Consider the following 72,089-nt stretch of genomic DNA (forward strand, 5'->3'; position numbering starts at 1 on the left):
AAATGACTTCTGACATGTCTGCCTCTAGCAATGATTATGTTCCAGGCTGGCCTTTATTTTGTATTTTGGCTAGTATTCTCAGACAGCATCAAAAGCACTAACGGTTCAATAATTAATGACTGTATGGTCAGAAGATTCTGACGAATAGGAATGTTGTGAGAGCACTGGAATCTTGCTGAGGGTCAGGATACATAATAGCACAAGTGCATTGTAACATGGGTACAAATTAAATGATTACATTTCCACATCCTAATCCCTGTAGGGATAAGTAAGGTTTTTGGACATCAGTCATTACAATATATGCAAAGGTGTGTTTATTTTGCCAAATAGGCCTAGGGAAATGCAATTTTTCCCAAATAATTAAAATGTTCCATCCATATTATGAACACAGTCCATAACTAACTGGGCAAATTGTGCCAGGTAAGTACATACCTCCCTTGTCAATAGAGAAATGTTGCTGAGACCATAACAAGGCTACTTATAGAGTAAACCCATTGTTGCTGTTGCAAAAGCTCTTTGTGCAACTGCAGCAGGATAGGGGTGGAAGGAAATTTGCCAAATCAGGGTAGGAAGATAAGGTCCCCCAACAACTACTGTCCAAATACTCAAGATGCCAGTGTGCTAAAAAAGAATCAGTTGTATCATCAGTATGCTGTGAAAAATTCTCACAATTGCAGAATGTTGTAGGTGTAGGAACCTGGAGGTAGTTTGAGGGTATTAGGGAGAAGTATATAACCTGCTTTAACATGACTGTTTTGTCAGGTTGCTGTCATGGGCCAGAATCTTGCTCCTCTGAAAAATCCTGTCAAGACTAGAACTGCATCGGACACAAACCTCTGTTGACTAAGCTAGGATAAACAATACCATGATATATATCCTGGGAAACTCTCACACACTCACGGCAGCCAAAAGTCGTATCTTAAAGATTTGCGCTAATCCTGCCTTCATAGCTTCTTAACAACATCCATCGCTTGATTCAGGCTTGAGGATTGGTTACGTCTCAGTAGCACAAAGTAGCACTCGAGCGTTGTGATAGCATGTTCTGGATATGACAGTGTTTGTCATGTGATGTTGTCTTTCTTCTCTGTTTCTATAGTCCCCTCCCTCAGAAGAGGTCAGGTTTATCAGCAGCCCTCAATTTTCTTCAAAGCCTCGATACTGTTGAAACTTCAGATGGTAAATCCTCATGGAGGGTTTAATTCTTTGACTCTAATGGCATGACCCACCACTTTATCTTCCATCAAAACCTTGTCACGGGGAGCAGGGAACGGGGGGGAGGCTGGGCTGAGTGGCCCCCCCTTCTTCCATAAATTGGAATAATTCCCTCAATAGGACCCAAATCACTTTGAAGTAGTTCAAGCTTGCTCACTGGCTGCTTTACAGATAATCATCTCTTGATGATAATCACTCTATCAGCATTGAACTATAATAAATCATTCTCATCCTGTTATTGATCATAAGATGGAGGCACTAGTCCAGCTTTTCAAGACATCAGCCCCGCTGTTGAGGTTGGTTGGCCTGTTGGGGTGAAGCATGTTATTGAATAAACAAGTAGATTTACCAATGACAGTTGGCATTCGGATGTTAATATGCTGCTACACTCCTTCCTCACTGGATAGCCTTATATGTGCAAAACTGTAACATATTACTACACTGGCTTGTGGAGCCGTGGCCAATGGGTTGTGCTATCTAGCCTGAAAATGCTCTGAACTGCTTCGAGACAAGACTACTCATCAATTCAACACAGGAGTAGTTTTAAGTGAAAACAATCAAACAGTCTTCAAATCGACAGTGTGTCCGGCTCCTCATTGCTAAATCGAAAAAGCTGTAGAAAGGAGGGAGGTTGTAGGCTTTTGGAATTGGGAATGTTGAACATAGGCTAGTAAAGGGTGGAGGTGGGGTGGGGTGGCATAAGGGGAGATGATGGGATGTAATGATGATCACTGACCCAGAAGTGCTGGGGGGGATATGTATGAGTGTGTGTGGGTGTGTATATAATGTATATAGTTGAAGTATGAGGTGGCTTTGTACTCTCTTTGTCAAGAAAGAAGGCAGCCATACCAATAGAAAGCTACACTGTTCCTGTAGCTTCTTTCAAGCCCATGTATGTGTGTAGTTGTCTATGTGTGCACATACGTAGGTGTGTGTGTTTTGGTTGGAAAGTGGAGGGGATGAGAGCAGTCGGGTGTCACCCCACTGTTTCCGAGGCATGGCCAACCCAGAGTGACAGTGCTGGCACTGCGGAGAGCCTCAGCTGTCACCTCAATAGGAGCACCCCCCGTCTCTCTCTTTAAGGCCACGTCAAAGAAAACGTTTCACAGCGTCTGCGATTCCAAATGGAAGGGGAGCGCTATTGTGTCAGAGCACACTGATCTTAAGTGGACTCGGTAATCCGACTATCCCTTTGTCAATGTTCGTAGACCTTCCCTATGCCCAATGACAACTGGGAATTGTAGTTCCATTAAGTTTATTCAATTCCTGTTAGACCAAAACTATTTTGCTCCAAACCATTCATTTGTTAACTGGTACTGGACTATTATGAAGCTGGAGTAAAATTGTAACTAATGCATCAGCTGGCTTCAAGCCCGCATCCATCCTCTGTGTGTTTTACAGCCCTGCATCTGGCTCATTGAGGCTTCAAAGAGGCCACTGGAAATTGGGGTACAAGTCTGTTTGCAGGACAGTTGAACAGAAAGCCAGCTGTGCTTTTTCAACACGTTTCTCCACTTATTTCACTCCTCCTTAGTCAAGAGTTTTTCTCAGTCTAAACCCCTAGATTTATTGTGTGCTAATCTGTGCTCATTTACAAGCTTTCACCCCTTTAGCCCCTCAGCCCTCTTATCTGCCATCCAGCCGCTTGATTCGCTGACTACCAATTAACTGCATCCCTGGGCTTCACTTGTACGACTTCAGGATTCAAATCTGTGTGGAATTACGAGCAGCTAGCTGAACCAGTTTCCCATTATCGACTGCACTTTCCATTGGAATCCTAGTTCCACAACCATATTATTGTCGAAAACTTCTGTTTAGTCTGCTAAATTCTTACAAAAGCTTTGAGCACTTAATCGGATCGTGTGTCATGACTGGAGTTAACCATACGGGGTGTGTCTAGATGGAGGTAGAAGAGAAGAAGTAGGACAGGATCACTTTATCAGACTCAGACATGCAACGTGTGTTACATCCATACGAACTGAAACACTGGTACTTTCCGGTCATTCTTAGTAAACTAAACATACTCCTTAATGATATTTTCATGAGGATACACCGAGATGTGTACTACTTATTCGCCTGTCTTCTACCATTCCTTTACTCTTAACCCCTCTGCTTCATTTGATTTGCATCATCCATTATTAGCTCAAACCCAGATACAAAAAAGAGAGACTGGCTCATTAGATTTTCTGCTTTTCGTACCCTAGAGAATCAAAATCACATCTCTTTGTCACCCCCTCATCTCTCCGTCTTTCTCTCTTTCTCTTTTGCCTCCACCCCCTCATCTCTCTCACCCTCTATTTATTCCCAGTCTCCTCTCTTATCTGTGGCTCTGCACTGACTGGGGAGTGCCTTTGATCATTTGCGGCGGCAAAGGTGCATGAGAAATAAGCACAGCTTTAGTTAGAGAAATGAAAGCGGCGAATCCTGAAAGAGGCGTTTCTCAGTGCTTGCATGCTGCAAAGCAGATTGTGCCATAGTATTAAAGATGTCTGTGTCAGTTAACCAATGTTATTATTATAGTGCCACTGTTTTTGATCTGGTCAAAACTTTTTTCTGTACGTCATTTAATAAATGGTCTTGTCAATTATGTAGTAGATGTATATATTTTTGAAATCATAATTTTTATGATTTAACCCTTGTGCTGCCTTCGGGTCACATGACCCAAAGGTTCATAACGAACCATTGTTGTGTTTACCCAATTTTAATCAATACAAAAAAAATAAAAAAAATAATTATTTTAACCTTCGCAATGTGGGGGGTCTGAGACAGCCCAACGGTTAAAAGAAAATGCTTCACTTTGTTTTTGTATGCGGTAAAGTTGTCGCAATACGACGGTGGGTCACAATGACTGATGGGTCAGAATGACCCGAAGATAACACAAGGGTTAAAATACATTTTTCAAATAGACACTTTTGTAGAATATCTGTCTTGGGAAAGCCACAGCATTTTGTGCTTCCGTGGGAGTGTGCCTGGATAATGACTGATACTGAGAAACACATGATGGTAGAAGTATGGGTCACTGATGCAGATGACCCTTAATGGGTCCCTCCCTACTGAACAACTCTATCTAATCTGCACTAATGTGCAAATAATGGCAGTCAGACGGGACTTCTAATTGACCCTGATATTCACTGAACACAAATCTCTTTAATTATTATTTTTTAATAAACATGTGATATATTTTGTATGTATATATGATGTTCATTGATTTTAGATCATAATGTATGACTTCAGCAAGATGAATAATTTATTGTATAATTTATTGTATTTACTATTTAAGAATTTTAACTTATTTCATTATTCTTTTTGTAGGGGTCCAGTTAGCTCGCTGTGCCTAGATTTTGATAATTCGATACAAGTTTGTTCTCCTCCTGAGCATGAAAACATATGTTTCTGTGCATGACTGCTGGCTAGTTTCTTGCCTGACATTTTTAGACAGGCCTGTCAAAAAATGTGTCATTAAAGTAGGTGTCTCAGCAATTTGCCGCAGTACATCAAAATGGTGGCACGTATTTACACGGACAAGACAACAGTGACAACAGACCAGATGTCCATCTGCTCAGGAAGGGAACATTTTAGAAAAACATGCAAATTTGTCATATGATATCATCATGCCCCCCGTAAAATTTCCCAATGTGTATCAAAACCTAAACATAATCTGTAACCAAGTAGTATGACAAATGTGTGCCTCTTTTGCTGAGGCTATGCCAGTTAGATAAGAACGGTCTACAATGTCAGAATAATTTCCACGCTTACATAAAACAAGGCTCCTGGCCTTTGTTTAATTGGATTCTTATATTTTCATGCTGGTGTTTCATTTTGCCACATATTTTTTCTAAATATTTAGGCAAAACAAGAACAGCCATTTTGATTTCCTTTTTTTGTGTCTGAACGTTTGGTCCACAAATTGTATTTGAATCTAAACGTAATCTGCCGAGAGCCCATTGTCTTCATCATGCTTATTTGCATCTATATAACAGACAAACCTAATAATCTCCCTCCAGACATGAACATATGGTTTGTAAAAGCTATAACGGCTGTGACTATATCACAAATATTAAAATAAGCAGACAGATTGTCCTGCTGCAATGCATGCTTACAAGAGCACTCAATGACACACACATTGCTCTGTCTTCTCATGGATTGTATTGCCATTGCAACACACACACTCAGCGCTGTCATTTAGTCAATCTAACCGTCCCCGGATGTGAGAAACGGTTTGGGATCAAAACATGAAAAAACAGCTCCTGGCCTGTGAAGCAGGCTTCAACACATTCACACACACACTTCCGCTAATTAAACATCCAAGTTGGTATCTATCAATTTTCTATGTCTAAACTCTAATTACACAAGGCACTGAGGCAGGTCATAGGGATCGAAAAGCACTGGTCCGAAACGGTGCAGGTGGCCAGGACAATGGCCCCACTTACTCTTACACACACACAAACACACACACACACACCTGTCTTTGTCCATAAGCAATGGTGATAAAACAAACTGACAATAAATCATCTTTAAAGCTTAGCCATGGGTAGAAGGCAGTAGTGTATTTCTACGTTGCAGAAGACTCCCGCACACGTAATCATCCGTCTTTACTTGTCATGTAGACTGCAGCTTTGTTCAGGTATCTCAGCGTTTGTGTAAGAATGAAAGCCGTTGTCAGCTTTGTATTGTCAAAAGTCAGACGGGAATACAAATGGAAGGTTATATGTTTGACATTTCCTTTTGTCTTGTCATTTTCACCTTGCACCTTTCGTCGTCAACGTGGATCATTTTTTTTTTTATGTGTGTGCGTTCTAAAAATTGGCCTAAAGGCTGAGACAAGCATGTCCTCCATTCCTGCCCAAAAGGACCGTAGGTGGGAGGGACCAGACAAGAAGGGGACAAGAAAAAAGGGAGAAAGCGAGTAGGAGGAAGGAGAGGTGGGCGTTGGAGGAAAATGGAAGAATTGAGAGGAGTCAGTGAATGGAGAACGGGAAGGGAGTGAAGGTTTCGAAGCCCCCCCCCCCCCCTCCCAAAGCCCAAATGCTTTGGATTGTTTGACTTTTGAGCACCTGAGATCATAATGACCTAGAGGAAGTGCCAGACAGGTTCTTAAAGCTTTGTGTTTCTCCTCTCTCTCTCTCTCTCTCTCTCTTTCTCTCTCTTTCACTCCTTGCTTGTTTACCCCAAATGGGCTTAGAAGAGGCCCCCAGGAGGAAGGTTCAGACAGCATGTTGCCACCGCCCCTTCTCTATTTCTCTCTCTCTCCTTTTTTATGTCTTCCTCTCTCTTCTGTCCTTTATTCTGGCGGGGTGGGGGCCCCATTCTGCAAGTGGGTGATCAAAGGCAGTCATTTCCTGTCCACTGCTTACTCCCTCCAACCACTAACCACCCACCTCCCCCCGGCCTCTGTACCCCTAGTACTCTAATCCTAACTCCTCCTGTCGTTTCCCTCCTCCCACCCACTCCACACGGCTCTGCAGTTTGTATGATAGCGTGGATTTAGGGACTGGGTGCTAACAGTTCCCTAGTATAGCCCATCTGAGGATCTTGAAAGGCGATTGGGCCCAGTGAATTGCCCTCTGTCTGGTTTCTATTGAAATACAGGTAGAAGCAAGGAATGCGAGGCTGGGGGAGAGACCCAGTGATGGTGCTATTTATGAGAATGGCCACAAACCTGAACAAAGTGCAGGCCCCTCTAAGGTCCCCGTCAGGCCATAATGGCATCACACACAAACCCTCGGCATCTCTTGCCCTATTTCTCCCTCCCTGGCCCTCTCTCTGTGCAGTGACCTCTTCATTTTCCTCTTCCAGTGCCCTCGAGGCTGATGGTTCAGTTTTAGCTACTGTTGTCAAGAAATGTTATCACAGTCTGAACAGCCCTCGGGCCCAGATTTGCTTCATCCTGAGACATCTCAAGCGCCATCTCCTCCAGCTTCTGACCTGAAGTTAACACAGACTGACCATCTTACAAAATAATGGCATAAATATTTCTGAGATTTCCTCTTTTTTTGTTTTGTATTGAGGGGTAATGAGCGGGTTACGGGAGAGCATTTAAGCCACCGTTGCACTTTAGAATTCATTTCTTCCTCAATCTCTGCCACACTGGTGTCCAATCCTTCATCAACTGTTTCCCCCTCAGCAGCTGGCTGCTCGCTGTAGCAGTCTTTCTGGCTGGCTGGTGAGCCTGGGCTGGGTCAAGTGGGCCCCCTGCTTCTCTGTCTCTCTCGCCTTCTTTTCCATCGAGGACTATGAGTGCCCCTGAGGGTTAAAGCCGAGACAGGCTCTCCCACCCCATTACCTCTCTGTCTCTACTACCGACAACCACAGATTGCAGCTCCTCTCATCTTGAGAAAGGAAAATTACTTATTTGAAGTCCTGTGCTTGCCTGTGCCTGTTCCTGTGCTTGTGCCTGTGCTTGCAAATGAACTAGTGACAGTGTGTGCCCAGTGCCGCCGATTGTAGCACAAGAAACAACCTTACCCTGCTGCCGGTGGCATTGACAACATCTGTGACATTTCCCTCTTCCTGCCACTAAACTAAAACCAAAAGAGCTGACTTATCTTCCAACCACTGTGACGAAAGCTCGAAAATGACATGGATGCACATTGAAACTGCAATTAGTGCAGAAGTGAAACAGAGAAAAATAGCTAAATTTAAATATTTGGAAGTTGGAATTGCTAAGACACGGCACATCACCACTACATACCCTGTAAAGACAATAGAGTAAAAAAGGGGATTGGAAAGAAAGACACGCTTACCCAACAAAGAAAGAATTAAGTCCCACAAAACTTCTTCCCTGTGTCATGCGCCAGGGGGGAGGTGGCTTTCTTGAAAAAGGGCTAATCTGTTAAGAAATCAAATAAGCCGGAGGGAGATATAAAAAAAGGAAAAGAGAAGAAAAAAAAAAAAAGTGTCAACCACCGAGGTGGGGAGGATGACTGCCACTAAGTTGCTCTTGTGAAAAAAGTTGGACTGGAATTGAGGAGAATTCGTGTTTTCTTTTCTCCCTCCCTCTTTTGTGTCTCTTAGTCTTTTTCTCTCTCTCTGGCTCTGATCTCCTGTTCACACGTTCTCCAGCTTCCCCAACAGGAACTCTGCCATTAGGTCGGTCCATGGCTAATCGGCAGTTCAGGAGAAAAAAATACAAGGAGAAAAACATTCACACACACTGTGAGACGGACACACACAAACACACACACACACACACAGGCTAGACGAGGTATTGAACATCTCCACGCTTCCACCCAGCCTTGTCTACTCTATTTGAATTGAACTATATATGACCCACTTGATGGACAGGAGCAAATACGGTCATGTGGAGAGAAGTGAAACTCTCTATTGGCTAAGCCCCTGGAAGCCTGGGGGTCTGCGGCTCTCTGATTGGTGAGGTAGGAATCTCTGAAAAACGAGTCTCTTTACAGCCTACAGAGCTAGAGAAGGGTGACTGTTTGGGTGTCTGGCTGCCTGCAATCAGGAGGTGGGACATAACAAAGTCCTGTTCCCTGTCAATGTTGCATACTCCAAGTTTGACTTATAGAGGAATTGTGTTAGATCTGTGTCTGTAAGTATGCATTGCCTGCATGTGTGTGCAGAATAAGACTGTGTTTTTGTGTAAAAGATGGTTTGTTTGTGTATGGTAAAATATCAGAATCACGTAAATATGCTTGTGCGCTTGAGTGAGGCTGATGCTAATCAGCTCAACTCCAGATTTGATCTCACACATCATCTTTCTGTCAATCTTACTGGCAGTTCTTCCTCCACTGTATCCCCACTGAGAGCACCATGGAGCATTTACATATAGGGACCTATACTGAAAATGTTTTATCTCGAACAAACACAAACTGACACACACACAGGACAGTAAATACCTCAGTTGCAGGCTTAGCACTCAGAGAATTTATGTAAAAGTGCAGAATTGGGAACTGCTATTTTCTGTGCGGCTGGTGTATCCAACACTGCACAAGACTGATGCTCTGTGCTACAGTATCATGCTTGCAATGCTTGGATGACGCCAGAATTTTACAAAATGTTCATATATTGTCCTGAAAAACATACATATTCTCTCCTGACATCTATGTAATTGTAATTTCATATTTTAAATGCTCAAATTAATTATATAAACATATACATATATATGGAATTGTTTGCAAATTGTCCTTTATTTTCTTCTGCACTTACAATATGCCATAATTGTCTACTCTATAATTATCTACATTACTTGGGAGTAGAGTAACGTAGAGTATTTGAAAGCAATCCCATACGAAACCAGACACTGGGATTCCCTTCTGAAACCGAGTAACACTTAAAAACAGACCACACACAAGCAGAAATAAACGCACTGTCCTCTGATCATTTGTAGCGAGAACCTTGTGAAGTATAAAACAGTGTATGGCATCAACATGATATGGAATGTGCCGAGTATATACAGTGTTTGCAGATGAACGCAGCAGCAGAGATCCTGGGGGTGGGGGTGTGCAGAGAGTTGTTGGAGGGGCGTCAAATTAATTTGACAGCGATGGTCAAGTTGCTCGTTAGTCACGCTGAGGCTGAAGGTATGTGACAGCTGAGTTGTGCTCTCAGAGCATTCGGCCCGTTCTGCTTTACTCTTCCAAGTTGCGCTGATTAGTCGGTTCAGAAGAAAAAGAACGCACATGTTCTTGGCGATGTGCTTGCGATCTCTTCAGACTGCACTCTGCCCTTTCTGTGCTTGACTCGTTAGCTCTGTTCTAGGCTGCTTAACAGCCATGTGTGTCTCTGTCTGGGTAGAGCGATGGCTGGAGGGATGGAAGGCTGCCAAATCTCTTTTTCACACATGATTCCACCATGGAGACTTGATGGAATCATAGATTATATATATAGGCTGTATATTGAAACTCGCATGTGCTGATCATTCCTGCATTCCCGGGATTTGGAATATAGGTAAATCATAAATAATTATGCTGCATCGAGTTGTTATTTCCTGGAATTTGCTGTGGTTGTTGTATTATGTTATACTAAATAGATTAGATCCCATGAACAGTGATGGAAGGAAATGAGGGAGGGAGTATTTCAGTGGTCTGTTTGAGTGAATTGTCTTTTACAGATTGTGTGGACTTGAAAGCTTCTCCTCTAAGGTCTACCACACCCATGGGGTTAAACCAATTAATAGTTTGAAACCTTGAAGGGTTAGTCTACTTGCACCCTTTTTTCCTTGCGTAACGTAGAGAATGAACTTGCAGCCTTTTCCATTTTAGACCAATCTTGAGAGATTTATGGAGTTTATCCGAGTAACCCACTGGGTGTGGAAGAGAGACATTGAAGTAAAACAATTATGTAGTATTCAATTGCATGGATATCATTATGCAGGGTAACAGTTTTTGGTCAAGATTTTGATATATATGGGAATCTGTTTTCACACGTGATCATATTTGTGTATGTGTGGGTGTGTGATTACAAAGACAGGCTTTTGTGAAAGCTGGGCTTGTCTCTGTATACAGTATGTCTCTCCGCAAAAAACAAACATGTTTTCCTTACACATATCCCTACCTAGCTGAATTTCAAGTTTACACTTGCTCGCCATATATCTGTGAGTTGGGGGGAATTTGTCCATTCTTTTTCTTCATCATATACATGTAGATGCAGTTACACGGTACGTAGGTATGTTACATGAGCTAAAGCATCATGGAAATATTGAAATGGGGGTCAGGAGAGACTACGTAGGGGTGCGAGAGGCTGTGGTTACACAGTCACAGGAATCTGTCAGAGCGTCTTTAATCACACATGACAGTGGGGGTCTGCCCATCACTGTCCTCTTAGATAACACACGCACCTCCTGGAGCAAGCCTTGGGAAGTACGTCCCCCTGCCCCCCACTTCCCGCTCACGCCACTCACCCCTAATCGCGGTGATGGGGAAAATAAGTAGGTCATCCCACAACCGCCTCGTGCCAGTATGTGTTTAAAAAACATTTGAAATGGGACTTTATGGAACGAGGTCGATGACTTTCCGCAGATATGCACTTACGTGTGTGTGTGTGTGTGTGTGTGAGACAGAAAGAGAGAGAGAGGGGGGGTGCTTCTTGCTACTGTATACTAATCCTATCCCTCTACCTTCCTACTCCTTCTGCTTACATGCTTGGTTTGATACTTTAGTGGATTGGTGTACCAACCCCCCCCCCCCTCCCCCCCATCTCTGCTTGGAAAGAGCATACCCACAGGGCGGCCATGAAAGGATCTTAGCTTTATTGTGTAGCCTAGGGAGCGTGCCGCCGCAAAGGAGTGAGGGGAGTGATTAGCTTCTCCTTTACTCCTCTTTGAACTCTCTGCCTTTTCTTTTGCGGGGAAGGACAGGCAGATTCCACTATGACATGGAGAAGAATATGTCCCCACAGCTTTCTTAACTGGAGAGTAACCAAGATTAGGCTTTTGTTGTTGTTTGCTTCATTTCGCTTCAAGAATCATACTTTGTAGACTTTTCATAGACAAAACAGTTCAAATGCTTTACACTATACAGGATCCAAACGCCACAGATTATGCTCTTGACCTATGAGAGTGACAGCCCTGTCATCCCTTATCAGAGCTATGCCATGCTCTGAGTAGGTCAGGAGACTTTAGGCTGAGTAAGCTTTGCTTTCATCCCTGCGTCACACCACCCTTCCAGGAGAAAGCAAGTTAGCGAGGGGGGGGGGAGAATAATGTGACTACAGAGGACACTGTAGGAAATCACTTCTGAACTGCATTACATTTGGCATGATGAAGACATCATAACAATGAGAAAGAAAACTAATTACGTGAGGAAATTGCAGTGCACAGTATGTCAACATGCACTTTCTTACACACCTCTGTGTTTCTTCATACCTGCCAGTGCAAGCTACAATTCTCTGAAACACGATTAATAATTCTCATTCCCATCTGCAGTATCAAGCTCAGTGAGAAATCAAATGTTCAAATGAATAATTGACCAGTTTAAATATGTTTAAAAATGTAAACAGCCTAACAAATTTGTCAAATCTAGATTTTTTTTTACCCCAAATAATGTGCTAAAGCAAGACAATAGATGTTTGTCAAACTACATAATACGTTTAAAAATGCTTTGTAACTTTGAATGGTATTGACTATGGCCATGCTGTCTTGAGCCATTAGCATTGAGTCATTAGCATCATGTACCCCAGCTAAGGACGTACTGGCCGTCCCTTGATGACTGTGCAAGAGAGGGACATGGGATTGCACTCAGTCCCTCTCAGATGGACCTGAATTATTGAAGCTGTTTGGGGGTTCTGGCTTCGCTGAGTAGGAAATGTGTATTTTTAGCTCGCTGACACTGAACTAGATTGTTTTTATCATTCTGAAAAATAGAATTTCTGTTGAAAAATTGAAATTCTGGTGATTCCTACCTTTTCTTCCCTCCCCTATCTCTCTTTTGTCATGTTGCCTCCACACCTCCTCCCTCTTGTATTTTCACTGCATATTTCCTCTTCAACTTCTGTTGTGTTACAGTTGTTTTAGTTCTTAAAGCATGCCCTCCATCTACTACTCTCATAGCTGCCTGTGCTCTGCTAGACATTGTTCCCAGTGTGAAATGTTTGTTATTCGAATTCATTTGTTCAGCTTTTTCTCACATGTACTTGTCATTACCGCGAGACGAATAAGGAACGATGACACCTGCTATTTCAGTGCTGCTTAACTGTCCGTGGAAATGTACTGCTTAGTCATGATTTGGGACTGGAGTAACACAAGTTTGCAGACACTCTCTCCCCTTCTCCTTTACTCATTCGTTCACTCACTCCCCTCCCCAGACACACACACACACACACTCCTGGAATTTGTTAGAACTTTCTTCCTGAATTGTAGATAGGGTGAGACAAGATGAGAAAGAATGGGGGGGAATAGGGGGAGAAATGACATGGAAAGGAGGGAGTGAGACAAGTCAAGGGAGAAGCTGCACTAATATCTCTTCCATTGAATAGAGAGGCCATGGAGGCTAATGTCAATAAAGGTCTTCCAAGTGACATAGTTGACAGTTTACCATTTTACATAGTTTACATAGTTGAACAATTAAGTCAGTGCAGTAAGGTCATTTCAAATCTTCTCATGCATTGTTGTGTGGAGGAAAGTTCTGTCCGTCTCCACTGGAACCGTGTGACCATCAGTTTAGACGCTACTGCATGTCAGTTTGAAATGATTAGCCTTGAGAAAATACATTTGGAAATGTTAAACAAAAATGCATTACTTAAGTGAAACCTATGCAAATGATTACTGTCCAGATTCTTACCTTGTGAGTATAGACAGAATGCAAGCCCGCTATAAACTTCACATCAGCATTAGACCAATGAGTGCACAGTACAGGGCACACTAATGCTTAACCTACCCCCTTTTATTTCCACTCCTCTAATTCTCCTTCCCTCCCTCTTTTAATTTTACTGTTAATGTTATTCCCATTGTTGCACATCATTTCACAGCTCAATAGTTTCGACAGTGTTTCTGAAATGCTCAGCAGGAAACAAAAATACACAAATTTGCCTGTACCAAATACATTCACGAATGGATAAACAAGCTCACAAGCGTTCCCAAATAAACACACACGCACACAAACCTGCATACATCACCATCCTTACGCCCCACCAGAACTGTTTGACCTCCCCAGAAAATCGCCCCGTGCATTTCCACTGCAGAGCAGCCAGAGAGTGTGGCATTCCTGATTTAATTTTCCATGACATATTGAGTCTATGTTTTAGCCCACAGACCTACACAGCTGTGGCCTAATTCAATTTGTGCCTATCTTTTTCTCTGGTTTGTTCCAAATGTTCTCCTCATCACTGCCCCTTTTAAGGCTGGATTATTCTTAGCTCAGTGCTGGCTGCACGCGTGTGTGGGCATGCTGACCACGCTCCACAGCTCAGCTCATGACCTTCTTCGGTTTAATTTTTGCCTTTTAACTTATAGATTGCAGGCTGAGTCTGTGTGTATGTTTGTGTGTGCGTGTGTGTGTGTGCTTGGTGAACTGTGTCCTCTGACGAGGACAGTCCCTATGGGGCTGGGATATGATTAAAGTGAATTAAATCAACAGGGCCCATGCTTGTCTCAGTTTAACCCTCCTGCTCTCTCCACTCAACAGCACTGAAAAGGACGATTCCACATGCATGACTGGGTTGGACCCACATTCCTCATTCTTTGCTCAAACACATACTGTACATTAACAAAGAAACACTCAGAATGCTCAAGCATTAATTTATCTCACATATTCACAGCATACTCACGTCCATCCATCCCACATTTTGTCATACACATGCCTTCTGTCTCTCAATGTCTCACACATAGCCACTGTTACTCCAACTGTATTGTCTGTATTGAGCATGGATCGTCTTAAATTTATTTAGCATAGTAAATGATAATACGATATATTGAATTCCAAAATCGTTTATAAGACTGATTAATTTGATGGTAATTCGTTTTACACAAATGACAGCCCTAACATTAGGATATCTGCGTTTGACTACGCATCTTGTTCTTTATACAATGAACCACTGACTTTCACATTTTTTCCAAGACTTTCAAGTCTTCTGCTCTCCTGACCAATGAGGAAGGGGGCTGGAGAGTCAATGGGCCAAGTAGTGTTTGATGAAGAGGTTTCAGGCCCTGATAACAGGGCAGTGTTGCATTTCTTGTTATCCAAAGGCCCTTTATAATGAAGCACAGCATTTAAACATAATGATGCTTCCTCTCTCATTGTACACACACACACACACACACACAGATTTCCAGTTAAATAAATCTGCTTTGTGAGGTAACTTGGGAGATCTTGGTTAGTCTTGTTTTAAATCTTTTAAGTCTTGTTTTAAACACTGTAGCCGGGTTGGAGTCAGCAATTCTTTGCCAAGCCATCTCCCTCAACCTGTTCATTGTGTCAGTATTGCCCTTTCTGGGGATAACTCCCAAAACTCCAAACAGCTAGTTACGCTGCTTTACGCTTCTTTTCAACAATTGTCGGGGCTGGGCTGCTTCTACAGGTACTCTTTTACTTTTTAAAATGTTTATTTAGGTTTGGTTTGAATTAAGGAGTCAGACAAATTAGTGATAAAGGGAGGCCACTGTTGAGCGGCAAACAGGTGTTTGAAGCTGTTGGTGTCTCTGGAGTACCTCTCGTTGCAGAATCCTCCGGAGGCTGGCAGTTGGGCGTAAAGCTGCATTTCGGCCACCCCTGATCAAAGCTCCCAAAGAGAAACGTTTTCCGTGGGCTCTGAAATACATGTTCAAGTAGTTTTATTCACAGATGAATGCTGTGGTCCAGATGGATGGAGTTCCGGGTGGTTGGTGAATGGCCACCCTGTTCCAACAAGTCCGTGACGCCGGCAAGGAGGTGGTGGAGTGGAGATTTGGGCTGGAATATTGGGAAGTGAGATGGTAGGTCGCCTTACAGTCCCTGAGGGTGTCTAAATGACCTCGGCAAGATATGTGGAGTTGCTAACCAACCATTTTCTCCCATAGGATAGGAAGAATCGTGCAATTTGTGTATTTACATGCAGGACAACACACCATCACATGCTGCGAAAAAAACACCATTGACTCCTTGGTAACTATAGGCGTAAAATGAGAAAAAGTTACGGTTTGGCCACCATCATCCCCTGACCTCTGACCTCAACCCTACTGAGCACCTGTGGATCATCTTTAAAAGAAGGATCTGTGAGGGTGGGCGGCAGTTCCAAACAGCAGCTTAGGGAGGCAAACTGGCATCCTCAAATGAAAGGCAGAAACTATACATGGGCTTACAAGTTCAATGGATGAGAGAGTTGTACTTGAACTGTAAATTGTTTATGAAAAAGGTTTTATTGTGTTTTTTAATGATCAGTCCATGTAGCACGTGATAGATTGCTGTTTTGAGTTCAGTGAATGTTTTCAAACCGCATTCTGCATGATTATTTGTAACAACGTATTGTAACATCCACATTGTCATGTAATTGTCGAGGATTAAAAACATGCAGTAATTATACTGACTGTCTAGGAAAAACAAACAAAAATATATTTTGCATAATAATTTGGAACAAGATGTGTGTATAAAGATCCTGCATAGAGTTTTATCTTGGCTAATTCATCTCCCCATCACGTAGGCTAATGCACAAGCTAGCATCTACAGTGTAACAGCCCTGCCAAAGGACACTTGAGTTTAGTAGGGCACTCTTGTGTAACCAGGGAGCCCGGCATGAATACAATAATGTGGGCATCCTTCCCAAGCTGAGCGAACCAGGGACTTTTTTGTCCAAAGCTAACTGGAGCAGGAGAATGGGGCTGTGCAGCAGCAGCCAGTACTGCGTCTGTTATTTCTGCAGGGGCTGAGCGCTCTTGCACACTAATGCTATGTGACAGTTCTGGAACATGAAGGAGGAGAGATGAGAAAGGGGGGGGGGGGGGGGGGGTAGAGGAGAAATGTAAAGAAGGCAAGTTGGGGGAGGTGAGAAGAGCAAAAGGATGTAAAGGAGAAGAGAGGAGGTATAGAGAGCAATCAAGATGGAAGTTGAACAAGACGATTGGAATAAAGACAAAACTCCATGGTAGAAAATCACCAAGAAAAATTATATCAGATGAGTCACAAGTGAAAGGAGTTAGCGATGAATACAATAGGAAACAAGCAAGGAGTTAAATGGGAACGCATGAACGGTTTGGGATGGCTTAAAGAAGGATGTATGACAGAGGATTGGAATAAGATGATTAATTAAAGAGTCCACTGACTCTAAACCATAAGACTAGGGGGCTGGTGATGTTTTTGGAATGGCTTTTTGCTCTGTATAACTCAAGACAACTGTCATCTCAGTATGCCTGCGCCTCGTCCATTAATTGTACATAGCGGGACAAATGATCCCTTATTATCCCTCAGCGTGAGAAATGGTTGTAAATAATGCGTGAGAAATACAAGATGTTGCGTGAGAGCGTGAGAAATGGCTGAAATGCGTGAGTCTCACGGCGAATGCATGAGACTTGAGAGCCCTGCATAAATTCATACTTATACTTAAACTTAAAATTCATACATGTACTTAAACTGTGTGCACTAGCTAAATACCATGACACACCTACTGTACACACACACACACACACACACACAACCTCGCTGAGGGAAGGAGAGATTAAAAAAAATGAGAAAAAACAGTACTGTATGTTGCCCCTTGTCTAAGAAGTTTGTCATTATGATTGTGGCAGGTTGAAGAGAGAGAGAGACAAAAAAGGGAACTAGGCATGAGTCTCTTAAAATATAAGGTATAAAGACAAGATGGCTGCCCCACCAAACACAAGGCCAATATGAGGCATGGTGAAAAGGGGGAGAGAATGCAGCCAGGATTAGGGTAAGAACCCTTTCCAGGATGGAATGTCTCAGAAGGGAAGAGAGAAAGAAGAGAGAGGGAAGATAGGAGCGAGAGACATGGGTGTTTTTTGAATTTAAGTGATGGAATATGAGAGGTTGAGGCAGCATATCAACATCTCACTGTGGCAAGGAGGGAGATGTGAGATTAGAGGGGTCAATTGAGAGTGTGTAGAGAAGTGTTACATGTGTCCCTGAATAAGTATTGTACATGAGGATGTAGTATGCATAAGGATGTAGTAGGCGTGTCTGCATGTGTTTCATTGTTAAATCAAGATTCTCAAAATAGACACAGCATTCTAGGTGGGCTTGTACCAAAGGTACTCTGTTTGTCTAAGAGAGACAAACAGAGAGGGGGAGGAAACGCTACAGCAATATAAAGAAAGTAGGAGAGAAAGTTTCTGCCATCGATGATGATGTGAAAACCTTTGAAATCAGCCCAGTCCGTGTCTCTAGAGAACCACTTATGTCTCTTCTCCCTATAGCCTTAGAAATTGACCTCGTAATGGCCTGGATAACCATTGGCAACCAAATATATCCATAGTTCATCAAGCCTAACAAATACCCTTGGCCTTTTTTTCATCAGATCTTTACCTCCTATGATGTTCATGTCTCCGCCCATTCTATCACTAACGAAAGAAAAGTCCTTGTTTGTTATGTAAATTAGCTTCACAGTCGGACTGAGATTAATTCCCCTTAGGAGATAATGTTAATTATGTTAAAAAAAAACGGCATTGTATGATTAGAAATGCCTTGATGTGACCTTGTTTGTCGGAACGTAAGTAATCTGCCCTATTTATTTGGCTGGATTTTTTTTCTTTTTTATCCAACCTTACGTGTTTTGTTTGAGCATAACATTTTTTATATTGGTACACTGAATAGGTTTACTGTTTACCTCAGAGACACACAAGACAGCTGTGTGTCTCTGAGGTCTACCTTGAGTGGTGGAAGCAGTGTGTCGCCCTCTTAAGGCAGAATTAGCACAGTGCATGTTCAGAGTCAATTCAGAATCATATACAGGCAAATAGTCCTCGTTCAGCCCTTTTCCACCAATCTAGCTCTGGTTCTTTAACCTGTTCCAATCAGGATTCCTGGAAACTTGGTGCAATCATAGTGAACCAATCTGCTTGTCCACCAGTTTTGAGCGGAACCATTGTAATCAAGGATGATTAATGGAGGGAATTGTTAAACTATTATCATTATTATTACAAAACTATGAAACAAATAAATAGTTTGGGTGAACCCAGCCTAGGCCACTTTGAGTAGTTTGGCACACAGCTTACTCTGTTTCGTGTTACTTTCTAGCTCTTCTTGAAACTGAGATGAAAAAAACATCACCAAGCCCTTGGTTTTTTCAGCAGACCAGTGTGCAGAACATCATTGTGCAGTTTCTTAAACTGGAGAAAATACATCTTCACTGCTTGTTTTTTTTTATACTCCTCTTTCCCTTCATATCATTGTAGACATTTAAAGAAGGAAAGGGAGCAGGACAAAACAAATGGTAGATATCAAGGTGAAAAAATGTGGAAGAGTAGGAAGTGAAGCTCAAAGTGTCTCATTTTGGCAGCCATTTTGCTGTTTTGTTTTTTTGCCACTTTCTTTTATTGAACATCCATGGTATCCACTTTAAAGGTCAAACCTTTCAGTTGTTTGTGTCATTGTCGAGAGACGCCAAAGATCTTAGGGTCACAGCATGTCAAAGGTCAAGTGTGGCCTGTGGGTATGGATGCTGTGTCATTTGTGGCACTAAACAAGCGAGCAAACATTCCACAGTGGGACATGTGATGCATCGACACCCCTGCATGAACCTAGTTGAGCCATAGACAAAATGGCTGCTGTGAAAAATAAAGAACTAAATTGGCAGTATGTGATGCAGACGGACACCCTGATAATTCCTTAGGAAAAGCTATTATGGTGAGACATTTTGAGAATTTGGTTTCCTTGCAAACCTAAATTGATCTGAATTCTGATAATAAAATAAAATAAATATTGAGAGTTGGATCAAATTAAATATTCACAATGACCCACTCGTTGTGTAAAAGCAATGTGCTGTCTAAGAAAGAAACACAAAACAGTTATTTCAAATGTTAACTGGATTTAGTTTCAGTTATAAAAGTTGCACAGAGAAAGCAAGGTTTTTTTGTTAACCAGATGCTGTCTATATCTCTGCTAATCTGCTGTCGTAGTAACATCTGGTGGTAGTAACATCTGGTGGTAGTAACATCCTCATTGTAGTATTGTGTGTGTCTTGACAATTGAGAACTTGTCATCATCTCACCTACTTCGATCATCTAAAATTCACAAATTGTATTATATAAACTCAGCAGTATCTTGGGCCTCATTTTAAAGATGTGTTTCTTTTTGTATGTAAGTGTGTTATAAAACAGACACACACACTCGTGTGTGCAAAAGAAGTAGGGAAGTTAGGCATGGGGGAGGGGAACAGAAGAATTTGGTTGGAGGTGGGGCATTGTTTTAACAGCCGGGGAAAAAAGGCTATCAGTCCCACTCAGATAACCACCATCCATACACCCACTTTCACAACACACACTCCTCCCCATGGTGCTATGGCCTGAGCCATGACCCCAATGGCTTGTGTCCGGAGGTCACATGACAAACTGGCCTGTAAACCGCCTCCTCACTTTTGCGGGCTATCCATGGACAGCGACCAGGAGGTGAAAGAGCCGCAGAGATCCCAGTGGAACTGGACAGAGGACACAGGAAATAAGAGTTAGAGAGGGGATAGATAGAAAGACAGATAGGGAGAAATGCAAAGGTCATGAGGTCTAATCTCTTACAGTGGACTTTGCGTGTACAGTGAAGAGTGAGTGAGTGGACATACACTACCTGTGTGGATGGTTTCCAGATGACCATTGGGAGATAAGGACCAGTATGCAATGGATACATGGGAAGGTAAGGGTTGGGGTCCCAAGTAATAACCCTATCATTCAATTGTGCTGCTGGGACATGCGGTAATCATGTCTGCTGCTTGTGTCCAATGTAATATTATTATTACAATAATAATCCTTAACATTAGGAAGGTTCTGTCAAGAAATTCAGCTTGAAATGTCTGTCCAATTACACATTTCTGTCCAATTACATGAGTGAGTTTGGGTGTGCATGGACATATGTGAATGTGCATACATGTATTAGGGAATGCAAGTTTTGCAAGGACCAGTCTTGTTTCACAGAGATTGTCAATGTCAATTTCCTATTGATGAATTACAGCAGATTTGACAGCATTAGGTGTTTTATGTACACTTAACAGCATCCAGTCAAACAGTTGAGACATTATGTTCTGTGTTTCAGAGAGAGAGAGAGAGAGAGAGAGAGAGAGAGAGAGAGAGAGAGAGAGAGAGAGAGAGAGAGAGAGAGTGGATGGAAGGGGAACATTTTGGGATTTGGTTGTTTTGGTCTGTTGAGCCCATCTGGAAAAGGTTTTTGTAATGGCAATGTAAGCAGTATGTGGTGGCATGAGTGTGTGTGTGCACGTATGGGTGTGTGTGCACGTGTGGATGTGTGTGCACGTGTGGGTGTGTGTGCACGTGTGGGTGTGTGTGCACGTGTGGATGTGTGTGCACGTGTGGGTGTGTGTGCACGTGTGGGTGTGTGTGCACGTGTGGGGTGTGTGCACGTGTGGGGTGTGTGTGCACGTGTGGGTGTGTGTGATGAGGGGTTGCCCTGGCTCCACAGAGCACATTAAAATCGTCTTAAGAATCATTGGAACGTACAGCTGTGCCAACCTCCCTTTACCCTTTCTTCACACTCTCCCCCTTCTCAACTTGTTACACTGTTAAAAGAGGCCTCAGTCTTGCATATATATGTTCGGAATATAAAGGTTAATGAAATGAGATGATCAAATCAATTGTTACTGACTGTGTCTTTTTATTTGCTGACTCACTCACTTATATTCCTCTTTAACTTGATTCACTTCATTTCACTGCCAAAGTGAAACGTGTTGCCTCCCTTTCTACATCAATCCTTGTTTGCATAAGTGTGGTATTTTAAAGTATGGTAGATGTACTGCATGAGTGTGGTATTTTAAAGTATGGTAGATGTACTGCATGAGTGTGGTGTTTTAAAGTATGGTAGATGTACTGCATGAGTGTGGTGTTTTAAAGAATGGTAGATGTACTGCATGAGTGTGGTATTTTAAAGTATGGTAGATGTACTGCATGAGTGTGGTATTTTAAAGTATGGTAGATGTACTGCATGAGTGTGGTGTTTTAAAGTATGGTAGATGTACTGCATGAGTGTGGTATTTTAAAGTATGGTAGATGTACTGCATGAGTGTGGTATTTTAAAGTATGGTAGATGTACTGCATGAGTGTGGTATTTTAAAGTATGGTAGATGTACTGCATGAGTGTGGTATTTTAAAGTATGGTAGATGTACTGCATGAGTGTGGTATTTTAAAGTATGGTAGATGTACTGCATGAGTGTGCGCAATGCTTATGTCTGTCTGCCAAAGCTGAGTGCAGCTCTTAGCTTTCCTAATTTCTTGATATATGGTATATATTTGTCTTCCTCTTTCGCTTCACATAAGCAGAACTAGGCTACTCTTCTAAACAGGCAAAGGCAGGTGCTTGGTGTGCATGTCATATATATTTTGTAAGTCTCTTTGAATGATTGCTGTCCATCAGATTCCCCAGAGAACCATAGATAAGATCCTTCTGGAATGTATTGTGTCAGTTGTAAACAGGGACCACAGGTAAAGCTTTCAGGGAGAGATTGTACACAGATAAATCAATTGAAAGCCTTGGTTAAAAGCTATTTTTGAAACACTCGTTATATCCTGTACACCCTGATTCTTTAGCTGGACTGTGCAGAAATAATATGCCTGAAGGTAAGCATACATTTGCTATTTATTATAATTTACCAATGTCGGGAATGTAGGCAGTATGGGAAAGGAAAGCGCTGTTTATATTATGTTGTATCCCATCAACCCAAATTACATTTGACAACATTTTTAAATGTTGATAGTTCCTTAATAGTATGTTGACAGGCCTGCCCTTAAAATACTTTTCAACTAAATGCAGCTGACCTGTTAATGAGCTGAAACTAACAAGACATTCAAGCTGTCTTAATAAGATGTAAAGGCACTTCTTTCTCGTCCCAGGGGGGATGGAGATCTAACACACTGCGAAAAAGCTTGACATCCTTTGTTTCACAATGAGCCTTGTGGTACAATATAAGTGGATGGATATTTTGTACCCATTGTTTTCATTCTGCTTTTGGTTTACAGTCATTCTGTATGATTCAAATCCTCAAGTACAAATTTCATCTGAGGCGGTAAACCTCAGTTTCATTACCTCTAAAGACAGCACAGTTTCTTTCGCCCACAGGCAGTGAGTAGACAGCTCACGTTACACAGACCTTTCCCTAAATCAGAATCCCCCCCAAAAGATATGTAGTTACTGATGGTTAGAAGGACAGAACTTGAGAGAATTGTGGACTAACAGCTGTTTTTTGTAAAAAGAAAAACCAGCAATCCATTGAGCTCTACATCTCCTCCCCCCTAACCCCGCCACCCCCACCCCTTAAAATGCCCGAGTTGCATTTCCTGATTGCTTTAAAGTTTGGAATGGCACCGGGACTGACCCCATGGAAAACAATGTGGCCTTTAACAGGACTCATGGGGGAGGGGAGGGCCGTAAAACTGACGTGGAGTTCAAGATGAGGTTGAGTGCAAGCATTGTGACTTCTCACACCCTAGTGAAGTGATTTAACACAGCTGTCATGAGGCCTTACGTTGACCCCACCAAGACCAACACTAGTAGCCCTCTCTCTTACTCTCTCTCTCTCTCTCTCTCTCTCTCTCTCTCTCTCTCTCTCTCTCTCTCTCTCTCTCTCTCTCTCTCTCTCTCTCTCTCTCTCTCACACACACACACACACAAACACACACATGCACTCTGGCTGTAGTCTCTCACTTGGTGTATAATGACGTCACAAGGTTGAGCTTCAAACTAAAATGCGCATTTTTCCCCTTTTAGTTTGCAAGAAGCAGGGTCGGACATTATCATGTGATTATAAAGTTGCTTGAATCTATACTATACTATAATTTATCTATACTTTCAGGAATCTGTGTGTGTGTGTGTCTCACCAACATCTTAATCGCTGTGTGCATCACGGGCACTGTGCACTAGTTGAAGTGAACTAGTGAAGTGCCCATTGTTGGTTATTGCAGTGCCCATTTTCGTGAGATCCACGGCTCCAGTGCTTAGTGTTTCTTACAAACTACTTAACTAAACATCTTAGGTCTTAGGTCATGAGAAATACACCTGGCTAACTTTAAACAGTGTCCGGTGTTCTGCCATTTTTTGCTACCTAATCAGATTTTTCTACAGAGAGGGCTCACCTTAACCATGCTGTGCGCAAGTGCAGTACCTGCTGGTAGCAAGTTGACCTCCTAATGGGTAGAAAAAATGACCTGTTCTCAAGATAATCGAGCCAGAGGCACACACACACACACATACCTCATTGGTATTGACACCATTTGTCCCTTCAAAGCAGCACCAGCTCTATTGTGATACCACCAAGTTACACCCTTTTACACTATACAGTCAGTATTTGTTATTTTTTGTCATTGTAGTTGCACTTACTTTACTAGGATGCAAAAAATTCTTTTGTACATATTGATATAGATTAGCAGCTCAGTTTGGATCCTGACCTTTGCAAGTCAGTTCAACACAGCTAGATATGCTCCAAATGTCAATTTCAGCGTGAAAATGTTGCTGGTAAAAAAATGATATTGTCAGATGAACAACTATTGAGAATACATTTAGTACAGTTCTATATTTTATCACTTACTTTACTAGGATGCAAAAAATTCTTTTGTACATATTGATATAGATTAGCAGCTCAGTTTGGATCCTGACCTTTGCAAGTCAGTTCAACACAGCTAGATATGCTCCAAATGTCAATTTCAGCGTGAAAATGTTGCTGGTAAAAAAATGATATTGTCAGATGAACAACTATTGAGAATACATTTAGTACAGTTCTATATTTTGTACAAACTCACTTTAACAGATTTAGCAATGCAATTAGATGCATATTTGTCTAAATGACAAGGAAATACATACATAACTGCCTATAACTGCATCAACATTAATATGGGATTGAAACCGAGGATACAGAAGCAGCACAAGCAGCTATGGTAGTAAAGACTTGGCCAAATGCGGGTGGGGTCACGGTTAACTGACAGAGCTGGCATTCCTTTGTTGGGGGCTTACTCCTATCCAGTCACTTACTTGTTTCTGCAAGTAGAGAAGTCTTGAAACATTTTAGTGGACAGACATGAATCACATATCTGGTAAGAGGAATGTATGCATTGTGTCTACTGTTTTTAGGATCATGCCCTTTGACACACACACACGTGCACACACACACACACCGGCTGTAGGTGTCCCCTGTGTGTTAGGCCCATAGCATTGCAGCTGAGACCATCCGTACAGTATGTGAGCTTGCCCCGTTATGCCTCAACACACACACTCTCTTGCCCTCCAGAGACCTAGGCAGAAACTCTGTCCTATTTAACAGCTCACTGACCTGCAAGTAAGAGGATTGGCAGCCATGTTTCGCCGATATCATAATCATTGCAGGGTTGTGCCATTTTGCTTTGTCTCTGCTCTGAACTCACACACACTGCTCTTATGCCATATGTCACACACACTCACAAAATACACACACACTTTTTTTTCTACTTCCATCTGCTTTGACTCTCGCTTTTTGCCAATGCAGGCTTTTTTATTTTATTTCAGCTGTCTTTTTTAACCCTTTGCGCCACATAGAAATGACAGAACAGTTCTGTACAGCTTCTATAGAGGGATATAAGTGTTTATGTGTTTACTCGTGCAAAGTATGTGCTTTTTTTGTATCTATAACGCCCACGACCCTCGCAGTGAGATGGAGGATGGGAAACATTGATGAATGGATGGTGGAGGTTCTCAGATTGAGCTCATTCTTCTGCTACAGAGATGTGCAGGTTGAGTAAAAAGAGGCAAAAGGCCTGGGCTTTAATTCCTGACTTGATGCTTGGAGGATTTTAATGTTGGAGGTTCGGGGATTATTCTGTTAAAGATTTCACAAGCACTTATAGTTCTTCTTTTCTGAGCTCCTCATCCTCGAAGAACGTGAAGTACTATGATGTGTGTGATACAGGCGCACAAGCCAGCTATACATATATTTCCATACCTAAAACAGAACTGTTCATCCTCCCAAAATAAATGAAATAAAAATTAGAAAGAATCCATTGGCTTGTCAAATGGACAAATAAATACAGACATGGGGTAAAACTAGGCCAAAGTGTGCGGGCTAGCTACAGTAAGCTGTTGTCCTGAAAAGAAAGTTGTTCATTCATTTCATCCAGTTAGTCTTGCTGCAGGATTATAAGTGAACCTATTTTTGGATTGGTGTCATTCTTAAAATCCTTCTCAGCAGATTGTCAAATAAGCTGTAGTGTCACATCCTTCCCCAGTTTTTTTTATTTAAGATAGAAGGTCATAAGAATAGTTTTCAAGAGATTTAAATCCCCTCTTTACATCCTGGGCAGATGACGGTGGAGTCATCTTGACCTGGTTTGAAGACGTATTATATGTATTAGGAAAATGACATGTCCGTGCCAGATCCTCGACCCTTGGGAGGCCAGTACATGGTGAGTGTAGGGATTTGAAGGGAGCTTGACTCACGTAGTGCTCCTACATGTCCCACAGTCATCAGTTGATGAATCTTGATGCTGTCTGCGTGTGTGCGCGCCGGGTATGAGTATGCTTACAGAACAACACACACTCTATCACTTCCACACGGTACACAGAATGATTGAAATACATATGAAAAACCAACTGAGCACCATGCTCATCCTGCTTTCAGGTTTTACAACTTCAGTAAAACTTAGATTTGCTCAAGTACAACTTTCACCTCCTAAATCCTCATTCCACCACACAGGAACCACACCTCGCAAGTGGTTCCCATTAACTCCTCTCACCCACACCCCCACCACACTCCAAAATAGCGACTGTTTTGCATGATAAGTGTAGGTGCCAGTTATTTTTGTGAAAATTAGGAATCGTGACCACTGAAAGTGTTTGCAGAGAAAACCTTGAAATCCAGCCCACCTCACGCTCCAAAAATGGACATCCAATGGGTTGGTGGTCCTAAGCAAAACAAACATACAATTGTTTGCGAAGGCTGAAGACAGGCAAAAGCTCATAGTTAGAATGTTAATGCATTTGTTGACACCTTGCAGTTCCTACAGTAGACAGAGAAATGACCCCTCTGTGCATGCTTTCACAGTTAGAACAGCACTTACTTATCCTAGCCTTACGAAGGAGTAGAGAATGAATAAATACTTGTCAGCAGCCTAACAAATTCAGATAATAATATGTGGAAGCAGCCAAGATCATCTTTAGGATTGTAAAAATAAAATAACAAATAGAAGACAGCATGGCTTTTTAAAATGTTGATCTTCTTCCCTCTTATGTCCTGCTCTTGATGCCGAAAGCAGGGTGAGATTCCACAGGCATCGTGGTATTCAACTGGTTCCTCAGCCCGATTCTGTCAGCACACAGTAGGGACACACGCATCCTATCGGAGGTGACAGCCCCCCACCGCTCCCAGCCATGCAACTCCACTTGGCACAAAATGGTGAATGTAAGATAGAGACACCTGGGAGAGTGGAGGCACAGCAGACCCGTGCAGCTGAAACAGTGATGCAATGTCATGGTCGTGAAACACACCAAAACACTCATTTGCAGTGCACAAGTTACATAGTTATGAACACAATATATCACTGTCTATTTATACAAATGATTTGGTAACCACATTTAATGAAATATGCACCCAGGTTCAGATTTGTATTTGGTCTCAGAGGGCACAACTGCTTATAAGCGGATTAAAGAAAGATCTCCAGAACAGAACAGCAGCTTTTCTACAGTAGATTGGCCGTTTGAGACTACAGTTTGAATCCTGTTATTGAGTGCATGTTGTTGGAAGTGCTGTTCTAACTGTGAAAGCTGTGTGTGTTTGATAAACACAACCGTGTGGTCCACCACTTGAATGCAAACACACAGTTAGCTCATACAGTTCATCTTGGTGTAATGGTCTGACAGTTGTGTGTCTCCCTTTAGGAAAGACTAGCACAGTTCATAAATGACTTCAATTTATGGAGAGAAAATACAAATTATGTGGAAGAAAATAGTGTATAACTAATATGGGTTATCATAGTAACCTTATATAATGAAAGTAAAACATGTAGAGACTTCAGACCTTGCTCATCCACTGACAACATGTGTTAATACTGTTACAATTTGTAACATGAAATATTGAAATGGCATCAATGTGTTTTCCATAGTTTTTGTTCTCTGTATGTTTCTCGAACACAATTATATCAGATTCATTAGTAAACAGTTGATTGATCAAAATGCATTTAATTTAATTTGACTTTGACCCTGAAATGTAACATATTTCTCTTCCTTCCTTCCTTCCTCCCTTCCTTCCTTCCTTCCTTCCTTCCTTCAGGTGGCCAGGCTGACTCGCGCTCCTGCCTCATCTGTGGTGACCGCGCCACAGGCCTGCACTACGGCATCATCTCCTGCGAGGGCTGCAAGGGCTTCTTCAAGCGCAGCATCTGCAACAAGCGCGTCTACCGCTGCAGCCGAGACAAGAACTGCGAGATGTCACGCAAGCAGCGCAACCGCTGCCAGTACTGCCGCCTTCTCAAGTGTCTTCAGATGGGCATGAACCGCAAAGGTACATATACGTGCAAACGGTATCAAATGTGCACCCAAATTGTTTTAATATAGTAGGCTAAGCAAGAATGGGCCAAACAAGGGTGCCATCAGTTTTTGTGAAGCTGTGTGATCATTAACTTCGAACAATCCTGCACAACCTGCTTTGTATTTAGTATTTACATTTATCTGTTTACAGAACGGCAATTGTAGGCGATCAAAAAGCAATCGTTTGAAGGGCAATTAGCTACTTACTCTAATCTGAGGAAAGAATTGTCTATTTCAAGGGCACACGTAAGGGAGATTGAGGCTAGTTGTAACTTAAAATTGTCAGTTAAATGTGTAGATTTCTCTGCATTAGAATACCTCATCTTAAACATTCGTATATGTTGAAGAATAGACTAAGTTTATTCTATTCAGTCCTTTCAGGTCTTCCCCACTGTGCATCTCCTTCAGCTCTTAATGCACCACAACATCGACGTTTGACATTCATTTGCAACTAGTTCCCAGATAGTTATCAGTACTAGTTATCAAACTGGCTTCAAAATTTAGTAGCTCTCTTTGAAAAAATCACATTTCCAACTGCAGCATTGACTGCCCATGTGAACATTCTCCTAATCATTGCCTACAGGAGAAAGAGAGAGGCTTTGTGTATGTAGGATGGGATCTGCCGAAAAACACAGTGAGATTCAAATGAAGAGATTGACAAGAGGGTACAGATTTAGAGGGAGATGGAGACAGACAGGTGAAGAGATGTGAGGATGGAGTGAAAGACAGAGGACTGAATTTGAGGGGACCTCATCTGGAGATGCACATGGAAACACTAGTGGGAAAAAGTACCATTAGGCCAGCAGGGATGACGGTGATAATAATGATAATGACAATAACAAAGGCTGGCAGGCTGTTACCTGGAAGACTATAGTCCTATGTACCTGGGAGAGCCTGTTAACATCAATTTCAGTTCCATTCTATCAAGGTGATTGATCTGTACAAACAATCGCTTGTTTGTACAGATCTAACTCAAGTTGACATTCATGTCGTGGTGACCTATTGAAAGTGACACCGCATGTCAAGCCCACTGGTCCTCCATGTTCTCATCATTGGTATGTCCTCCATCTGCCCTATTTCTTTTTATTGCTCAAATGATAACAGTTGTGATTTCAACTAAAGAGCGCAGTGGCAACGTTTTTCACGTCTTTTCAGTTGCATGGTCGCGTAAGACTTCCTTTCCGACTTCATGCAATAGACACTGTAACATTAGCATCAGTTACTGTGATTATTGTGCTAAACTGCAAGAAGATTGTGACTGTCGCAGAGATGACATTTTTACACACGGGGGTTATTAACAATTTTAACTTCAAGACGCCATGAACGAACTTATCCTTATCGAGATCCTTGAAGACAATGTAGAACTGGTTCTTCATCTCCTTTGTTATTCTTTATTTACCAGTCTGTCTTTGATCCCAGCTTAAGATAAGAAGATAACAAGAGTCATTTGCAGAGCCCAAGAAAAAGGAAGCTAAATGTTTTCTTTGATTTCTGATATGCAAATATATTGCTATGCATCCTGCATGCTTGAGAGGGGAGGAGGCCCAAACACGCTGGTTCATCCAGCCCTTGAGGCAGAAACTGGAATTAGACCAAAACTTCAGGGCTTTATCAGATCTTAATGGCATTACAAGCATGACGAACACCAGAAAGTATTCAGTTTCAACACCTTTAACAGTTTGTGCAGATAATCCACTTTAGTTGTGTACTCTGTGAGGTTTTTAATGGCTATGATGCACACAGTATTTCTGTTTTCTTGAAAATAAGATGGGTCTGTTTATGAAATGGGGGTGACTCCAAGGGAATTTAATAAAGAACGCACTCTAATCCAAGACTAGCAGTCCTCATTAGAAGTATAGCTTGTGACTGCATTTGAACCAACATGGTTAACCTTTTCAAAAACGTCAAACAATTGTTCCATTCCACAAGTATGTGTAAATTCCTACCATATCTCTAAGACCCTAGTATGTCATGGTCTGAGCTGATGAAAGTTCCTGCAGTGACCCCTAAAGGCAGACATGACAAGTAACAGCTCCAAACTCCTTGTCTGATGGGCTGCCCTGTCCTAAAGACATCTAAAATATATTGAACATTTTCGTTTTCAAACAAGGCCTGTCATAAAAGAACAAACCCATCTGTTACAATCCCATTTATTTCAGTTGGTATGAGTTTATGTAAATATGATGTTAGGATCTGAATCCTGCTTCTACACTAGTTAGATGAAGGCCAGTTTCAAATTGCAGAGATTATCAATGTGAAGCTTTGTAGTGCTACCTTACTAATATGTTTTACATTTTATTTTGGATAAGAAAAAACATAAGGCAATCATTTTATATTTAAAAAAGAAAGAATACAGTACGTGCTTTATAAATTAGTTTCTTTTTCTTGTGAATCTCCTGCCAAGAGAGGGCGCCATGTCCCTTTGACAGGTTGTGCAATCCAAAACTATACAGTCATTTAAAGGTACCTTGTAAAAACAAATGTCCTCTCTTGCTTCTGTTTAAGAACTGACACAAATTCCTACCTCACAAGTAAAATTCTAAGTCTTTAATGAAACTCTGATAGGAATACTGTTATAAGGAAATAAAAAAACTAAAATTATGGGGGGGGGCACAGTGGTTCAAACTTTCAGCATATTTGCTGGTGAAGAATATTTACATGGTTTATTAATCTAAAAATAAATACTTTTACTGTAAAAATAAGTAAGTAACTGTCATTGGTTCCACCAAGGAGAGCTCCACATACCACTAGCGTTACAGTCGGAGAACCACTGGCCTGTGCAAATACTTTTAAGTTTGCTAGTCAAAGGCTTTTACCTTGATAGTTCATCATTTTTATAAGTATTTGGGGTGCGGGGGTGTATCAATGGATACATCTATTGCATGGCCTAGAGAGAGGGAAAATCTTGTGTGTTTACAACTTATTGCTATGGGGAGGTTGCCAACCAGCCTATAGTCCACTTTATAATGGAATGGAAATGAATACTAATCTACATGAAATGTGTCCTTGCATTCTACTTTATTTGTATAGCTTTTGTAACATTAATTACCTCCATACAGCAATCAGGGAGGATGGGATGCCAGGAGGGAGAAATAAAACCATTGGGCCTGTTCAGGTATGTTTAGCATCCACGTACTTTGAATGAATACAAATATATATTCCAGGTACAATACTTTTATCTTAATGCTTTACCATGCTTTGTCCTACTGGACACACCGTCTATGCAAGTATGTCCAGCTGACAACACTAGATCAATAGTTTAAGGGCAGGAAGGAGTGCTGTCAACCTTGCTGTCTTTGAAGGCTGCATACAGGTTGAGCTCTATTGGCTCAAAGGTCACTGCTACATATACTTATGTATTTATTTATTTATTGCAACCAACCCTTAAGAGCTCTCAACATTCCGTTTTTTAAATTCAGGTACACAATGAAAAATGTTTTTTTTGTACAGATTTTTGTCAGTGCTTAAAAAACCTTCCCTGAGAGGAGACCTTCCCTGTCAGTGCCGAAAAATAGTTTTTGCTTTAGAAAGTCGATATTTATGTTACATGCTTGTCAGGTGTTCTGTTGGAGTGTTTGCCTCAAAATATAGCCTCAAATACCTTGTATCTATTGAGATTACTTTCAACAGACACTTGAAACAAGTTCCCAAATTATACTACCTACTTATTGACATTGATTGTACATTTATATCGACTGATAATCCATTTAGTCAAATCTTCTCCCGTTTTTCATACCTTTTTTTCATAAAGAAATTGCTGTGACATTCAATAATACTTGAAATACCTCACAGTTTCTATTGACGTGTATCTGGCAAAAGGTTTTAGATAACATTCTTTGCATATTAAATGATGACACAAGAGCATTCTGATTTTGGGAGCTCCTGCCTCTATGTCCTTGCACTAGAGATTGAAATGGGCCCTTTCAAAACACAGCTCACTGACCCATGCTTGTATCTCATAATAGATGTGAGGTTAACTCATTAAGCAAAATTACCATTTTGCTCAGGTAGAAATGAAAACACCTCCACAAAGTTGTCGGCTGTCTTTCAAGCGACTAAGGTTAGGACGCCTTCACAGAGAGTCATTCATTACAATTAATTTGAAAGGGGTATATTCTGTATGTGTCATCAATAAATCATAACATGTTAATGCATGTTATTTCTATGGAACAATATATGTATTAATATATTGTCTACACATACTAAATAGGAAATCATAAACAGAGGTCTACCGATTTAAATATTTTATAATGGTGAACATAAAATATTTGCAGTTAGTAGTGGATGTGAGAATATTAGTAAATGCTACTTTTAAAAAGATTCTAAATTCTCAGACTAAAGGACATGTTTTGAGATGGAGACGGAGACAGTTTTTCAAAGTGCTGTGTAGTTGGGCCAAAATATGTCATTATCTCAAAACTTGACCATCTCCATAAATATTTAAATGAGTAGGTCATAGATTGTGATTTTCAGCATTGACTCTCCCTAAACAATCCATCAAAACAAAGTATTTATGCAATATGAAATATTGAAACAATGTCAATTAATCATATACATTTATTTGAAAACCACATTCATTGTTATGTTATCTTACAATTGGATACTAAGCTTTGTTGAGCTGTTAGTCAGTGTTCCGGAGTGAATACAATTGTTCAACACTATATCTAATCAAATCAATGTGAACTGTTGAGCTGCTGGTGACTCATCCTCCATAGTCACAGATTTTTAGTTGAATAGGATTTGTTAATGAATACATGGTAAAGTCAAGGACGCTGTGAATATAAGTAATTTGTTCCAAATCAGTGTAGTTAACATTGGTAAGGTGTGTCAATTGCCAAAGGAATATGGATAGTGACCTCACTTTCCAGCTTGTTTGTTTCCTACAGATTTCACACCAAGAAATTGAACGCATTATGACAGGCCAAGAATTTAAGGAACACAACCATATTCCAGAACACTCTTGGGGAGACAACATGGACAGCGAGCAGAGTTCCCCAGACAACGGTGTCTCTGAGGTCAACCATCCTTCCCCAGTGTCCACTCTGTCATCCAGGTGAGCTCCAGACACTTTGCCATGACTGCACAGCACATGGAATGTACTAGAGATAAGATATTGTCTTCAGTATATTACAACAGAAAATAGTATAGTTGGATTTAACCTTTCCTGTTTAGAGATAATGTATTGTAACTCTCCTCAACATTCTAAATGATCTTGTTCTGGATAGAAATGCACTTACATGCAAGAATTTGAAGAATTGTGTTTCTTTTCACTTCTGCTTTTTCGCTGGGTTTGTTGCCGTAAAAACGACAGCCATTTGAAAAGCTGCTGTGCCACAAATTCTGTCCTTAACACTTAGGGTCAACTCTCCCTCTATGACTTTCCCTCTGGGTCACCAGCTCACTCACCCAACAGATGAATGATTGCTCAATTCTCGCTAGTATGTATGAGGACCTGATGTTGTGTCTTTTCTGAAGACACCTTAAGGTAATTTCAATGTATTCATTTATTTCTTTGCAGTCGATCAATGGACATCAGCAGCTACAATGCTACCTACCAGGAACAGTATGTTGGCACCCTTGTGCCCTTGCACTACCAGTCTCTGCCGCACCTTTTTGGGTACATGGAACAGTATGGCCCTTTTCCCAGTCCTGCTCGCAGCCTGTATCCCAAATCCCAGACCCTGGTGTCACAGCTGATGGCTGCTGAAGACCTAGCGCCCCTGGGCACCCCCATGCTGATAAACGCTGGGTGAGTCTCCATGACACACAGCTCCTGTTGCTGGAAGGTTGTTTTAAAGTTGTGTTCAGCACCATTGCTGTATTTTGGTGGTGTTTGATTGTTTGATTGAGCATTTTCCTTGGAAAGCCCTAAAGACCGGTAACCATTAACCTTTTTAGTTTGCTAGCTGGAAAACACTCTCACTTCTGAGAACCAGCTCACCTTTGTCTTCTCCACTTCCTCTCACGACATCTCACCCAGGTACGGGGTGACCCAGGTGGAGCTTTTTGCCCTGCTGTGCCGTCTGGCAGATGAGCTGCTGTTCCGTCAGATCTCTTGGATCAAGCAGCTCCCCTTCTTCTGTGAGCTGTCCATCGAGGACTGCACCCGCCTGCTCAGTGCCACCTGGCAGGAGCTCATCTTGCTCTCCAGCTTCACCATATACAGCGCACAGATCTTTGGAGACCTGGCAGCCGTCACCGCTAAATACTCACCCTTGGATGACCAATTGAAAGAGTACGAGTTTAACCAGAGTTTGGGGGTTTGAGGCAATCGTGGTTTTAGACACTGGGGCTAGTATAATTCTAGTGCCGATCAAATAGCTCATGGCTCAAGGAAGTCACTAACATAATGAATTCATAATTACTCTGTTTCTGTCTATCCTGCCAGGTTTAGCGAAGATGGAATGGATGTAATGGAGAGATTGATTTACCTGTTCCACAAGTTCCATCAGCTGAATGTTAGCAACGAGGAATATGCCTGCATGAAAGCCATCAACTTCCTCAACCAAGGTATGTTTGACTCTCAATATCACTCATACACTGCATCCATCCTAGATTGAGAAAACACTTTAACAGCATACTGTATTGTTATTTTGCAGTGTTTAACTTGACAGCCATCTCTCTTCAATGGAATAGAAGTTTAGCATTTTTTTAATAATGTCTCTGTTGAATATTATTTTATCAGATATCCGGGGGCTCATTAACGTTTCCCAGCTTGAACAGCTTAACAAGCGCTACTGGTATGTGTGCCAAGACTTAATGGAGTGCAAGTACCCACAACAACCTAAACGCTTCACTGAGATCATGATGTGCCTCCCAGAGATACGTTGCATCGCAGGTCAGTATGCCTCAAGAGATACTGTTGGGTTGTGTGGAAAATATTGGGATGAATATCTGTTCGTTCATAAAATAGGAGTTGCAAAGAGTGGCGCTGGATTCTTAATTCAGTGCTCTTGTTGTTTCCTCCATGCTCCGTCCATCCAGGGAAACTGGTGTATTTCCCACTGGAACAACTCCCCCTACTGTTTAAGGCAGTGCTGCACTCCTGCAGATCAAGCCTCAAGCTCTGAGAAGGGACCCTACCTTGCACAACAGGCCTGTCACTGTCTGCTGAAAACCCAACTGGTCACCTGAAGGCAAGCCGCAAAGGACAGGAACTTCCTCTCCCCAATCCTATTTGCCCCTTTATGAATGTAATGTGCAACGTGAATGTTTTTCCTAAATGTATTTATGACATGACAGATCTGAATGTATTTTCATCTATGCAAGGAACATGCCACACGCCTGCAAATAGGCTACACAAAATTAACCAATAATTGTTTCGAAGCGTAAGTGTAATTTACAAGTGTGTTGATCCTTAGCAATGTAGCTATCTTCCCATTTCATTTGTAGAAAAAATATATTTGGGGTTCCCACTTAAATAATTAATTTGAGAAAGTTGATCAAGTGTATGTTCTGTATTGGTGAAGACAACATCACTATTCATTTGTATTATTAACACAGCATCTGCCACATTTTGTATTATAAAATACATGTAACATGGTTTGCTATACTGTTCAAGGCCAGATGATGTCCAGAATGGACATGTCTTCTTAAACACATCTTCCAACATCACATGAGTTTATTTCTTCGATTTCTACTTTTGCCCTCTATTAGAGGCATTAATATCAACATGCGCGTGAATCTGCATGTCTGTATTTTCTGTCTTATTATGCAAGTGAAGGGAAGAGATTATGTTATATTTTAGGTGTATTATCTACAGAGTTTGGCATTTACTTGCATTTCTTGCATTTCAATCAATCAACTGACTGGGTAATTGGTCCAGGCTGTTGTACTGTAGTTGATCTCTATTGCAGACGTATCTGTAGATGCCGAGGAGATCAGAAGGGAATGATGCATACTGTCTCAGCCTAGGTGTGGGTAGGAGTGGATATATAATAAAGAATAAATGCAAAAATGACATGTAGTATGCTGTGTACACTGCTCTTTGATAAAACACAGCTATTGTTAATTCTTTATGTGCCAACAAAAAGGTTAGAGCCAACATTACTTTGGGTCGCACAAATTGGTGTTCTTAACAGGGTAAATGAGAGTTTGTTGTACTCAGGAGTTACTCGGGAATCATGTTTAGGAGTCCCTTTCAGTAGCCGTCTTGCTTTTGGGAATCTCTTTTTCTATCTATTAAAGGAAAGTGTGGTATTCTGTGTGTGTGTTTAAACAGTATTACAAGTCAATTCTTTAAATGTTCTGTCAAAAATGATGACACTTGAGGTCTCAATGTCTTTGCAACTGGTTGGACTCCTTGTATTATTTGGTGTCCTATACACATGGCAAATAAGGCCTGTCACTTGACCATTACAATTGCCCTCCCCCATAAAACATTCCAAATAGTTTTCAAAATATATGTTATATCTCTTGAATGTTTACATATTTTGCACCAGACAATGATATAAGAAAAGTTACTGTGCCAAAGTTACAGTGTGTTACTGTGATTGTTGATGTTTGATATGCTTTGGTTTTTAGGTTCTTAGTCAGAGCTCATTGTTCGGCATTTTGCTCAGGTCTAGAAATGTCTCCATCTTAACCAACTCTGTCAGCCTTGTTTGTTCATATAGTTCTTGAGGAAAGCTTATTCAGCAAATGTGTTTGTATACGTCACATTTCACCATGTCTCACACTGTTAGTTTTATTTGAATTTAAATGTTCTGTATGGATTTTTTGTCTTGTTTGATAAGATATGCTTCATTGTGTAAGAATTCTGTATTACTCGAACAGAAAGAGTTTTTGTTGTTATTGTAGGTTTTAAGTCTATGGTTTGGCCCAGTCATGTAGTTGAAAAATGGTGTAGTCGCCTCGGAGCTGTAGATATTGCATGGATTCTTTGTGAGTAATGCCAGTTAGCAGTTACTGTAGGGAGGCTCTCTCTGTTTGTCAGTTATGTTATAGTTTTCAAGTCCCATGGCCACTCAGGGAAGTGAAATGGTTGAGTTCAGACCATTGTTGTACCATGCACAATGTACTCCTAGAATAAAATATGTTTGATGCAGTTTCACAGTGTTTTTAGTCTATTTCTACATTCCTACATTTTGTTTCAAATTTTCAATGTGGTCAAATGGAAAATACAATAATTTCACAATCTGACACAAAGAGGTGAGGGTCAGCAATGATTTTATGCGCGGCTTCCATGGCGGTGACAAGGTTGGTATGCATGGTCAACGTGTCCTATTAAAGTCTGTTTGAGATAAGTTGTCACATTCTAGTCAGGTCTTAAAACCACAATCCTTGTACAAAATGTTACTATAGTTATTCTCTACCACTAGATAATCTGATATATAGATTTTACACCAGACAACAGTACAGGACAAACATGAATCATGTCAAATTAATATAATTGATTATATAACCTGAGATTTCAAATGCGTGCATAATTAACAACACAGTGCTTACACTAGATAACAATATTATATCCAATGCTTGTGAACCAACCTTGTAATCATCAACTGTTGCTTTTATTAGAAAATATTCTTACCTTACAAAGTATTTTTTTAAATCATTTTCAAAGTAATGAGGAATGATTTACCTATTGTGATCTAAATAGCATGAATAAAAATATGACTTTCCCCAATGTGTGATCGTTGTTATCACAATCACTATTTTTACTCAGAATAACTAGATTTAGTAGTCAGTGAATTTTTTTGTTTATCTTAACAGATAACAGATGTAATGCATACAAATCGACAAATAACACAAAAGTGTGGTTTCCCCTGTTTGTACACATAACTTCCCATTTTCCTGTGTACTCCGGTCACTTGGCGTTACTGAAACCTACATTTCCCCTGCATCAATGGTTGTCATGTAATATATTGTGAATTTGGGTTTGGAACTGGGATTGGAGTTGCCATCTCAGCAAAGACTTAAGTGTCCCACTTGATGTGTCCATGACCCTCTGCATCCCTGCTAGTTCACCAGTACTTCAAGATGGCATTTGGCCTGGTCAAACAAAGGCTGATCACCCATCACACATGGAGCTTATTTTAAACCCTGTAAGAATAGTCCTTGCGAATATTGACGAAAGTTGAGGTCACAGGAGACCTATTAGTGTAAACACTGTGTAATATCTACCCAGCGATAGCGTCGTTGACTCAACCACTTGAGAAGCGGCAAAAAAAGAGCAAAGTCATCGCAATAAATTAAGGGAGCCTGTTTTCCGTGCGACAGCAGCATCCTGCCTCTGGCTCCTCCCTTCCTGTGAGCAAGAAAGAGAAAGGGTGCTGTTTTTAGCTTCCATCTCTCATATACAGTCACCTATTTAGGTTATGGACAAATGAGGACTTCCCATGCAGTGTCAAATCAAAATACAGAACCATGGTCAAAGACAACGTCACTATGATCTACAGCTGCATAGAGCTAGAAAAAGAGATATAAAATGCCAAGGTCTATTGTAACACCTGATTGACTGCAACTATTTTTATCCAAAACAAGGGTCTCTTAGAATTTAGATCTGGGTCACACTGGAGTCTATTCTGGGACAGTATGTAATATTTAATTGACTAAAAAATAACTATACATGTAGCAAACCAAACTCAAATAATGATAATAGTGCTTCATGGACAGAATAACTATAGCAGTTTCTCCTGGCTGATGTCAAAAGAAAAACAGGATCTACTCCTACAGTAAACCTTGGTAGTGAGGGCATGATGATTTTATGTTGGTTTGCTATGTCAGACCTGTTTGTACATTAGTATCAGCTTAAGAATGTCAGCTAAGGAGACAGATGTGTGATGCAGAAGGGGAAAATGTGTAGGATTTGTTCAATACAAACACATTAGAGTCAGCATTTTCAGAAGTTAGACTTGGGCCAAAATGCTTTCAAATACTATAGCATTTGTGCTAGCTTGCATAGCACAATAGTATTTGTGCTAGCTTGCATAGCACAATCATCAACAATTTCAAAATGCAACTCCCATATAATCAAAATATAATTCCCACTCAACACTCAAGGTCAGATTTTTGTTCTATGACTATTTGCTTGGGACACCAACACCCAACACTAACAGGTTTTGGTCAATCCTACAGAACAATAAATAGGTATAGTTCATTATTTTGTAGGGTTTGAGGGCCTTAAGGTCTGGAGGCCATCTGCTATCTAGTATTGCTCATTACAGGTTCCAAGATGAAGATGGATCTTAATGACTACAACTGGATTTTAAAGTCACACATCAAATGTGTATTTATGTGTGTTTCTGCATTTGTGCTTGGTTGTAGAGTAAAAAGTAAAGTTGGGGCTCAATTGAAATAAATACAGCGACACACAGAGTTGATTGGAGCTATAAACATCCATCTAATTACTTACAAGGGTGATATGTTATCAAAATAGCTTACATTTACACTGGGAGAAAAAAGATCTGTACACTATTTAAACATATTTGAGACTCCTCATAATGTACCTTTGTGACTAGTCAAGGCAAGGCAAGTTTATTTGTAAAGCACATTTCCACACACAATGGCAATTGTGCTTTACAGAGGTACATAAACAATTTTAAAGAAATAGATTAATTGTATTTTAAAAACTGCTTTGTTAGTCGTGAAGACATGGGAGAAGAGGTCAGTTTTCATTCTAGACTTGAATATGTCAACCGTAGGGGAGTGTCTGGTTGAGGCACGCCTGACTCTGATGGGCTAAGTCAGTGGTTCTCAAACCCCTGCTCTGCATGCTCTGGGCCTGGTCCTCAGGGACCCCTGCTCTGCATGCTCTGGGCCTGGTCCTCAGGGACCCCTGCTCTGCATGCTCTGGGCCTGGTCCTCAGGGACCCCTGATCTGCATGCTCTGGGCCTGGTCCTCAGGGACCCCCTGATCTGCATGCTCTGGGCCTGGTCCTCAGGGACCCCTGATCTGCATGCTCTGGGCCTGGTCCTCAGGGACCCCTGATCTGCATGCTCTGGGCCTGGTCCTCAGGGACCCCCTGATCTGCATGCTCTGGGCCTGGTCCTCAGGGACCCCCTGATCTGCATGCTCTGGGCCTGGTCCTCAGGGACCCCTGATCTGCATGCTCTGGGCCTGGTCCTCAGGGACCCCCTGATCTGCATGCTCTGGTCCACACAAATACATGTTTGTAGTTTTGGTTAAACTTCTAACTGCTGCATTCTGGATTATCTGCAGTTGTGTTGGCTAAGGATGGAAACATAACAGGAGTTGAAACAGTCACGTAAACACAATTGTAAAAGCACATTTATTCTGTTTCAAGGTTTATGACGCAGTCCGAGGTGAAGCTAACCAACGTCACGCCTGCCCCATCTCAGGGACAGCAGGGCTGGTATCCTTGCCATGGAGGGTAACCCTGGCGTGCCACACATGCAGCGTCCAATTGTGGTGCGAGGGGGGCGGGGCTTTTGGGGGATGTTGGAAGCAACATGCCAAGAATGCTGCAAAACAAGGTTGCATCTGACGGCAACAAGGGTTTAAAAGGGCAGAAGCAGAGGGAGGGATAGTCCTGGACTCGGAGCACACAAGATTGAGTGAAATTGTTCAGGGTCAGAAGATTTGAGGGTTGGAGTACAACTGTGTGTGTGTGGAAGAGAGAGAAAAGGAGAACAGTACGTGCATGATTGTGTGTGTGTATGACAAAGAGAACGGAGTAGGGATTTTTGTGTGTGTATGATTGAGTATGGGGGGTGTTGGATGAAAAAGCATTCAAAATAGTATAAATCTTTAGTGTGAAAATACAAGTCTGTTCAAATCCCAAACAGGCTGACTGTTTATGATGGAGGCTTTCACAGGTATTTTGTGCACAAGTGTTTTCATTTTCAATGTAAGAGTAAAGAAAAACATCACCTAAGAGAGAGCTACATCTAGGTAGATGCTTTGTGAAAACGAATATCCATTCCCACCAGCACCTGTTCTACATTGTACGTACCTGTTGAATCAATGTTTTTGAAGACGTTCCACATTGGGATTTTTTTTTTTTAACCCTCGCTAAAACATTAGTTCCTCAAAGCACACTTATTATTAATCAATATCTCTGCCTCTACTATGGACATTTTTGTCCATAGTAGAGGCAGTAGACAGTTTTGTCATTCAGTCAAAAGTTCGTTTTCATGTTTATTGCAATGGAGGGCTGGCATGCCAAGATTTTACGACCTTGGAGCAAATAGCTTTAATGAACACAGGGTAGGCAGGAGGATGGTTCCTTACGCAGTGCGCGTCATTTATTTTAGTAGCAGGAAAATCCAAGGCAAAAGTACAAAAGGGCAAGGCAAAATCAGAGTCAATCAGACTGAATATCAAGGCAGATATGTACAAAAACCCAGAGCAAAGCTCCAGGCAAAGACTAGGAAAAGGTACTTGGTTGGCCAAAAAAACAGCTACAAGGTCAAAACATGTAATTGTTATCTAGGTTACTCGGAAAGAAGGCTTAGTATGTTGCGTAGACACAAAACAATACCCCACAAAGAACATGGGAAACTGAACTGGATAAATAGAGTGCTCTAACAAGCGGCAGGTGAAACTCATCAACCACACTGAACATAGACAATGGAGAACCCAGAATGTAACCTAGAAAAACTGTAACCTGGATCAGTAAAAGGTTTACAATAAGGTGGGTAAAAACAAAGAAAACAAAGACTAATAAAGAACACTACCTTACAATAGCAAAGTAATTCAATTTGTCCAGGTTTCTGCACAATATGTCATTTTATGTTAGAAAGTATTAGGGAAGTACAAATGATAGGCAGTGTAAAGATAATAGTCAAATGCATTATATATTCTGACACGAAAAGCAAACTGTGGTGTTTGAGGCCCATGAGGTTGTGGCTGTTTCAGCCTCAAGGTCATTGAAGCAGGCTAGCTAACTGGGTGGGAGCCAGTTCGCATCCACCAGAGACAGAGGACAACATTTAGTGGTGGACATTTCGACTTGAGCCTTGCTGGCACCAGCAGTTAGGCTTACAACCATTACAAGTGTGACCAAGTATCCAGTTATTTAATCTCAGATTGATTACTCTGCAGCGCTTCACTGTGGCTGAAGTTACATTAAGTCACGTGCATATTTAATAGGTTGGGATTAATTAAGAACATACTTTAAGGTTTAAGATTGGGACACGATTATGTGAGTGTTAATTACAAGTGTTTATGTTGTATGCTGCAACACACTTCTTCTGACACATAAATGTGCAAACAATTCCACTAAAAACATTAAAGATTGGTATCTGATAAGAAGGCATCAAATCAAATTTCTGTTCCAAGTTTGAAATGTGTGGGATTAACCTGCTGTTGTCCTCTGCATACCTGGCTGGCTATATTTTCCTACATCAAAATGTAATGTTCTGTGGTGAAAACAATAAAAGAATAGCCTTAAAAAGAAGTGGAAACATATTTAATTCACTCCTCAGTGACTCTGATAGGAGGACGAGGAAGACCTTGTCAAAACCTCTCTTTGTCTGTCTTTTGTTGAAGTGTATAAAGAGCAGTTTGGTGAAGGGGACTTTATCGTATAGGCAGCTGTTCAATTTCTCTATTGCCTAAAACAGTGTCGACTAAAACCAATTTTATATTCCCAAACAATGCATGCAATGTATGAAACATCAGCCCATAAGCCGTTATCTTTGGTATGACGGCTTCCTTTTTGAATGAAATTACTGTAGCCAGTTGTCTCTACGGAATAGGTCTCCAGCTATCAATGGTGCGTTCAAAGGTTTGCACAGACCTGTGCTGCACTGGATAAAGCACAGCCTTTGACGTGATCTCGTGGCTTGTTTTGAATTGTGATGTTTTTAAAACAGGAACACCCAGTGAAACAAGGGCTTACTCTCCTGCCTTTTAGCCTTTATTCTGCAAAAACACTACGTCATTGACAGACACAGCATTTACGCCTCAGTCGCATTAAATTGAAATCTCTTATTGACTAAAAGATCAAAGCAAAGGTGTAGGCTATTTTAATGACGATAATGACTATAGCACATAAGCTACCAATGAGACTGGGCTATTATTAGCATATGTATGTGTCAATCTAATAACATTGTATTGAACCCTCTATTTAAAAGAACCCAGTGTCCGTGAGAGGCGGGCCGGTGCGTGGTTTATTGTCCAAGCTGCATGTTTTGTCATTATTTTGCATTTTATGCAACAATAACTTATGGATGTGTATAGTTGCATGGATATTTAATTTAAGTTAACATTTCGAGCATAATCAGAACGTCATACCACTAATGTGGCTATCGAGTAGGCTATCGAATACTAAAAAATAATTGTTGTTTATAGAGATACGCCATGTCAATACGATAGCCTATACACAATAGGCCAAGGCGGCAAAAAGCCATAGATGGCCTTTATATAAACTACATTGTATGTAAAAAGGTAGAATGATGTTTACAACATCATTTGTAACAACAGAAACCCCCTGAAAATGAACCTTTCATACCTAGATTATTTTTGGCTTTGAGAACGGTTTTACCTTCCTGGAACTCATTCTGACATTGTGCTATATCCAATAGTTCATAGTTTATGTGTGGAAAAACATTTTGTTATTGTAGCATGCATAAAACATCTTTAATTCCTAAATTCACTAGGTGGTTGGTCTTACATAAGTATAGGATTTGATGGCCTGCACCCAAGGACAATAGCAAATTGATCGTGTGACAGGTGAGAAAAAGAATGAGAGAACTGAAAATATTGAAACCAACGTTTCTTTGCTGGAAAGGGTATTTTTGTGTAGTGTACGCATAACTAAAACGAATCCTAGCCTATATGCATGCAAGCATTAAACTAAATTCAAGGATATTATCATGATAATATTTAGCTATGTTGAAAATCATAAGGCAGCAAGCATCTAATTTTGGCTAGAGTCCTATGCTTATACTTATATAGCCTACTTTCTGAATATTCATTGTCTTTAGCAAGTGGGAAGGTTGAGGGTGGCAAATTCCTATGTGAGATGTTGTCCATAATCTGCAATAAATAGGCCTACGTACATTATAAGTGTACAACTATATATATTTCAGTGATCCCATGAGGAAATTATAGCCAAAGTTGTAGGTGTTGTAGGATACAATTTAGTGTAAGTATAATTATTCGTGATGCAACGTTTTTAGTGTGTTTTTTTTACATGGGCCTAATGAATAAAAAAGAACTCTTTAGACTTATTCGTCCGGCGGTTTTATTTGTAGCATTTTAACAACAATTTGTATATGTCATATAAGCTATGTACCTGTCAATAATGGGCTATGATAACATTCCGTGTGGCGTAATTTGAATGAGATATTAAATACTTTATAATGTGGGGGAAAGAAACGTTCTGTAGCCTACCTGTAGCCTACAGATGACCCACCACAACCACCACAACCACAATGATAAACACATTCTATGCAGTAGGGACAATTAACCAGGGAGGCGTCTTCTGGCACTCATTGGCATGACATGGTCATTGGCACTCTAATAAGACCCTCCCATCCATCCTTTTGAATCTCTAAATATGAGGAAAGCAAGTCAGTACACATGGTGTCGGTGACAAAGTGTACGACGCTGCTCGTTTTCCAGTTACTCGGTTAACGTTTAACCTTCGTGGCATCCCCGTTTATAAGCAATTTCTACAGCATCCTAACCGCTTTATTTTCATTAGTCCTGGATGAATATCCAAACAGACGCCGACAATTACAGTCATCACCTAGAGGAGAGCGCTGGGGGACTTGCGGGTATGATTTCTTTAATTCAAAGTTTCTGAAGGTTTATCTTCGATAATGGTAAATCTTGCTAAAATAAAAACACAACATAATTTTTTTTGGAACGATTGGTATTTTAATTTAAAAAATATAGGCCTATATATATATTGACTGGATTTACAATCACGTGCATTTGATAAATACATATTTGTATTCTTATTTACAGGAGTTACGTTGAACGGAATGGAGTACAGTTATGATGTTGATTTGGAAGAACTATGTCCTGTTTGTGATGATAAGGTGTCGGGATACCATTATGGTCTATTAACTTGTGAGAGTTGTAAGGTAGGCTGTGTGCTTTAGTCGTTTTCCAAATAGACACGACTTAATCCTAAATATATCGTGGTAACTATTTCGATACTTCCCAATACAAAATTGAATAATTGAATAATGTCAGATATTCAAACATTGTTTTGTAATATCGATTTGTTCTTTCATTCACAGGGCTTTTTTAAAAGGACTGTTCAAAACAATAAGAGGTACACATGTGCAGAGAATCAGAATTGTAAAATTGACAAAACTCAAAGGAAACGGTGTCCATTTTGTCGATTCCAGAAATGTCTAAGTGTTGGAATGCGATTAGAAGGTGGGAAATACTCATATTATTCTGATTTTATTGACAGCCCTTTGCACGTGGTATATATAGGCTTCATTGTGTAACTTGCTCAGATCTGAAGTAGCCAGACTCTTCAGTAATCATAAACATAAATAGGCTAACACTTAGTAGCCTATTTATAATAAGTAGCCTAAATAAACATATAGGATACTTTTCTGTATAAGGCTATTTCGAGATTCTTGAATTTCTTCATTTAATAAAAACCTCGATTTGTGTTTTCAAATTGTGTCTTAAAATCGTTAATGGAACATTTCTCCTTTTTGTTTATATTGTTTGAAAGTCATGTTCACAATGTTTTCAATAATAACGTTTTGGAAAGTCATGGCAAAAATGATTGGAAGATTAATTTTAATTTAAATGGTATGAATAACACTGAAATAATAATGTTGCATTTGTTACAGGACAGTAATACACAAAGACTCTCATATTGTCACAAGTCAAGACTGATTGTGATGAAAAGGGAAGCAATGAGACAGCTGTCAGTTGACTAATAATTTCTTCAACCTCATCTTTCAGCGGTTCGTGCAGACCGAATGAGAGGTGGCAGGAATAAATTTGGCCCCATGTACAAGCGTGACCGGGCCCTTAAGCAGCAAAAAAAGGCTTTAATACGAGCCAGCAGCCTCAAGATGGAGACCAGCACCCCTCTGGTTTCCACCAGTCAGGTGGACTACAGCTTCACCAGCAGCCTACCAGCACTGCACCCGTTGCCCAAGGGCATTATCCAGACCACCCCCACCTCCCTCCCCCCAACAGACTACAACCGCAACCTCTATGGACCTCCATCACTGGGGGTACCAGTGCCCAACAATGCCTCCCAACCAGTTTATTACCAGTACAGCTCCTTCCCCAACCGGGTGATCAAGTCAGAATACCCGGATCAATATACAAGTTCTCCAGACTCTGTGGTGGGGGGCTGCGTTTACCCTGACCAGGTGTACTCAGTACCAGGCTCACCTCAGGCTGTTGGGGTGCCTCAGATGGTGCTGGAGATCTCACGCTGTGACCCTGATGAGCTGCAGGTGCAGAGTAAGATTGCTGCCCATCTCCAGCAGGAGCAGAGCAGCAGAGGGAAGATGGAGAGGGCCAGCACCTTCAGTGTCATGTGTCTCATGGCCGACCAGACGCTGTTCTCTGTCGTGGAGTGGGCCCGCAGCTGCATCTTCTTCAAGGAGCTCAAGGTAGGACATCCAACCATCCTGAATATCTGAGAGAGTTTGTCTTTGTTGTTCTCATGAGGAATCCTACGGGCTTAATGTGTTTTTTTTTCATGTGACAATACTTTGCCTCAGAACAAGTCTTTGTGTTTTAGGTAATTAATTTGAAGGGACATTTGTGGGTGCAATTGACTATGATTATACTGGTCATTTGTATGACTGTTTGTTACTTCCTATTGTAGTTGTGGTATTTTGTAGTTGTGCTACTGGACAATAATATACATTAAAATAATAATTTGTGAAACACATGGGATCTTATGAGCCTAACTCACTATTCTCATAGCTGTACATGCGTTTTCAAGACTTCTCTCTCTCTCTCTCTCTCTCTCTCTCTCTCTCTCTCTCTCTCTCTCTCTCTCTCTCTCTCTCTCTCTCTCTCTCGCTCTCTCTCTCTCTCTCACACTCACACACACACACACACACACACACACACACACACATACACACGTATGTAGAAACACAACCTAAACTCTGTAAACATTTACCAGTTTACACATAGACCTGCATGTTTGATTGCGACTTCCTCCCTTCTGAGGTGTCAAACATGATGAAAACATGTTGACAGGTAGAAGTGAGCTGTCACAACGCCAGTCAAACAACTGCTTTTATTTTAACCTGAAAAGCAACTCAGCAGTGAGATACATAACATACATTAACGTAACTTAAATTAACTTAACTTGACTTAACCAAAAAAAGATCATGTAAAATAACGGAATAAACTTTAGTATATTAATGTACCCCTCATATGTACTTTCAGAGCAAGCTAATACTAATTCAGGTTTGTCAAATATCAACTGAGGGAGGTGAATTGCTAATCAGCTTAGCACCCACAATTACCTTCACACGCTAATGAGACATTGTGGTTTGGCATGGGTCTGTTGTTAACAATGATACACTGTTTAACTGGTTCATAAACTACGAGTTAAAATCAAGATATGATAATCCTGTCTAAATATTCAAGGGATGTTCATGTATTAATGTAACAATACCAACTATCTGTTAAATAGTGATGTAACTATAGATAAACCATATCTTGTTTTCTACTTCTGATCAGTTACATCATTTGCTCCTACATGGCATGTGCAATAAAGTTGCACTAATGCAATAATATTGACGTAAATATACAATGAAGATGTACATAAACAGTGCATTGTCAACTAGATATATTTATACAAAAATGTAAGGAATCCTGATTGCCGATAGTGAAAAAATGCAGTCAATAGAAATATTCATTTATTGTGAATTGAATAGTTAGAATATCCTAGCTATAACCCAAAGCAGACATGAAGTTATTGCAAAAATGCATCTCGACTTAAATTCCACAAGCTTGAGATGTGAATTGAAATTGCATATTGGTTATATTTATTGTAGAATAAGACATTAGGCTAAATTGAAAACATTTCACACAAACAGTTGGAGGATTAGCTAATTAGCTGTACTATAATGAACTTTAACAGGTGTAATTGTAATCAACCATCACAACATACTGGTATGGTGTGTTTCACTGTCAACTCACCGAAAGAAACATTAAAACCAGTGAATTGCGAAAAATAAGCCTACTGCTAAATTCCTCAATCAGCTATTTGTGCTGGTGCAAAAGACATTCCATGAAATATATACGAGTGGAATTTGAATTCTGGATTGCCTATTCAGTGTGTTTGGGTATTTTTGTGTGGACAGGACAGAAAGTATTTTCTTTTTAGGTTCAGTTGTAAGAATGCTTTTTCTAGCAATTTATCAAGCAAAAGTATTATCTATCTTTCATCACTTTCAATCATAGCTAATACTTCTTAAAGGTGACACATATTCTAGACTATTAGGCAAGAACAAGGTTCAACAAAAGGTTTACAAAATTAACATAGCTCATGGGCATAGACAGATTCTTGATGCAAGGTTCTGGTGCTGTTTCAGCTTCAAACGTTGTGACTCACATTTTAGATAGAAATTCGACATCAAAGTTGTTTTTTATCACCATGAATCATAACTGCTAGCATGCTGCCATGTTTTGTCCATGTTTACCTGGTGTATTTGTGATAGTTTATGGGACAATATTTACTCTCTAAAAGAATGTGTTGATGGGTTGTTTCCAGGTCTTTGTGTCTTTCATCCACATCAGACAGGTGTGTGTGCATGTGTGCCTGTGTTCATCCGTTTACAATCAAATAAGACTCTGTAGTGACCTATGTTACATTTACCCTGGGGGAAATTTGAAAATGTACGAAAAGGTTATATTACAAAGATCTGGTATAAGAGTATCTGAGATAAAGGTAAAAAAAAGTTAATGACTATATTAAGTTATCTCACCAAAGTATAGAATTAGACAAATATAAACTGTTTAATGAAAGCTGTTTCTCTTCACTTGCATACAGAAAATAGCATGCACCATGCTTTTCAGCGGTTTTACAGCTTTGTTGTAATAAAAAAATATAAAAGCTTTATAGGTATCCACTATTTGATACTTTCAATACAAAATTGAGGCATATATGGAAATAGTTGCAGTAATATGCAGTGCACAGTTATACACCTGCACTTACATTTGTGTACATAAGTGAGACCCCAAGTCTCGCTTAAACAACCAGCTCTACCATAAAAGACAGATTGACAGAAAAATAACCCTATATGCAACCATGGAGCAAGACTGACAGTTATTTGTGGATCAATTGGACACTCTTTTTTGCAACCATGAGGCAAGAGGCCATGTCTGTGGGCTTCTGTTGTCATAGGTATGCATGTTTACATCTCTCTGATGTTATCAACGGTCATGTTTTGTCGAGCGTTTGTACGAGCCATTGACATGGAAACATTTCTATAATGAGATAAGTCCTATCCTGTAGAAACTGTAGAAAAAATGGTTGTCTTTTATCACATCCACAAGTGGCCTGGTTGCTTAGCAGCCTCACAATGTCGATTTTCACAAAGAAAATGAGTAAAACTGTTCTAAAAATCCTTTTAACCTTTAATCTAATAATGTCTAATATAATAATATGTGCTGCTGTTATACCACATAATTCCATTGTAGTTCATATGCAACTACAACATTGTTACAATTAAATTGTGTCAAATTAAGATCAAGTGTTATTTTAAGGCTCATTCATAGGAAGTCAGAAACAGGTTCTGCATAAGAGTATGTAAGTTGGACAGCATTTGACTAGTCAAGCAAATAGTTTTTAAATGAATGTTTTAGTGAGGGATGAGCATGATACGTGAGGACTCATATGGACCATGCCACTGACTTTTAAGACTGTAGTTTGAAGATGAAGTTGTGTCCTGGAAAATACACCTACAATAGGTCTATGGTTGATGAACCACTAGTGTTTTACTACATCTGAATACAAGTCAGACTACAACTCTGCCACATGGATCACAGCAGATCAGAGGGCAAAGAACATTTCTAAAGGTTTTTCATCATTTGCTTTGCCTTCAGGTTGGAGACCAGATGAAGCTTCTTCACAACTGCTGGAGTGAGCTATTAGTGTTAGATTTCATCTCCAGACAAGTCCATCATGGAAAAGGGGGAAGTGTTCTTCTGGTCACCGGACAGGAGGTGAGTTCAGGTGCAACTATCATCCTCAGCATCATCATCATCTCCAAAGTTAGTGTTGCTACACATGTAGTACCGTGGATATTTGATATATATCTCCCAAAAAATACAATGCATTACCAATGTATGATTAGAATTATTCTATAATTATACTGCTATATGAACTATTGTGTTATGGCACAGATCAGCAAACTATTCCCTAACTATTACAATCTAACTTTTTTTAGCTTAGCTGCACACATACATGTTCCAGCTAAACACATACAGGTTCCGGATCTTTCTGACTATATTTCTGTATATCAGGTAGAGCTTGTGTCCATAGCTTACCAGGCTGGAGCCACACTCAGCAGTCTGGTCCAGAGGGGACAGGAGCTGGTGGAGAAACTGCAGAGCTTACAGGTTGACCGCCGAGAACTGGCCTGCTTAAAGTTCCTCATCCTCTTCAATCCTGGTAAGTAGATTTATGTAACCTGTATAACTTAGATATACTGTATCTATTTGCACAAGCTTCACTCATGTTTTACAATCTGAAGGCTAACATGTCATTGAATAATGGTTTGACTTCAGAGGAAGATTCAAATCTTAATATTTGTTACTTGAAGAAATGAAATGGCAGATTTTCAATTTCAGGGTTCAGTATAAGATAGGCATTGGTCTTGAATTGGAACTCACATTATTACAATGAAATTGCAATCTTTAGCAATAGCCTTTAAACCGTTCCCCTTCATTACATTAAAAACCCCCATCATGAAGTCCTTCCATTTGATTCAGAACCAGCGCAATTAATTTGAGTGTGATACTGCATTGACTCAAATGTATGTTATTGGGAGTTGGCACATTGGTGCTTTGTCACTTTTATTGTAAAAAGCTTAATGATTTACTCTAAATAGAGAAAAGATTTTTGCACAGGTAATGGCCTTAATTCGAATCAGGGGCCACTCTGAATAGAGTTGTGGTTACAAAGGAAACGATAGGAGCCCTTGTTCTGAACCATGCTCAATAGAAGCTTAATGGATTGACCCTACCATCAGTTGATGGTCCTGATAGACACACAGAGAGTCTGTAGCTCTCGAAGAGGGGAAAATGGCCCTTTTATCGTCGGCATTCCCTTAAGCGGTAGCAATTTAGTGCTAAACCACTGTGAACAAAAGCTTCTTTTTAAAATGAGAGTGCTTGAAGCCTCTTGCATTGCGCAGAATATGAATGTTTGCGTGGGGTTTGGAGGTGCTCATGTGGATCTCTCGTCTGCCCCACCCAAGCCAGGTAGTCTGTCACTATTCTTCCATTCTCCTTCTTCGATCCCCTTCACATTCTTGCTTTTTTTAAATTTATTATTTAGCACTGTTTATTTTCCAAGGCAATTTTCGCTTCAACCTTTGAGGCTTATATAGGGCTCCTGCTCCCCTCAATGGGAACCCCTCAATTAATTTTTGGTCCTCAGATATACCCACAGTGAGTGTGTCAGTATGTTTATGTGTAACACATGTACATTTTTCTCCTATATTTGTTTGAGCGTTCTATATATTAACTACTGACCATATACAATATACCGCATCATTTTACCATCCTCAAGCCCCTTCTCTCTCATTCCTTCCCACAGATGTAAAGCTTCTGGAGAACCAGTCATTTGTTGAGAGTGTTCAGGAACAGGTGAATGGGGCTCTGCTAGAGTACACGCTGTGTGCTTATCCACAGTACCTGGACAAATTCAGCCAACTTCTACTGCGACTCAGTGAGCTGCGCTTGCTCAGCATCCAGGCAGAAGACTACCTGTGTTACAAGCACCTGAGTGGAGAGGTTCCCTGTAACAACCTTCTCATTGAGATGCTGCATGCCAAGAGGGCATGAGGGTGAGGAGGGGGGGGGGAGATCACATGGGGTGTCAGTGTTGCTCAAATGTTGTCTGTGTAAAAGCGAGAATGTTTGTGTTGAGAGAGGGACTGTGTTTGCCTTTGCGTGTGTGTGCGTGTGTAAATTAAACACATCACAGAGCCAACTCAAAGCTGGCTAGCTTAGGCATTGTGCCGTGGGTTATCACTACAGTTTATTGCTTTAGACTGGTTCGGATTGCTTTCATTCCTGTCCTACAATATATTTGCGGTATGCAACTTAAAGACATTTCCAGTTTAACATCTCTTTTACTGTGCAAACCACTCTCTTCTCTAGAATGGTGTAAAAAACTAAAAATGTTTCAATAGTGAGTTGGCCAGCACACACACAGACACATGGGAAAATCTTAGATGACATTTGAAGCTGAAAATGTTTGTTATATAATTTGAATTTGGTTGTATTTAGTAGTTAAGTGTAGAAATTCATTTAAACATTTCTTAATTTTCCATTTTGTATACATTTTGGGCAAATTTTTTTTTTTAAGAAATGGAAGTTTACATGAGTGCCTCAAAATATGTAATCACAGTGTGTACATAAAATAAATTCATTGTTCCATATTCAAACTATATTGCAGCTACAGAGTATTTCAGTACATTTTACATTTTTACACTGTACACTGTAAACTGCAAAGAAATCCAGAGCTAAAATGCATTTTATAGTGTTTTTAGGTGATGAATAAAATAGTTGTGCAAAAATATAAACTAAAGTATTGCAACAGTAGAGGCTAATGGTGTGTGGGTATACAGCATTAACAAAAGATGATACTCCCTCAGCCATGTAACAAAAATTTCTGAATTGAGCATGAACCTGAAAGGTTCTAACAGTCATGATTTGTAAACATAATACAAATGCCATGTTGAAGAATGAATGTGAATTGAGACATTTGAAACATTGTTACATAATGGACCTTTTTGTTCCTCACACTCCCTTTTCTTTCACTTGCTGATGGTACACTTTAATGATAACTCATGCAAGCACTATGTTTACCAAACAATATGCCATTACTATGTGAAGTCTAGGTAGATTGACTTAAGGAAGCAAATAATCCAAATCAAATCCAAATGTATTTGTATAGCCCTTTTTACAGTCACAGAGGGCTTAATCCACATTGTATTTGTTTTTCCATGTAACTCTGCAATTCTCAAAAAGAACAGAGATTGTGTGTATGTGTATGTGTTTGTGTATGCATGCATGCGTGTGTGTGTGTGTGTGTGTGTGTGTGTGTGTGTGTGTGTGTGTGTGTGTGTGTGTGTGTGTGTGTGAGAGAGAGAGAGAGAGAGAGAGAGAGAGAGAGAGAGAGAGAGAGAGAGAGAGAGAGAGAGAGAGAGAGAGAGAGAGAGAGAGAGAGAGAGAGAGAGAGAGAAAATAAATAGTTTATTTTATTCAGACTATTTGAATTGTTTTTAGCATAAACATTCATACTTTGACCTTCAGAATGTCATGGGCCAGTCGGTTATCTTGGAATGTTTTCAGAAATATAAAAACTTTTGAATTTTATCATAGGATTTTGAATAACTAGCATACTTGATAACCTGAAGGAGCTTCTTTGTTGTTTTGTTAAGTTTCTTTTGCAAATCAGTGAAGTGCAATTTTAGAACCACATTAAATGAAGGTAAGGTACAATTTGTTGCCACAAATTGTGACACTATTCTAGAAGCAATGTGGTTAGGAGAAATATAATAATATACTGTATGCATATGAAAGTAAGAAATGTCTCACTTTTATTATTTTTTACATTTGGTCCATTGACACCATAGTCCTATATATTTATCTGAATTTCAGTACACTGTATGAGGCTAATAATGCATCCTGGAAAAATGGAGTGCTGTGTGCAATCCTCGATTGTGGTGACACTGGAATCACATTTCTGTTTCTTTTTTGTCTGCACAGTATACCAACCTAGGATATTATGATTGTGTTAGTTTTGTTTGTATTGTGTAACTGTAAGTGTTTCAAATTCATACAAATAAATTATTGATGAATTATTAAATACATTATTATGATTTGTTTGACTCCAAGTGTGTAAAATTAAGATTGGGACAACAATTATTGAGAGAATGTTAGGGATAAACATGCAATTCTGGTATAAGATTTTGGAGAAAAAAATCTTTATTTTGGGTAGGTGTCGTTTCTGGAAAACACAGGACGCATAAATCGCCTGCCCCAACATGTTACTTATACACAATTACTATCGTGTTCTGTCGACGTGTTTGTACAAACTTGTGCTTAATAAAACATTTTACCATAGATAACCTTATTTCCTTTTGCATGACATGTATCACTGCATTTCTCAGTCCTCCATGCATCTCCACCACAGATGGCAGAGACAGCGGTGAATGGTAAGATGTTTCAGATGGCAATTCCATTATTTATCTGGCAACTCTTGCCTGTAACTGCCTTTTTTCGTATCTTACCTCTTCATACTGTACCGTGTCCAGATAAAGTAAAGCATATTATGCCCTTTTCTACCTCCACGGTGCTCGTAGGGTACGACAGTCATTTGAAAAAGGCATTAAAAACGAACAAAATACTGCAGAGACATTGGTTTGTTTATGAATCCCTCTGGAGTTCATTATGATGTGTTCTGCAGGTGAAGGCTTTAGATGCCTTGTTAAAAAAAAGAAGTTTCAGTTTATAAACCTTTCAGCCATGCGTATCAATGTATTTAAGTTAAGTAGTAATAGAATGTGCCAAGATGTTTCAAAAGATCATAAAACATAAATTCAATTTAATTTCAATGTATTTAGATGTATTCAATGTACAAGAATAACAGAACAAAAGGTCACAAAATCAGTGTTAAACTAAATCCACCCCTTTACACTATTGTAACTGAGTATTTTCTATACTTTTAGGATTCAGTTGAAGGATGCAGGCTTCAACCTTGAGAGTAGTGAATAGGTTGATATCCATCATTAATGTATTTGATAAGGCTTGCTTTTTAATATGCCATTGTTCAATTAAATGACACAGGGTGATAAGAAATTCAATGACTTAAACGGCTTGGGTTTCGATTTATAAAATATCACATACTGCCTCAGTAGGGTTATGAAGTGCAATGAAGTGAATGATGTGATTAACAAAAGGCTAGCTGGATGGACAGAGTCGATTAATCACAACAACATGAAGTCAGGGTAGGCAAGGTAGATATTCCTTTTTCCAGTTTAAACCAGATGATAAAAAAGAGGAATGTAATAAGGTGATAATGTGAACTAGAGAAAATTAAATATGCTGTTCCTATTTCTCTTACACAGTATGTGCTTAAAAAATCGCTTTATGTGCTATTTCTATAGTACTCCTTACCTTGCACATGTATAATCATATGCAAAAGGAAGTATTAAAACCTTGAAACTGTGTGTGTTTACCTTGAGGTCGAAGGTTAAATAAATGTCTATAGATATTTGAAAACTTAAACATGGTGAATTAAGACACAGTCTCTGAATCTTCCTTAGTGATGTGACAATGAAGTACATGACAGCCCTGCCTCAATTTATTTTTTAATAGTCTGCAGTTCTACACTAGTGATGGCAATGTTTATAAAAGCTTGGCGGCCAAAATGTGATTGAATCATCAAATACACAAATTAGCTTTCTCTTGGAAGTCGCTTTGGATAAAAGCATCTGCTAAATGCATAAATGTAAATGTAAATCAATCAGTTAAGAATAAAACTTTTGTCTGTTTTGCAACTTTGTTACAATTGTGGAGTTAAAATAAAAAAGATTCTCAAAGTTCCATATTCAATGTTCCGGGGGAAGCCGCTGCTCCTGTGTGTTGAAAGGAGCCGGTGGAGGTCTGGAATCCCCTGCTTAGCCTGTCACCACCGCTACACCACCCTCGATGTGTGGATGAAGACGGATGGATGGACATTCCACACTTTATTGACAATTTAGAAATCTATACATTTCCTCAAAACTGTCAACTTATTTTTTATTGAATCACTCAAAGACACAGGGTTAGTTTATGGAACTCAAAAAGATTTAAACTTGTGTTATGTATGAATAAAATAGTTATATATATATATATATATATTCTTTTTTAAAGATTGATCCTTGTTTATTGAAACTGTGACTGATATATATTGTTAAAAAGTTTTCCTGACCTGACACATGTTCTTCAAAGCTTGATTGGAGGAAGACCTTTCACATCAAGCAGCTAAATAATGACTTTGGAGTGGTCCTTCAGGCCACCATGTTGTTGGGCCAACAGCCTGGTTTGTGCTGTCAGGAAGCCCAGTTAAAGGGTTCCATTGTCTCCGCCAGGGGATTGCTGCTTTCAGGCACCAGGAACTCTAGCCACTCAAACACCTGCTCCCAGTGCTAGACCCCCCCCACGAACCCAACCACTATGCACACACATACACACACATGCTTTTCCTCCCACTCTCCCTCGAGTTCAAACAGGCACAATGACAGAGTGATAAAGGACGCTCTCTGCTTAATTGCTTGCCGACTTTCTCTCTCCCTCTCTTTCCCGTTCAGGTGCAACATTTGAAGGTTGACTGAAAGAGAAACGTGTTCTTTCCTTTTTCCTGTATACCTTCTCATTCTGTGTCTTTCCAAAAGTCCCATCTGTGTTGATTATTGTCAATTGTGTGTGTGTGCACGTGTTGGAGTGAGGTATGTGGTATTCTGTATTTTATCCTTTTTCATTCTCAAAGAAAAGCATTTTAGTTATGATGGTGTGTGCTTGAAAGACCTGTCCAGTTTGTAATTGGGGAACTCGACAAGCTGTTGTGACTACAGGTCAAATGTGTACACACACACACAAACACACACACACACAAATACTAATGCCAAAACACCAATTTCTACTGACCTGCAGTTTTGGAACTCAGTGTTCCCAGAGGCTGTTCATGTGGTCATGTCTGACACCTATAACTTAGAAGGAAAAATGGTTGCACTGTAAATAAAAAGAAAATAAATAAAACATGTTTCGTCATTTTATAGAAACCTGGAAGTTAGATGACTAATCCTTAATATATTGTAAAACAATATACATTTAAATGTACTAATGGAATGGGATACCTGTTATGGTGTTTATAGAATTATGTAAATGTCTCACAGTTATTTCCTAGGTAGGAAACCAGAGGATGATGTCTCACAGACTTCAGAAAGTCAATGCATTTAAGAATGATTTAGACTTAAAATGACTTATTGTTGTACATAATACTCAGGGTTGTACATATACATATGAAATATAGGTACTTTATTTTAGATTTTTTTACCTGACACTATATTAAAAGTCTAGGTCAACATCAGTGTTATTGTTGACATACTTAGAGTGTATATATATTACAATAATAATCTTCTTGCAAACGTTTTGTAAATTCACATTTAAGCTTTAGGAGCTCATACAACCAGCCAGACAAAAAATCTTTCACCAATCACCAAGGTCCTAATTTTTTTTTTTTTTTCAAAACCCCAGTGGATTCTTTATAAACTTGTATTTTGATTGTCCTAAGTAAATAATTCTTGTGACTTTTTTGGGTTGTTCTTCAGTGGTGGAAAAGTCTAAGACTCTGTCAAAGTCACAGTGGAAAAGCACCATTAGTACATTAGACAGCAGTTAGCTATGACCTCACCTACATTTACCCTACACATCCATTGTACAAAGATCAAGAGATTCTAAAAAATTATAAGGATGAGCGAAGAGTGATTAGTGTGATAAGAGATGATCCCCTTGACACACTTCCTGGATTATGTTCAAATGCGGTAACTCTTTTCCATATCCCACACTGAGATCTCTCTAATAACATTTAAACCCTCTGTTTTGCCCACTCCCCTTTAATTACGCAATGAGTCAATGGGAAGCCCTCTGTGTGTTTTGATTTGGCAAGCTCTATTTGATCCAATACTCCTGATATGGAATGAGGGTTTTTCTAAGCGACCTCGACCATCCAGCTGGCACCAGGTTGGCACAGATTCTGTCCATGGCACAACATTACCCAGGTCACCAGGACAACGGTGATGCACTTCGGTGTAGGATTACTCCACAACCCTAAGGCTTTCACAACACCTTCCTTTTGGAACAGTGTTATTGACACAAATTTATTCTGTTTCTCATCATGTCCTAAAAATCATTATTTTCTCTGCCGTTCAGCTCGAAAGAAGGAGGAGAAGAATCCTTTATTCATCTCACAAATGTCGCACACACACATGCAGTGAGCGGCAAAACATACAAACGCATGCCAGGGCGTCCAGTAGAGAAATGTGTCTCTGCTTTCGTCCTATCTGTCATTCCTCCCAGGGCAGCTAGGAGTCCATGCCAGGGACATGGGCAGGATAGCAATCTTTTGTACATAAGATTTTTTTAATTTTTTATGCTTAATTGGACAGTTTAGGAGTGTGACAAGAAAGGCTGGGAGAGAGAGAGAGGGGAAGACATGCAGCAAAGGGATTTGAACCTAGGCCACTGCAGTATGGCCTCAGCCGACATGATACGTGCACTTATCCGGTAAGCTACAGGGGAACCTGTAGCATGTTTTCATAATGAGGTTGTTTGCGAATAAGCCCATGTGAGCATGGAAAGAACATGCAAAGTGCACATAGAAAGGCCAGAATAGCCCACCTGAGCACCGCACAGTGTCACATGCAAGAACCAAACCCAGGACATGTAAGGCACTGCACCACCATACCAATTAAAAAAGACTCAGGAACTGTGAATTATGTGTGTCATATTACATTTAAATCAAACTTGAATACTTGACTGATACAGCAGTGTGATGTAGTGTGATTCACTGTTGTCAGAGGCTCTACTGTACCTTAGCAAAATCCACTTCCTGTGCACCTGGGAGGTGTTGGTGTAGCTGGGACACTGTGACCGCATGAGAGACAATCTGACACAAGGTTTGGTGACAATGTATGTGTGTTAGTTATTACAAGTCAGCCCTGAAAGTCAGTCCGTAGCTCACCTAAAATATTACAATTGAGTAAAAAATACAACAATGTATATAATCTTGGATATTACTTAGCTCAGACCAAATTCTCATATTTTATTATTATTATGTTAGATTAGATAAATAATGGAGAACATTGTTTCCAACTGCTCAATTTACCCACATGGACAGTTTCTCAGGTTCAAATGAAAAAAAATTATAGAGTCGATAATAGTTGGAGTTTGTTTAACCTTTAATTTCCAGTCCACTCATCTTTATAGACAAGCTAAAAAAATCATAAAATCATCTGCAATAACCTATTCTATGTTCATGTTGCTTAATGTTAAACCAATTTCTGCTAACAAATGGTACCCCAAATCAGCTATTAGTTACTTTTCCTCAATGTCTGTCTACATCAGTCCACAAAATTAATAATATTTCACACAACCTCTCTGGACCAGTTCAAACCTCCATGTAATCATCTCCTTAAGGCATTTAAAAAGAAGAGAAGAAAAAATGTCGTAGCACCACAATCGTAAACACACATTTGGTGTTTGGCATTTGTGCGGGGAGCAAATACCATCCTAAAGATATCTCCAGTCTGTTTATCTCAGATAGCTGGTCTGTATTACTCTGCAATAAATCAAAAAATAACAAGCACCTGGGCCAAGAGGCCAGGTCAAGCTTGTTAATGAAATGTGTAGGAGAGAGAGGAGACGTGGGGAAGAGAGTACACAGGGAGTATGCATAACCCCCCCCCCCTCCTAGATTGGGTCCATGAGGGTGTGTGTGTGTGAGAGAGGGGGGGTTCTAGCAACATAAGAAATCAGATTGATACAAAGAAGACAATACAGCGTACAATAAATGTAGGAGGAAAATGTCTCAGCTTTCTTTATGGAATGTTATGGTAGAATTGTATTGCTTCCACAATGGTACTACTTCTGCTGTGCTCTGTGGGAGCAAGAGGCAGAAGGATAATTGTTCTGGGATGATTGTGCACAGATTGCAATGTACTCTTCTCATTTATAACCTGTATTAATTAATGATGTGAGCCACATGACTTAAACACATATGACCAAACAATACAGTTATCAGTGCAAATGGGTATCTGTGTTAGTGTGTCTGACCCATCACCAGCATTAATTCAATTATTGGCTTATACAAATTCATTTTGTATTCTTTTCAGGCCAAACAATATCTAAAATAGTTGTTTTAGTTGTTTCAATAGAACGCCACAACGTTAGGGATTGGGTTGGAAATATGTAGGGATGGTTATACACTTTTGTGGTGGTGACCATTTTTCTCTGACAGCAATAACTTCCTGTTTCAGACATTTATGCATACTGTCCACCTTCAGACACTCTGTTAAAAAAGCTCCCAGCCTTGCTTTCCTTTGGGGATTTTTTGCAACAATACTACACATACAGTGTTGTATGGAGTGAAGCACTTGGGTGGATACAGGGTTATTTATTTGTGCTTTTTGTACCCCACACTTACTGTTGTGCATAAGTAAAGAAAAAATATAGTGCACATCCACTCACTACTGGGCATTACATTTATTCCACCTGGCTAAGTGAACCAGTCACTCCAAAAATGGTGGAGGAATTCCTCCTATAAAAGAAATCTAATGATTCCAATGCACAGCAGTTAAGAAGCTTTAAATGAGTGTTTGTGTTTGATTGTGAGCATGTGTTTGTATATATAATTGGGGGAGGTGTTCACTAACAGAAATTGAGTCTTTATATTGGATTCTATCTCCATGACAACCATCCATGTCCTCATAGTTAAGGGGGGTTGTCAATCAAGATGAAAGCAGAAAAGAGGCATACAGACTGTTAACACACAGTGCATGAAGAGCATTCAAACCCCTTCACTTCTTCCACATTTCGTTACATTACTGCCTTACTCAAAAATGTCTTAAATGCTTTTGTGTCATCAGTCTACACACAACGCCCCATAATGACTAAAATAATTGGTATCAACAGTTTTTTAAACATCTGATAAATGTTGACCAATCCTCATCAGACTGCACACAGTAGGCTAACCACAGAGCAAAATATAAAGACTGGGCTGTAAACTGCAGCTTCTCTCAGCATCGTTTTTATGTTGAATTTACCAACCAATCATTTACAAATGTGTACTGTAAACTTTATTTTTTTCTACATAGGCCCTCCTAAACTATCTTCCCCAATATGTTTTTTTCTGTTCTCGAACTTGGCTCAAAATAATGACTTTTCATATAATATTTGTTTGGCAAAAGACTAATTCGTTTTCAACTAATCCAAAGAGGAAACTAGCACCCTATTTTTGCCTTTGTTAAAGATGGCATCGACCTATCATTGAGTCATGAGCACATCGAGACACTCTAATGCGCAAGACCGGACAAGCCGGTAGTTTACGGCGCTGACCAAAACTCGGTTTTGAGATTCAATGCCACTGACCACTTGCCAAAGAAACTAACGTGACGCCATCTACAGTTTTGATGCTTGGTCTACTTAATAGCCTGGTTAAAGCTTTTAAATTATTGCATCTTTTTGAATCCTTTAATATTGATTGTTAGTCTGTCTGAGATAGGCTACTACTTAGCTTTTCATTTTTAAAGAAGTCATTATGCCTTGCTTCTGGTGCCCCTGACAATGTCAATGCTTTGTACTCTTTATTCTGATAAATTTAAATTTAAATAAATCACCGCCACCATTCAAGTTCTGACATATTTCAGACTATGCTCTTATTCTGACAACTGGAAATGCATGGCACATTTTGACGAAACAATAAACGGCGTACTTCTCCCGGAAATAGAAAATAGTACCGAAAAAATGGCGACTCTGTCAGTATGCCAGCCCCAGTTCGGAGGTTTCAGTTTCGAAAATTGCAAGAGGTAAGAGATAGATGGGAATTAAAATGGATGTGTCTCCATTCGGTTCAACATGTATTTATAGCGGAACTTAAAGGTTCCACAAAAGTTGTATTAGCTTTGCGATGTATTTGATTGTTGTTCATCGTTGGGCCTGCTTGAATGACTCAGGCATTTCCATGGCATGAGTGTGAGTGCAAACTTAAGCCCATTGTTAAATGAATTACAAAATGTATTTTAAATTGAGAAACAGGTAAAGTCAAGGTAACCAAAATTTTATATTTGTTATTCTGGAAAGAATATTGCAAAGTAACAGCCAATCTGAGCAATACAACTGTAGCATAGCTGCTTTCTAGAGCTAACGGGTCTAATGCGTTTATAACGTGAGCAGTAACTTGAACTAGTTATAGCTAGAGCTAGTCTAACTGTTTTTCATTTGAGCTTAACTAGTCTCAGTAAGATAGGGACTAGAGACACAGGTTATTTGAATTAAAGTGAAAATAAAAAAATAAAAATCATTTCACAATTTGAGGCAGCTCTACAGTTAATTATCATCGAATAGCCTATCATTAGCTCTACCTCCCTGCGTCTGGACTTGTACTAGTAGCGTTAAGTCATTACCGGCAACCTGTACAGTAGCTAGTTTGACGATAGTGGCAATATTTTGTTTTAAATTATTATTATTATTCAGATTCATAACCAGCGACACTGGTAACACTGAATAAAAATAAATCGTGCGCTGGCTGTGCAACAAATTTCCCCTTTGGCATAATGGGTTAAAGAACCATACCTTAATTGGCTGAACTGGACGTCACTAACATTGCGTTTATTTTGTTAACTATGTCGCTTTGGATAAAAGCATCAACTCAATTAATAAAATGTCAAATATTTTTCAGAAATGCTGTTTTGGAGGCTGAGATGACCAAATTAGGATCTAGCACACCAGCGGCCCGCAAAACAGGAACTACCATCTGTGGTATTGTGTTTAAGGTAAAATACTGTTGAAACACTACATCAAGAATATTATTAATTTTATAGCATGCGGTTCCTTTTATGTATTTGTACAACTTTCTTGACGTATCTTTTCACATGGTTTTGTTCCAATTTTGTGGAATTGATAACCCAAGTGTCTGAACTTATGGACCTATAATTTTTGTCCAAACCATTTCCTTAAACCAGTCACCATTCTGTTCTCTCTTCAGGATGGGGTTGTTCTGGGAGCGGACACCAGAGCCACAGAGGGCATGATTGTGGCAGATAAGAACTGTTCCAAGATCCACTACATTTCCCCCAACATCTAGTACGTTTAAACATAGTTGAGCTTGAACCTTTCTGTTAAAATGTAACTGTATAGACATAGGTGGGAACATAATTGTGTGTACACGCCCTTTACTCACTGTGTACAGTTGCTGTGGTGCTGGTACAGCCGCCGACACTGAGATGACCACCCAGATCATCTCCTCCAACCTTGAGCTGCACTCCCTGTCCACGGCCAGGCTGCCTCGTGTGGCCACGGCCAACCGCATGCTCAAGCAAATGCTCTTTAGGTGAGTTTGCCGTACTCGGCAATAATTAAATCAAAATATTAGGACACCTAGAATGGCAATCCCTAATTGAGATTGCATCTCATACATGCTGTTAACTCATGAATTTCAACTCCCATATTGTTAAGATGTCTGTTAGTTTTTCTCAAATATACCTAGTTCATCTAGTGTATAGTGGTATACAGTATAATGCAGGGGTCTCCAACCCTGTTCCTGGAGAGCTACCATCCAGAGTGTCACTTCAACCTCAATTCAGCACACCTGATTCTACTAATTAGCTGGATGATGAGCTGAATGAGGCTACATTATTTGCAGTTGAAGTGAAAACCTACAGGATGGTAGCTCTCCAGGACCGGAGTTGGAGACCCCTGGTAATGCAACGTTGCCCCCAACTCAAGATCAATTAAATTACGGTATGGACTGTTTCTTATGTCCTCATGTAAGAGGCCATAAGATTGGTCAGTAATCATTCTATAAAATGACGAAAAGACTTAGCGATATGCTAAAATAACAGCCTGACATATGTAAAAGAAAGGTGTCCTACTGGCCTAGCCGGTGTGATGGAACAAGTCAAGATTGAGATTTGAACGCAGTTTGAGTCCTAAATAGAGGAAAATCCAGGCATAGTAGCAACTTCTTTGAACATCATGCAGGTCATCGTGGGTTCATCTAATTCATCCAAGAGGAAGTATGCTCTTTGTTGGAATCAAATAGCAGAGTTAGTTTTGGAAGAGGGAAACTCAGGGACTTCAACGTTGCTAGCTATTTGAAAAATGTCCTTCATAATGTAGAGCCTGAATACAACGGGCTTCTAGCACCCGCAATTACTGCATTTCGTTTCTGAAAGTGTTTCATGTAAGCTGTCTAGATGTTTCGCTGGGCAGTATTGGTGTAGTTCCCATTACAAGTTGTGTAATTTGTGTAGGCTATCACTTACAAAACCATAGCATTGTTAAGTTCAGGAAACGTAATTGAATCAATACCCATATTATAATTCTCAACAAAGACATCTTCTTGATAAAAATGAATCAAGACTGTCTCACTTAATGCAATTCAACTGCCCTGTGATAACTGTTAGCTTTTCCACAACTTTCCATTCAGATACCAGGGCTACATAGGTGCAGCCCTGGTTCTGGGTGGAGTAGACTGCAATGGCCCTCACCTCTACAGCATATACCCCCACGGCTCCACCGATAAGCTTCCCTACGTCACCATGGGTGAGTTACACAACACGTTTGTCTTGTTTGTATGAAGTCAAATGTTCAGTACTGCTGCCGTCACTAGAGAATAATCTGTGTCACACCAGTTCCTTTTACTACTTATATCACCACAATATGTATTTGAATAAAATAAAAATGAAAAGCTGTCCCAAATTAAATATTTCACGCTTCTGCCAAAATTGCAGTGGGGAAGATAAATGGAAAGATGTTTTAAGAACTGGGCCTAGCACTTCAGACAAGGCAAAGCTGTTTGAGATTCCCAAACACTGCTCCAATCACACCGTGGTTCTGAAATGGCTTGAGAGATCCATAGAGATCCTTCAGGAGCTTGGTCTCTGAGCCTGCTGGTATCTAGGATACCAATACTTCCTGAATTGACTGGATGGAATTACCACTTAATTTCTCCTTCATGCAGCTTTTTAATAATAATAAAATGTTAGTTCATTTGGCAGACCCTTTTCTCTACAACGATTTGCAGGAGTTTGAACCTGCTGTCAAATTCTGTACCAGTGAGCTATACCCAGTGTTACACTGTTTTCAGAGATCAGTGTTGGTTGCATGTCGTGTCCCATCCCTTGACTGTTGGACTTTCTCTATCGTCTAGGCTCTGGGTCTCTGGCCGCCATGGCCGTGTTTGAGGACCGCTACAAGCCTGATATGGAGGTGAGTTTGACCTGCTGCACACACCATCTCAACATTTAGATGGATTAAAGATGGAAGAGAAAGTTAGTGTCTTGATGACAGAACTTTTAAAGCCCCTTCTCTAAACAAGACCAGTCTCATACTTAACTCTGTTAACCATAAAGATCTTGAATTAAGAACCTTCTTGAGACTTTTTTGGGGACTACAATACCCTTATGGACCACCATTAAACTGTTCTGTACCAAGCATCTATAAACTGTTTATATTTCTGTATCCCACTCCTCCTCACAAATGTACATGCTAAAACTCTGAATCCCACAAAGACGCTATAAAGCATTATAAAGTGCTATCAAAGCCTTTTCCCGCTCGCTCTTTCTAATACAATATTAGAAATTTGCAGAGGTTGTTTTGTGTTCACTCAGCCATGTACACCTGCAGGTAAGGTGCCCAATTAGTGATAGGCTAGATCACAGAATGATTTAGAGCTCGAAAAAGACGAAAAAAGCAGTTTCCATCGATAGCCAGCAGTTTCTATAGATAGCCAACAGGGGGAGCCCTTGGTGGTCAAATGGTAATGTAGTCTGTCTCTCTAACACTGTTGATCTTGGCACAGGCATGTGTGTGTGACTGACTGGATAGGGGCCCATTCATGCAGAAACTGCTGCAAGACAGCATTTTGTATTAATCCAGATAAATCTTTTTGTTGAAATGTGGTTGGTGGAGATGATGACCACAAGTGTCTCCTGTCGTCCTTCCCAGGAGGACGATGCCAAGCGGCTGGTCCGGGACGCCATTGCAGCAGGTATCTTCAACGACTTGGGCTCTGGTAGCAACATTGACCTGTGCGTCATCACCAAGGGCAAGGTGGACTACATCAGGCCTCACGACCAGGCCAACCTGAAGGGTGTCAGGTAAGACTCACTGATCGACTGGTCCTCTTTGGATCCATGAGTGCTACTGTAGACACAATTTTTGTGGTTTCAATTTGGTTCCCCTGGTTTACTCCAAGTCCCCATTCCCCCCCCCCCCCCCATCGGTACATATTATTCCTATAACATTTTTGGCTCAGTTTTTGGACCCAAATTGTACATTAATGTTGCCTCACACAAGTCCCCTCTGACTACAGCACTAATAGTTTCCACTTGTCTTAGCAGGGTTCTTATCAACAGTGCTCAATACCCTGTACTGTACTTGTACTAAATCAATTTTACGCATGTGAATTGTAAACCCACAAACACTTTTAAGGCAGTAAAGCCACAGGCATGTGCTTGATTAGAAGTTGGCCTCAAATCCCAGTGCACTCGAGTTGATAAATAACAGCATTGCAACATCTAATAGCTGTCTACTCATCTTTAAATGCCAGGACAAGTATTCATTAAATTAACACTTATACCTTTGGCCTGTTTTGTTTAGACTAGATGAGCTTGATGCCTTGTTGGAGTAAGTAAACCTGGGTGTGTGTTGAAAGAAGTAGATTACCTATTAGTTTTCCTTACCCCACCTGTACTCAGGTGAACGCTAACCCACTGACCCTGGGAATGCATTGTGGCCCTCTTGCCCAACATTCCCTGTGTTGTATTTCACACATAACAACTAATTTGCATGGTTTGTACTGATTCTCTCAAGGAATTATGTAAAAAAATAAAAAATAAAAAAATCCTTTTTACTTCCATCAGAACTGGTAACTACAAGTACAAGAGAGGAACAACTGGAGTTCTGACAAAGTCTGTGATCCCCCTGGACCTGGTGGAAGAGACTGTACAGACTATGGACACTTCTTAAAGCACTAATTCGTTCTCCTGTGGTCTTTGTTGTCTCCCCCCCCCCTCTCCTTAGCAGAGCTGTTGTGGCATGTTTTTCCATGGTTTACAATAAAATATTCCAGTTTTTCAGTTGTAAAGAATTCAGTTTGGATATGCTTTCATGGCAATAATTGGATCAATAAAATTTGTTAAAGAAACATTTGTCTGAAGTGTACTGCTAAACATCAACATGTGCTTACCAACACGTTACCTTTTTACCAAATCATGTATTTTCTTTAAAAACCTTTAACCTACTGCAAATGCAAAAAAGAACACTTGAATGTCATTGCATAAACTTAAGGATAACTTCAAATCCCCACAGGTAAGCTCTCAAAATGTCTAAATACACTGATGAATAAATACAAATTGTGTGAAATACCTTTTGAAAGTTGTAGAAGTTAAATAACGGGGTTCCCACAGGGCCTTAAAAAGTCTAAAATTCTAAACTTAAATTTAAGGCCTAAAACGACCAGATTTTCATCCGAGGTATTACATTTCATTTAGTCAGGTCAGGTCTAAAAAAGGTTTTACCTTTGTTCATTTCCAGAAACACTGCCTGCAGAAAGTTATTACAAAGTAGCAAAAAGTCGAATTACAGGGGGGCTTTGACCCCCTAATTAAGACTTGGACCCCCCCAAAAGAGTTAAAAACAGGTTGGGGTGGTCGATACATTTATATATCATTCTTACCTGTAATCGTAGATATTACTTTATACACCCTGGAGAAGAAGCTGACCTCCCCGATTATCATTGTATAATTCCCACTGCATGCACACTAACCCAGTGAGTTAACAGGGGAGCCCTGCTTTCTTCTGGTTTTCTGACACCCCAACTCTGCAGGTTGTTACAACTAGATAGTTCAATGTCAAATTTAAATGTTGACTGGAGATTGTCATGATCCCTGATAGCTCAGTGGTTAAGGATGTGGGCAACTATTTGAGGGGTCTTGTGTTCAAATCTGTCTGAAGGATTTTCTTACAACTCAATTTTTGCTCTTCGACTTATAAATAAAACAGATAAAAGGTAAGTTTCTTTTTAGACTCTTGGTTGAGCCTTTCCTGGTGGGATAGTTGGGTACCTGGAAAGACAGTTGGGAGAGGGGATCTGGACAGTTGGCGAGTGTGCTGTAGTTACAGGGATCTGGGTGTGATCTGGGTGTTGTTGGCACTAGGCTCTGCTGGTTTTGAGCCCAGGTCGTTGTGGTGTAGGCCCTTGTTATAATTTCAATTATGCTTACATTAAAATAAAAAATTGTGAATTGCTAGAAGACTGAAACTGATTTTTTGATCTGTAAATTAAATGAATGATTTTTCAATGATTTTTTAAAATTTCAATTGACATAAAAAAAAAAAACAGAATTTCTTTGATTTGATATATTTTTGGTAATGCGTCATGTAGGTCTTAAATTTCCATCTTTATGGTCTTAAAAGGGTCTTAAATTTGACTTACTGAAACCTGCAGGAACCCTGAATAAACATAGTGTATTTAAGTTAGCACTTTAGTACAGAATTATCTAAAACAAAGAAAGCTGGACTCAATTCTTATTGTCTTGATTAAAACATCCAATGATCAAGGAAACTCAATATATAAAATTTGTCTTTTAATGTTTTCATTATTAAGGCACTTTCCACTGTTTCACAATTTCACAGTTCAAACTTGTCTGGTTTGATTTCTATATCTACATTCTCCAAATCAAGCTGTAAATGGACAGTCAACTGCATTGCTATGTAGAGAAAATACTGGTAAAATATAGTTTAAAAAAGCATCAACAAGGCCCCTCTCACCAGTTATTAAAAAGGGGATTGAATCCCAAATTTAAGTCAGACTAATATTTGAAAAGCTTTCTACATTGCTTATGTTGATTCAGCATTGGGAAATGACATGGCAGGTTAAACAATCTCCGAGATACTTGGAAAATACCATCTCAAACCAGTGTCCTCAGTTTATGTCTTTTGTTGTTGCACATAAGTAACTTGTGACCTGGGACACAAAGGTTGCGATACAATATCCTTTGGGTCACAATCAACACTGTACACAAAACATATGCAATATATGTCTGAGGTATTTGATGCATGTAAAAATGAGCATTATTTCTAAATACAAGACTAGCAAACAAATCTCAAAAAGGAAAAAAGTTTTTTTTTTATCCACACCTTCACTACATAGCATACAAAAATGTGAGAAAGCACACAATTAACCTGTGAGACAGGGAATCGATTTGGAATGCAATCCCTGTCACATCAAAAAGTCCACCGTGATGATGTACCCCCTGTGACGTCATGTTAGTGCTACGATACTCTTTCTCTTGCTACAAATCACTACCATCACTTCCTCAAATTACTGTGACACTTGGCCTGAAAAAGCTGTTTGCCGTGACCACTATAGCAGTAGAGACTCCACAGGCTTTTGACAACAAATCCCAAGCAGCTCTCTTTATGGTCTCCTTGATGGCCCCGTGTCTCAATCACTGAGAGACATAGGCTGGAAGTACAGGTTCCAGTGAGACCAGCAAAGGCTGGAGTCATAGACCAGTTGACAGAATGGAGACCCAGATGGAGGGATAAACTTATATTCAGGTGCTGGCAGTCCACAGCTGCATCTGTTTGGCAATCTGCAGAACAAAGATGATGTCTGGACGTTCATCTGGCTCAGGGTTGATGCACATGCTGACCAAGTCTCGCAGCTGTTGGCAGAGTTTGAACAGGGTTATTGTTGCTATGGCATCACTTTAGTCGTCACTTTAGTACATGTCAACGAAAACCAGTAAACTTTTACTTTACACTACTTCTTGTCCTCCTTTGATCATTAAAGGATCTCACAGAAAACAAAGTAAAGTGCTTTCCTTTGCACAATTTCACTGTGAATGCTCTGTCTTTGATTCTACATGTCTCTGAATCTTGAATGTCATAAAAAGTTAACCATTGTATTATTAATATGAATTGAAAACCAAGTACACCGTTTTGGACATGCTGTAGTTTAGATTTATGACCAGCAGACTTCCAATGTGGCTTTAGGTATCGAGCCTCTCGAAATATTTGTACAGATCAAGGTTCCGGCTTGTCGATGCATTCAAAAGTCACAACTGTTGTAGATCACCACTCCTCCTCTGAACCACTCCACACATACATTTACATTTAATCATTTAGCAGACGCTTTTATCCAGAGCGACTTACAGTAAGTACAGGGACATTCCCCGAGGCAAGTAGGGTGAAGGGCCTTGCCCAAGGACACAAAGTCATTTTGGCGGCTGGGAATCGAACCGGCAACCTTCTGATTAATAGCCCGATTCCCAAACCGCTCAGCCATTTGACTCCCTGACATAGGCCCCAGAGTCTTGATGGCGAAGTGTGCAGCTGAGTCACACACGTAAAGACCAGTATTCAGAAAGCTGTGACTCCATGACCTTTTTATCACATGACATTTTGGCATTTCGGCCCATGGCATAATATTGGGATTACAATGGCTGTCTCTGTCAGCTGTGGAAGTGTCGATTAGCGATGCCTACGAGAAAAGTTTCAGTCAGTGCCATGTTCCATCAGCCGTTCGGAGAAAGAAACTATCTGAAGCCAATCAGAGTTGGTGAAAAACACTTCTGTGTGTCTGCACGTCCCATGCTTGTCATTAAACCTGATTTTCTGGCGTGGCGCACTGAATGGCTACATGAGCCGTTTGAGTCCTGACCTTTACACGCCAAAGCAGCCTGTCACATGGGCCTGTCACTTAAATCGTTGAGGAAAACAAGGGAAGAAGAGATTCAAAACAAGATGAGGGCAAGTGTGCCACTGAAAAGATGAGGGGCCAAGACTTGATCCATATGCTCTTTCAATGACTGAAGTTGGAACAGAGGAACCTTTAAACTAAAATGTAATGAGTCATCTGAATCTAGAAGGACAGGAAGAAAACATCTCTAAAAGTGTACAGTGCATTCCATTGGTGCCTTCATAACTTAAGTTGGTTGCAAGATTTTCACCAGTGATATAATCCTGTCATTATTTGTATTATTTGTGTATTGTAGGACCTTGTTATGCCAGATCATACTGCCAGTAATTAGCAAGCTTCAGCCAGCAGAAGACCACGTTACACAATAGTCTCAATAGAATGAAGCATAAATGACCTTACTGAAAAGGAGCTAGGGGAGGGAGACTGTCGTGGGTAGCTTTTACCTTTGCAGAGTATTGGTCGGGTGGTAGTGGAGGATAGTCACATTGCTCGATCTTCTGGCACAAAGAGAGAAGGTTCATCTTGTCCCCGTAGAATGGACTGTGCAACGCAGCCATCTAAACACACAGAGAGAAAAAAGAATTGTCTAGGTCTGAAATTTAAAGGGCATACACTCTTAAATGTAAGTATAAGAGAAAGAATTTGGCCTCTTGTCAAGTGCCACGACAAGCTACTGTTGCATTAGTATGACGAGTTCTAAGAAAAACCTTAAGCAATTCAGAAATATTTACATTCTTACGTTTTCATTCCTTTCCTCCAAGCACAGACAATAATGCAGTCTAAGGTTTACTTGGGAAGATATATCATCTGCATAATCAGCCAACACCAAATAAGCAGAGGGCACAGAGAGAGTGGCTCTGACACACACACTTTGGTGAGTATAGAGAGAAAAGAAGAGTCAGGAAAAACAATTGGAAGCAGAGTTGGTGCTATGGAAATTGCAGTTTTGTACGCTCCAACCGTCGCTATGGAGGTATCTGATCGGTAAACAAGATGTCTGTGTAAATAGCATGATTACATCTAAGTTCCCTATAGATGCAAGACCCTAATGCTAACCATAATAGTCAAAGCTTTGCTGATGCCTTACTCCCGATCAAATGAATCCATTCACAGGATATTATTTTAAATATGAAACCTGATTTATATTCAAGGCAGTAGGGAAGAAGA

General features: G+C 40.2%; 4 protein-coding genes across 5 annotated transcripts in view; 3 read left to right on the plus strand and 1 right to left on the minus strand.

Moving 5' to 3' along the window:
* The first annotated feature begins 20,179 nt into the window (after positions 1–20,179).
* LOC134033883 (nuclear receptor subfamily 6 group A member 1-A-like) lies at positions 20,180–36,335 on the plus strand. The gene is made up of 9 exons (XM_062478168.1): positions 20,180–20,252; positions 28,037–28,267; positions 31,353–31,408; positions 33,180–33,346; positions 33,812–34,042; positions 34,274–34,528; positions 34,682–34,803; positions 34,979–35,131; positions 35,278–36,335. Exons 1-9 carry the CDS (start codon positions 20,180–20,182, stop codon positions 35,361–35,363), a joined length of 1,374 nt encoding a protein of 457 aa, XP_062334152.1. The 3' UTR covers positions 35,364–36,335.
* Positions 36,336–44,773: 8,438 nt separating this feature from the next.
* LOC134034141 (steroidogenic factor 1-like) lies at positions 44,774–52,533 on the plus strand. Its single transcript, XM_062478506.1, has 7 exons — positions 44,774–44,979; positions 45,173–45,291; positions 45,451–45,592; positions 46,139–46,803; positions 50,264–50,383; positions 50,684–50,831; positions 51,981–52,533. The coding sequence occupies exons 1-7, from the start codon at positions 44,913–44,915 to the stop codon at positions 52,226–52,228; spliced, it is 1,509 nt and encodes a 502-aa protein (XP_062334490.1). The 5' UTR covers positions 44,774–44,912; the 3' UTR covers positions 52,229–52,533.
* Positions 52,534–61,884: 9,351 nt separating this feature from the next.
* On the plus strand, positions 61,885–67,361 carry psmb7 (proteasome 20S subunit beta 7). Its single transcript, XM_062478095.1, has 8 exons — positions 61,885–62,019; positions 62,892–62,985; positions 63,198–63,295; positions 63,402–63,542; positions 64,641–64,756; positions 65,364–65,422; positions 66,161–66,312; positions 67,078–67,361. Exons 1-8 carry the CDS (start codon positions 61,892–61,894, stop codon positions 67,181–67,183), a joined length of 894 nt encoding a protein of 297 aa, XP_062334079.1. The 5' UTR covers positions 61,885–61,891; the 3' UTR covers positions 67,184–67,361.
* Positions 67,362–68,780: 1,419 nt separating this feature from the next.
* The window catches only part of nek6 (NIMA-related kinase 6), an 18,400-nt gene continuing 15,091 nt past the window's right edge, over positions 68,781–72,089 (minus strand). For both annotated transcript variants that reach the window (XM_062477987.1, XM_062477988.1), the window contains exons 9-10: positions 71,366–71,479; positions 68,781–69,885 (exon numbers count right to left, since the gene is read on the minus strand). In XM_062477987.1, the coding sequence (XP_062333971.1) occupies positions 69,775–69,885; positions 71,366–71,479 (225 nt within the window). In that variant the 3' untranslated portion in view covers positions 68,781–69,774. The remainder of the gene's footprint in view (positions 69,886–71,365; positions 71,480–72,089) is intronic.

Source organism: Osmerus eperlanus, chromosome 14, assembly GCF_963692335.1.
Source record: "Osmerus eperlanus chromosome 14, fOsmEpe2.1, whole genome shotgun sequence".
In the NCBI taxonomy this organism is placed as follows: Eukaryota; Metazoa; Chordata; class Actinopteri; order Osmeriformes; family Osmeridae; genus Osmerus; species Osmerus eperlanus.

Coding starts and splice junctions, on each gene's coding strand:
- LOC134033883 (XM_062478168.1), top strand. CDS start 20,180: ATGGACAGCGACCAGGAGGTGAAAGAGCCGCAGAGATCCCAGTGGAAC. Junction 28,268..31,352: donor GATGGGCATGAACCGCAAAG/GTACATATACGT, acceptor ACCTCCATACAG/CAATCAGGGAGGATGGGATG. Junction 34,804..34,978: donor CATCAACTTCCTCAACCAAG/GTATGTTTGACT, acceptor TTATTTTATCAG/ATATCCGGGGGCTCATTAAC.
- LOC134034141 (XM_062478506.1), top strand. CDS start 44,913: ATGAATATCCAAACAGACGCCGACAATTACAGTCATCACCTAGAGGAG. Junction 45,292..45,450: donor TAACTTGTGAGAGTTGTAAG/GTAGGCTGTGTG, acceptor TTTCATTCACAG/GGCTTTTTTAAAAGGACTGT. Junction 45,593..46,138: donor TGTTGGAATGCGATTAGAAG/GTGGGAAATACT, acceptor CTCATCTTTCAG/CGGTTCGTGCAGACCGAATG.
- psmb7 (XM_062478095.1), top strand. CDS start 61,892: ATGGCACATTTTGACGAAACAATAAACGGCGTACTTCTCCCGGAAATA. Junction 62,020..62,891: donor AGTTTCGAAAATTGCAAGAG/GTAAGAGATAGA, acceptor AATATTTTTCAG/AAATGCTGTTTTGGAGGCTG. Junction 62,986..63,197: donor TCTGTGGTATTGTGTTTAAG/GTAAAATACTGT, acceptor TTCTCTCTTCAG/GATGGGGTTGTTCTGGGAGC.